This window comes from Castanea sativa, chromosome 9, assembly GCF_040712315.1.
Source record: "Castanea sativa cultivar Marrone di Chiusa Pesio chromosome 9, ASM4071231v1".
NCBI lineage: Eukaryota > Viridiplantae > Streptophyta > Magnoliopsida > Fagales > Fagaceae > Castanea > Castanea sativa.
This window is the reverse complement of record NC_134021.1, coordinates 31,189,168-31,245,947: the sequence shown is the minus strand read 5'-3', so window position 1 is coordinate 31,245,947 and position 56,780 is coordinate 31,189,168. Positions and strand designations below refer to the sequence as shown.

The 56,780-nt window shown below is 37.4% G+C and overlaps 5 protein-coding genes across 5 annotated transcripts; 2 read left to right on the top strand and 3 right to left on the bottom strand.

Annotated features, from left to right (window-relative positions):
* Positions 1 to 11,174: 11,174 nt before the first annotated feature.
* Positions 11,175 to 12,383, top strand: LOC142609908 (uncharacterized). Its single transcript, XM_075781633.1, has 2 exons — positions 11,175 to 11,638; positions 12,124 to 12,383. Exon 1 carries the CDS (start codon positions 11,261 to 11,263, stop codon positions 11,585 to 11,587), a length of 327 nt encoding a protein of 108 aa, XP_075637748.1. The 5' UTR covers positions 11,175 to 11,260; the 3' UTR covers positions 11,588 to 11,638; positions 12,124 to 12,383.
* Positions 12,384 to 16,168: 3,785 nt separating this feature from the next.
* Positions 16,169 to 17,595, top strand: LOC142609906 (uncharacterized). The gene is made up of 2 exons (XM_075781632.1): positions 16,169 to 16,678; positions 17,335 to 17,595. The coding sequence occupies exon 1, from the start codon at positions 16,287 to 16,289 to the stop codon at positions 16,629 to 16,631; it is 345 nt and encodes a 114-aa protein (XP_075637747.1). The 5' UTR covers positions 16,169 to 16,286; the 3' UTR covers positions 16,632 to 16,678; positions 17,335 to 17,595.
* Positions 17,596 to 35,769: 18,174 nt separating this feature from the next.
* Positions 35,770 to 37,026, bottom strand: LOC142609041 (uncharacterized). The gene is made up of 2 exons (XM_075780683.1): positions 36,326 to 37,026; positions 35,770 to 36,211 (listed from the first exon to the last, which is right to left on the bottom strand). Exons 1-2 carry the CDS (start codon positions 37,024 to 37,026, stop codon positions 35,770 to 35,772), a joined length of 1,143 nt encoding a protein of 380 aa, XP_075636798.1.
* A 1,813-nt stretch (positions 37,027 to 38,839) lies between these two features.
* LOC142609040 (uncharacterized) lies at positions 38,840 to 39,790 on the bottom strand. The gene has a single exon (XM_075780682.1). It carries the CDS (start codon positions 39,788 to 39,790, stop codon positions 38,840 to 38,842), a length of 951 nt encoding a protein of 316 aa, XP_075636797.1.
* A 2,836-nt stretch (positions 39,791 to 42,626) lies between these two features.
* LOC142609928 (5-methyltetrahydropteroyltriglutamate--homocysteine methyltransferase 1) lies at positions 42,627 to 47,401 on the bottom strand. The gene is made up of 12 exons (XM_075781655.1): positions 47,268 to 47,401; positions 46,370 to 46,723; positions 46,187 to 46,274; positions 45,657 to 45,784; positions 45,168 to 45,559; positions 44,900 to 45,063; positions 44,508 to 44,588; positions 44,250 to 44,416; positions 44,053 to 44,158; positions 43,640 to 43,890; positions 43,318 to 43,519; positions 42,627 to 43,207 (listed from the first exon to the last, which is right to left on the bottom strand). The coding sequence occupies exons 2-12, from the start codon at positions 46,717 to 46,719 to the stop codon at positions 42,839 to 42,841; spliced, it is 2,298 nt and encodes a 765-aa protein (XP_075637770.1). The 5' UTR covers positions 46,720 to 46,723; positions 47,268 to 47,401; the 3' UTR covers positions 42,627 to 42,838.
* Positions 47,402 to 56,780: the final 9,379 nt, after the last annotated feature.

Sequence of the window (56,780 nt, the reverse complement as noted above, 5' to 3'; positions counted from 1 at the left end):
AAGTAGAGGGATGGCCTACCACCGCTTTATTTGGTGACAAGTGTCAGAAAGAAGCATGTGATTTTCTTTTCTCATTCTCATTCTCTTTTTCTTTTTTTCTTTTTTTATTATGATTCTTTGTGGCTCTCATAAAAAATCAGTTTCAACCAGGTCGGCCTCATCCATGCCGCGGTTCACGGTTTTATCTACATCTCATTATCAAATCTTCTTTTTCAAAAGAACCAAAAAAAAATCTAGAAATATCTCTACCCAAAAACTACACTTTTACTTTTTTTTTTTTAATTCCAATATTATCCTTTTTATTGTACCCGTCCAAGTTTGATTAAATATCACCTTTTTTCTTTTTTCTTTTTTTGGCATGGAATTCCTACTTTTTAGTGTGTCTTTCGTGTTATCTCAGTCATATCCTCTATCTGTTTGTTTCTAAAAAAAAAAAAAAAACTTTTTACTAATTTCAAAATTAATATTATTGAAGTAAAAAGTAACAATTTTTTTCTTCTCATTCTCTCATTTAGAGATGTTTAGATTGGCGTAATCTAAGAATGACAGTTTGGTGTGCTCAAATTAGGGGTGTCATGTTCTTGTCCCAAAATTATGTCTCATATTAGCATGCTCTCATGGCATTTATACAAACGAAATTATGTCACTTATTTCGGTAATATATGCATATATGTATATATATATATATATATATATATCTGAAAAATATTTAAAATTCATTTGTAACATATTTCCCATAAATAAAAGAAAAGGGAAGTGACTTTGTATTAAATAAAAGAAAGTTACACGTATGTCACATGGGAGACTTTTATTTAAATTTTTCTAAAGTCATTATTTTTTTATTTTGTGGAGTTGGCACTTATTTTTATATTACACAAAAAATAGGATAAAACTAAACTACAAAATTGAAGAACTAAAATTTTATTGAATAATTGAATGGATTTACATTACATCACTTCTTGTCCTAATTACAATCTATAGAACATACATGCCAAAAATGGGAATTAACCCTATTTGCCAAATAATATAATTAGTAGGCATTGTTACAAAATTATATTTTTTTACTAACATCTCAAGTTTAAAAGACTCGATCTAGGGCTTATAAATCGAGTCTCAAAGACTCGATTTTAGTGTTCTGATCACGTCTGATTTAACATTTTTTTCATGTGGCGCCCACCTGGAAATCGAGTGAATAACACTCGATTTATAAGCCAACCTTTTACAAAACATGTTCAGCTCCTTACACACATGTTCAGCTCTCCCAACCAACGGCCTCTATTCCATCATCACGCTTCTTCTCATCACCACCGCCATCCGCAATCCACCGCCCCTCTTTCCCTTTCTTCGATAATAGTGGTTGGCCCTGATTAAACCTCGGCATCGCTTTCCTTTCTGTTCAATCGCACAGCCAACGACGATCCTTCTCATCAGACATGACCACCATAGCTGAAGCCTTTGCATCGCCGCCTACGGCCTTTCATCACCACTATCGCGATGGTGACTTCCTTCACCTTCATCTATTATGATCGATATCTCTCTCTCTCTCTCGTTTTCTCTCTTTCAGTGAAGCCTCCATGGCTGATCGGTTTCCATGACAGTGGGTTCCTCTTAAGTTCCAATCCGCCTTTTAAGGTCGTGGGTTTTTAGATTTTCTTGCAGAGAACCTCAATCAACAAGCCAAACGGGTCGTGGGTTTTGGGGTTTTTATTTTTTTAATCTGGATTCTAGGTGGTTGTTGGGGATGAAATCGGTGGTTGGGTTGGGAGTGGTAGATGGAGTGGTGGCTGGATCATTTTTGTGTTTGCTACCGTGGGCCTACATTTTACTTGCTGTAGACTTGCCACTGTGGATTTGGGCTTGCTTGCCTTGGGCTTTTTTTTTTTTTTTTTTTTGTGTGGTGGGTTTTGCTCAGTCATGATCTTCTACAAACCCCATGGTGGTGGGTGGATTTTGACATGTGATAGGCAAAATGTGGGTTTTGGTGGTTGTTGATGTTTGTGGTGACTGGTGATGGTGAGTCATTTTTGTGGGGTGGAGGGGTGGGGTGGGGGAATGCTTTGTACATGAGAGAGTTGAACATGTGTGTAAGGAGGCTGAAGATGTAGGCTTACAATATTTTACTTGATTGGCTTATAAATCGAGTCTTAGAAACTCGATTTTCAGGTGGACGCCACGTGAAAAAAATGCCAAATCAGACTTGATCAGAACATTAAAATCGAGTCTCAAAGACTCAATATATAAGCCCTAAATTGAATCTTTTAAACTCGAGATGTTAGTAAAAAATATAGTTTTGTAACAGTGCTTACTAATTATATTGTTTAACAAATAGGGTTAATTCTCAATTTTGGCCAAACATACAAGGCCTTGATCTTAAATAAATAATAAAGAAGGTAAAAAGAAATTAACAAAATACTGGCTACCAACTTGAGATCTTGGTTTGGGAACTAGGTTATAGAGTGGGAAGGTGTTAGAAACTTTGCATGGAAAAATCCGATCTTCTAGACTAGAGATGATCGTTCATATACCCACTAACAATGAATGTATTTATATTAGATTACAACATTAATTGTTAGTTTTCCTAGATTTAAGATTAAATCTAAACCTAGATCCATAGATCGATTTTTGAAAGAGAATTTTAGATTGTGAAATTAATTGAATAACAAAGTAGATCTAAGAGACAAAAAAAAAAAAAAAAGATCTATAATTTATGTATGGTAAAATATGTTTTTATCTACACAAAATATTAGAGAGATTTTTACCTATATGAGTTAAATGAAAAAAAGAAAAAGAAAAAAGAAAGAGAGATCTTCTTTGAAATGTGAGAGATCTTGAAAGATCTCTCGAATCTCTAAGAGGATAACACTAACTTTGGAGAAAATTTTGAAGAATAGAGCCTACTAAAAAAAAATCTGATCTAAGGCATGTCAAACTTTTAGTAAAGTTTCAAGGGTCTCTCCAAAATTAGGAGAAATTAAAGATGCTGAATGATGAATGTTCCTCTCTCTATATAATGACTTAAAAATTAAGCTATAATAGCTTAAAAATTCAGCAAAATATGTAGTGGGAAAGTCCTAAAAAATGAGATTTGTATAGGAATTGAGCTGAATTTTCAAATCTGCACATGTTTTAGTGTTTTGATCATATCTTTCTGATAAAAAATTTGATTGAGCTAAAATTTAAATAGCTAAAGGGAATTTCAATTCCCTACAATTTTGATAGAAAATCAGATGTTTACTACGCCAAAATCGTGTGAACTTGAAAACTTCTTCTCGATTATCACGTTTTTGTAGTTATTTCCAAGCCTAAAATTGTATTTGAACAAATTTTTAATGTGTTTTCATGATAAATTATGTTCCAAAATGATAATTATGCTTCTAAAATAATATTCCTAATGATAATTACTTTAAAAAATCACAATATCTGTCCAAATTAAATCTTTATCAGCTTATCTAAATCAATTCCCTACAACATGCTATATTTTTAGACATATACCTAACCAATCACAAAATCTATTTAATTAATTTTAATTAGTGATCACTCAAATTTAATTTTAATTAATTCTGTGTGATGAGCTACATCCAATCAAATACATGATAGTTGTTAAAATTTGATCTTTTGATATCCTTTTGATCAACCGTCTGATTGAGAAACCGAATGTATCATTGTGATCGTTGAATACTCCAAATCAATTTTATGACATGTGATGAATGAGTTTGTGAATAAAACTCTTCTAAGGTTAAATTATGAATGCAAAATAGGGTGTCTACAAATTAAGAGGATGACTCGATAGCAGTGGAGAAAAAGATCTAACAAAAGGGGATGCAATGACCTTGTTGGAGATAGAGAGAGAATTATGAGGAAAAAAATGCATAGGTTACCATGCCTCCTTGTTAGGACATATGTGATTTGATGTTAGGAACATATGTCAACATTTTATGTATTAGTTAATCCTTTGACAAAACGTACTTTACTTGTAATTGGGTAAATCTAGGATGTGTTTAATACTTCAAGAAACAAGATTTCAAGTTCAAGTGTTAAAAGCCATGCAAGTCTGTCCAAAAATCAAGTGAAGAAGTGTTGTTCATTAAAGCTCAATAGCTAGTATCAATTGAGGTTTAAAAGAGTTGTTTAGCCCGAGACTCAACAGCTAGGGTATCTGTCGAGATTTATGAAACTCAGTTTTTTAAAGTTGTTTTTCATCCAATCCGTGAGTATGTGTTTGGGCTTTTTTTTCTCACAACTCTAAACATATATAAGGATTATTTTAAGGGCCGTCATAGGTTACATAGAAAAAAGCACAGTTGCACAAGAGCATAATTCCACAAGTGTGACCGGAAACCTAGTTGCCCTAGTTCATCTTGAAGAAGTTGCTGTGTTTGTACACCGTAGGGTTTTATGACCAAGCAACTTCATGATTTTCATTGTGTGATGAACTGAAGAAATTTGCAGCCACTTTCTAAAGTTGGTGATCAAGTCGCATACTGGGATCCGCACATCTTTTGGTCAGTCACGTACTGGGATTCGTGCAATACAAGGAGAGATTGTCACTACAGAACAAGTCTAATTAGGTATTAGGGTAATGATTCAATTGTAGGTTGGTATAAGGTACTGAGATTCCTTCACTTGTAACCACTTCTTTTGATAATAGTGGATTCTTGGGAGTGGTGACCTTAAAATCACCTGGTGGGATTTTTGCCTTGGATGTTTTCCCCATTTGTAAACAAATCACCATGTCTTTTAATTTTTGCTGTATATTTAGTTATTTGGTAATTTGTTTGTGCTACCATGCTAATTGCATGTAATTGAACCTAATTAATTCATTTGGCTAATTAATTGGTTAATTCATCACAAAGAATCAATACATTTTTGGCCTATCAAATAGTATCAGAGCAGGCACACTTTGAATAGGGTTTAATTTTTGCTGTGAGATCCATTGACCCCTGTTTGTCATGGGTAGAGGACAATCACTTATTGTACTTCCTTTATTTGATGGAACTAACTATGCATACTAGAAAGTACGCATAAGAGCTTTCTTGTAGTCCTTAGATGAGGAGGTGTGGCAAGCTATAGAGATAGGCTAAACCAAGCTGAAAGAAGCGCTGGCCGACTAGGATGATACAAAGATCAAGATGGCAAACTTCAACAGCAGGGCATTGAATGCTTTATTTAGTGTTGTCACAAATGAAGAGTTCAAGAAGATCTCCTTCACTGAAACTGTAAAGGAGGCATGGACCATTCTCTAGACAACCTGTGAAGGAACCAAGGTTGTCAAGGATTTGAAACTTTAGAGGCTCACTACTAGTTTTGAAGAAATCAAGATAGAGGAGGATGAGTCATTTAATGAATTTGAGACCAGCCTCAAGGACATAGTGAACTCAGCTTTCAATCTTGGAAAAACCATTCCCGAACCCAAAATTGTGAAAAAGGTGCTCAGGTCTTTGCCCGAGAGATTTCATGCCAAGATCACCGCAATTGAGGCAGAAATTTTCCAAGTTAGAGCTCAATTGGAGAGGACCTCAAGTGCAAAGTTTGATGAAATGCTCAGTATGCAAAAATCTGCCTTCAATCGAACCGGTATAGGGTATGATTTTTCTTCTCTCAATATTGCTTCTTCTAGTATTACTGTTTTTGTTTCTCCTGCTAACAATATTGATTCTGAGAATAATGATGCTAAAACTATGATAGCTAGTGAGAACATAGACAAGGGTAAATCTATCTTAGGAGCACCCTCTAAGCTTGCTAAGAAAGAAACCAAAAACCTTAGGGCTAAGAAGAGTAATGCTCAAAAGTCCAAAGAGAAGAAGTAGTATTTCTGTTATTACTGTGGAGCAGCTGGACACACTCAACCAAATTGCTACAAGTGGCAAGCCACTCAACAAAGCAACAACATGGTCCTAGTTGGAAACCTGAGCTAGTTTAAATCCTCTCTCGCTCTTCTTGGAGATTTACTCAAAACCCTTATGTTCCTTTCAAACTTGAACGGCTGCAATTCATCCTCCTCTTTACCGGTTCAAGGGTTTGCCAAAAGGAAAGGTTCTTCCAAGGTGTGAAAGGACTATAACCATCTCACCATTGTTTCCCGTCAATCATGAAATGACATTTATATGCTTTGGCATAGCAAAAGTGCAATGTCAAAAAGCTTAACATCATTGGGTATTTCTTTTCTTTCTTTTATATTCCCTTGCACGCTATGCTTAATAAAAGAAAAATATGTAAAGAAAAATAAAAGCAAAAAGATCAAAATGCTTTATATATGATTGCAAGCGTGTGTTCTAGGAGACGTGAGAGTTATAGGATGTACATCAAATGTGATAGTCCCCATCAAATAGTTATGATCGTGTGTGAGTTAAATTGATCTTGTGTGAGTTAAATTGATCTACTCATATCTCAAATCGTCATAATATAGAAACACTTATGCAATCTTGCGATGTTCTTTCACACAAGATACGCAATATTCTTTGCTACTTTTGATACATGTGTAGGTACAATGTGATTTGGCTATCACAAGAAAGTTTACATATGTTAATGTATGCTCATTAAACTGTCTTAACTTATTTTTGAAATATAAAATTGGTTAGACTTGTTTAGCGTGTGTGTGTGTGTGTGTTTATGTGTGTTTTGAACCTCAATGCATGACATTTTTCTTGATTAAGAGATGTTTTTGAGAGATTAAAATTTTGGTTGGATCCTTGGTTGAATTGCATGGTTAATTGCATTCATGTCTGAGTTTTTCTCTTCTTGAAAAACTGTTTTTAAAGCAATCTCGATAGCTCCTCAATCCCTCTCGACAGCTAGGCTATCTATCGAGCTCTTCAGCCTTTCTTTATTGCAATCTCTATAGCTCCTCGATAACTCCTCGATCCATCAAGAAAGTTTCTGTCTCTTCGATAGATGCTTGACAGCTCCTCGATCCATCGAGCTCATTCTTACTGTGGACATCTTTGGACAGCTGCTCGATAGTTGTATCTCTCCAAACTTTTAAAGCTTGACACCTCTTGACACCTCTCGATCTGTTGAGATTTAAGAGGTTCTATAAATAGCTTCCTCGTGATACCAGACTCACTTCTCTCGATCTTTCTCGATTGTTTTCTATCTTTTCACCTTCCAATTACCTCTCTCTTACTCTAAACTTCATTGCCAAGAGGTTTTCAGCCTAGATTGATCTTTCTTCCTCTGGTAAATCTTGTTTCTCTCATCTTATCATGCATTTCATGTTTTTTGACCTAACTTTTGGGATTTTTCAAAATTAATGAAGCTCTTTTGAGATTTTTGGGATGGGTTTTGTTGAAATGATTTTGAAGCATCATATATTGCATCACATTTGCATTATAACAATGTTTCATGCATTTTAGATATGTGTTCACATTGTTGCAATGATTGTGTACTGGTAGGTTTGGATTGGGCTGAGCCCATGATGTCTTTACTATTGCATATCATATATTTTCATGCATACGTAGCTTTAAGTTTCTATATTCGTTATATTGTATCTTGTTGGTGCTTTTTTTATTGTCTCTCTCTTCTTCTTACATTAGCTACGTCACGGCTCCTAAGCGTAAATCCACTCCGTCCCGAAATCTTCTTCATTCTGGGGCATCTACCTCTTCAAATCTTACCCCTTCTCATATTAGGATCTGTGATGATAAAGCCTACAAGGACTTTTCGGAGAACTTTTCTAGACGAGGCATTCATTCGAAACGCCAAGTTATTTTGTCAGACTTTTCTGATACTGACCTACCCACTGTCATTCACAGTAGGGGTTGGGAGTCACTTTGTGACGTCTCGGTCACTTGTCCATCTGTGCTTATTTAGGAGTTCTACTCCAACATGCATGGATTTGATTATTCAGTACCTCTCTTTGTCACTCACGTTCGAGGTACACGCATCAAGGTCATTCTGGATATTGTATCTGATGTGCTCCATGTCCCTAGGGTAGCGCATCCTGACTACCTTGGTTGTGATCGTCTTAAGATCGTGTCTAAAGACGAGCTTATATCCTCTTTTTATGAGCAACTTTCTGATTGGGGTGATCGTCAGTTCACTTCTTGTTCGACCTTTGCTAAAGGTCCTAGGTTCATTAACATGGTTATGACATTCGTTTTGCATCCTCTCTGTCATTATAAATCCATTACCGAGCCTCGTGCTTAGTTTTTATTATCCTTCATTGATAAGCTCATAGATGTGTGTAGGGATATGGCGGCCCGTGATAAACTCATCTTCCCTTTCTACTATCACAAGGATTTTACGCCATTAGTCTGTTCCCTTTCCTGTTTCTGACCACTTCCATGTTATATGTGCCATAGACGCCGCTACCGTCAAACGGAGCGAGGCGCAACTACATTCGAGGTAGTCCAGATCGATGGTTTCTCTAACTTCTACATCTCCATCTCCATCCACATCCACTCCCTCTTCTTCTACGGGCGGTGTGACACTCGAGGACATCAAGGCACAGCTTGTGCGCATGGATGTTTGGCTTGACACTTTCAGTGATGACTTGTGTCAGTTGAACACCTGTGTTGGTCGTATTACACTACGACAGGCAATCATGGGTGGCTTCGTTGCTTCTCCTCCTCCTACTCTAGAGGCTTCTGAAGATGAGGACGATGATGGTGATGGTGATACTTCTGATGCTGAGGATGATGGTTCTAGCTCTTTCAGTGCTGATAAGATGTCTACTTGATACATTTACTCTTTATCACTTGTGATAAAAAGGGGAAGTAGTTTTGGATATGAAAGTAGTTATACTCATAGGGGGAGGGTTAGTATAGGAGATTCTTGGTAGGAGGAGTGTTCATTTTTTTTAGGGATGTAGTGAGCATTTTTATGTATTTTTTTCTTTTTTTAGATACATTGTTCATGTACCTTAGATCTTGTGATCATGCTGTGATAGTAAACCTTGTACTTGTTGATATATATACATTTGAGGTTGTTATTGCAGTTCTTTCACCTATCTTTACATGTGTTGTTTCTTTTATCTCTTTATACAAATGTTTCTTATTTATTGTATGCAATTTTTTATTTCTGTTTCACACAAAGATGCTTTGATGAGTTTTATTTAAGTGTTTTAGAAATACAGGTTGTCAAAATCTTCTTTGCCATGAACTCTCTTCTTGCAAAGTTTTTCTAGAGTTTGTGTTAGGATAGATTTTATTATATTTAACAAATAAGTATGAGTTGAATGATTTATGACTTCTCTCAAATGTTCATTTGTTTATTGTGGTTTTATCACGAATTGCCAAAGGGGGAGATTGTTAGGACATATGTGATTTGATGTTAGGAACATATGTCAATATATTATGTTGGCTAATCCTTTGACAAAACGCACTTCAAAAAATAATGTTTCAAGTTCTAGTGTTAAAAGCCATGCAAGTCTGTCCAAGAATCAAGTAAAGAAATGTTGTTCATTAAAACTCGACAACTAGTATCAATCGAGATTTAAAAGAGCTGTTCAACTTGAGGCTCGACAGCTACTCAACAGTTAGAGTATCTATCGAGGTTTATGAAATTCAGTTTTTCAGATATATTTTTCATCCAATTTGTGAGTATGTGTTTGAGTTTTCTTTTCTCACAACCCTAAGCACATATAAAGATTATTTTAAGAACCGTCATAAGTTACACAAAAAAGAGCACAGTTGCACAAGAGCATAATTGCATAAGTGTGACCGAAAACCTAGTTGCCCTAGTTCATCTTGAAGAAGCTACTGTGTTTGTATGCTATAGGGTTTTGTGACCAAGGAACTTCATGATCTTCATCATGTGATGAATTACAGAACTTTGCAACCAACATCCTTCTCAAGTTGGTGATCAAATCGCGTACTGGGATTCGCGCATCTTTTGGTTAGTCATGTACTGGGAGTCGTGCAATACAAGGAGAGATTGTCACTACAGAACAAGTCCAATTGAGTATTAGGGTAAGGGTTCAACTGTAAGTTAGTATAAGGTACTGGGATTCTTTTACTTGTAACTGCTTGTTTTGATAACAGTGGATTCTCGGGAGTGATAACCTTAAAATCACCTGGTGAGGTTTTTGCCTCAGAGGTTTTCCTCATTCGTAAACAAATCACCGTGCCTTTTAATTTCTGCTGCATATTTAGTTATTTGGTGATTTGTTTATGGTATCACGCTTATTGTATGTAATTGAATCTAATTAATTCACTTAGTTAATTAATTTGTTAATTTCATCACAAATTGGTCAATATATTTTTGGCCTATCACTCCTAAATATAGATTAACCACAATAGTATAATCTTATTTTGCCTAATGGATACATAAAAACGTGGGTGTTTTTTTTGGGGTTCATTTGGAAAATTTTGGGTCTTATGCTATTTTAGCATATCTAAATGCGAATGCTCCTTTGACTTGTTTTTTTCTTTCAAACAAACACTAACTTATAGTTAGCCTAACCATAGTTAGAAAATTGTTGGGTTAAAATGCAAAACTCAATCTTTAATTTTACTTTCGTTCATTTCAATCCTTTAAGCTTTAAGTTTATTTAATTAAGAATTTTCTATCAAATTTTATTAAATGTTATGATTAATTGTCTAATTATTTTTCCTCAAATTTTTTTAAAATTAAAAAAAAAATCAAATAATGGTTGAAAAATATTTTTTAGAATTTTTTTTATAAAAAATTTTAACGAAAGTTGACTGAGAAACCTTAATTGAATAAATTAAAATTTTTTTTTTTTTTGAGAAACACACACATATATATAGGGAAAGGGAGATGAGATAAGTAAATACATTTACACGCTAACACCAAAACTACATGCGACAGTTAGTGTCGTGAAGCAAGTGATAAACTCTTCTCAATATCATGCCTTATCGATATTGGACGACTAATAAATTTAAAAATTAAATGACTGAAATGAGTTTTGACAAGTTTATACATTTTTGGGTTTTTTTAATCCTGAAATTACCAGAGTTAGAATTTTGATTTATTTAGCTTTCAAATAAGGTGTCATATTTTAGACATTTGATTTATTTATTTATTTATTTATGCGGACACTTTTCGTTTTCACAGTGAACGGAGATCCAAAATTATATTGGGGGCTTGCTGTTAGAGATAAGAGTTGACGTGTACCCTTAATGTCGGTAACAATGTAATTTCAGAGCCAAACACGAATTGTACTGTATACCAGTCCACTACTTGAATGCTTATAAATAGAGTAGGGAACGGAGTGTATTCTTCAGATAAAGATCATCAAGAAAGATAGGACATAAGAGAAACAAAGTACGTACAAAACCAACAACAGCAGCAGCAAACAATGGCAGGAATAATGCACAAGATCGAAGAAACCCTCGGAGGAGGCCAAAAGAAAGAAGAGCAGCGCAAGGGAGAGCAACAGCATGCAGCAGCAGGAAGTGATCAGCGCAAGGGAGATCAGCAGCAATATGGTGGTGAGCACAAGGGAGATCAGCTGCACTATGGTGACGAGCGCAAGCCTCAACAGAAGGAAGGGATTGTAGATAAAGTCAAGGACAAGATCCATGGTGACGGCCAGGGCAAGCCAGAGGAGGGGAAGAAGAAGAAGAAGGATAAGAAGGAGAAGAAACAAGATGGCCACGACGGTAGCAGCAGCGACAGTGATTAGACTGTGCTCATGAAACATCGATATTATATCATCCATATCTAATCTATTTAGGTATTTTATTTTTATGTACCGGAAATATGTGTTTATATGCAAGTACGTACACACGTGCACGTATATGTAAGACACATGTGTGTGAGGCATTTTCCCTAGATCTTCCGATTGTTATTAAACATTGTGTGAGTTTTATTTTCTTGAAAAATCCGTGTGCTTTTATATATAAAAGTATAAATTTGTGATCTTTTTTTTTTTTTTTTTTGTTATAGTTAAAATTTTTCTCTATGACTTTATGATCTGATATCATAATTTATGGGGATATTTTCTTTGGAATTTTTGGACATCAGGATGGATTAATTAACCTTGGTTTGTCTTCTCAACCAAAAAAAAAAAAAAAAAACTTTGATTAATCTTTATTTTTTGGTTCTTCAATGCTTTGCAGGTATAAATTAGTCTACCTTTTTTTTTTCTTCCTGACCCGGGAGTTTGCCTACTTTCGATAAAATCTAATTTGGTTTGGTTTTCTATCGGTGGTGTTGCAGGTGCACGGTACGGGGTCATTGAAAGAGCATGCATCGAACTCCATCTGTTTACTAAAAACGAGAGAGGAATTAAAAAAACCCAAAAAAAAAAAAAAAAAGCTTTAAATCATTTGCCTTTGTATGTGTGTGTGTATAGTAGCTTGCTAGCTCTACTTGCGACTTACGAGTGATGTTATATGATGTAACACCCATATGTACAATATAGGGCTATGGCATGATAATAAGGATGACAATACGATGTTTCTCTTTTGGTGACTAAACACGTGTTTTATTATTTCAGCAAAATATATATATGTATGTTCTCTTTTGCCCCATGCCTTTTTTTGTCTTAACAATATGAGATATTTACTAAGTAAGAGTTATCCATTCCATACTTTATATATTTCATTCTACGATTCCAACCAACCACCACCGTTAACAACCCACACTTCTATATAAACCAGAATACTGGATTATGTCTCTTTCTCTCTCTCTCCATACACATAGTTGTTAAAATTTCAATTTAGATCTTACGATTTTACAATCTCATCTGTTTCGAATTTTTAAAAATTTTTGAGATCGTTCAAGATAGGGAAGATCATACGGTTCAAGATAGGTAAGATCATACGATTCTAATGATTTCAAACGACCTTGGTTTCTTGTAATTTTCCTTAACATGACAGAATGCTTCGTTGGGACCTAAATGAAAAATAAAATTCTAATAGGTCAAGTTTTTTCACTCTAATGTAAAGAGAGTAGTAGTTGGATCCAAATAAAAAAATATTTCAATGGAGGTCACATTTTGAGGTTTTTGGCCTCTTTAAATAATGTTTACAAATGGATGTAGTGATGTATGATAATTATATTAATGAATGTATAATTTATGTGATTATTTAACCTACTAATGTGTATTTTTTTTTTCAAATAATGTAGGATATTATAATCTGATCCTACGATCTCACCTACCTCTCACGATTTTGCATAAGATCTCGATTTTGACAATCTTGCCTCTATATATATATATATATATATATATATATGTGTGTGTGTGTGTGTGTGTGTGTGTTATATGACTCGGTTATACAACACATGTATCATAATCGAATAATGAAAACGCATATTTGAAGCGACACACTAATACATACCTGAAGCATATTAAAGCTAAACAACCTTAACAAATTTTGTGTGGCTTATAGTAACATTGTATCATTTGGATGTGCTATTAGGCATAATCTTCATCCCAATATATATTTGATTTTTATGAGTTGTAGAAATCCATCAATTGGTTTTGGTTAGGACACAAGGCGATAATAGCCCAAGCTGAAAACTTACCCATTAGATATTTTGATGGACGAGAATTAGCCATGAGGCTCGCTTAATAGGTGAGCCAAATAGGTAACCGCCTAAGGCCCCAAAGAAAAAATGCCTCTACAATTTTACCAATAGAGATATTTTTGTACCAATAAAAGTATTAATTAAGCCTTAAATACTCATCAATAAATAAAAAGTTTTTTTTATCAAAGAAAAATCAATTAAAGAAAAATGTTTTAATTGGATAGGTCAAATCATTTAATAATCTCTCACACATAAATGTTAAAAGAACTCATTAATCTTACACTAGCAAATAAATTTATACTCAAATTTTATTTAGAGATCAAATATATAACTTTATTAAAATTTTCAATCATAATTTTTTAGTATTTGGTTACTTCATTCAATAAATAGTGTTTATTTTAGTTGTATAGTTATTGAGTAATGCGATGGGCTCGTTTTAATTTGTAATTTTTTTTTCTAAAAAATAGATTTTAAATGAAAAAAAAAAACAAAAGTTAAATAAATATTCTATTAATATTCAAAGTATAAGAATAGAATTCACTTGAAGCAGTCGTTTTAGACCTCATAATACCTTGAGTCGGCCCTGAAATCAATATCCAAAGAATATACAATTTATACACAACCATGTATGTAAGCAAAATTCAAAAGAAAACCTCATTAAACCAATATCCCCTTTCCAAAATCATACATAGTTTTGTTTGAGAAAAAAAAATTGCAGAACATTCAAAGAAAAAAAAATCTCACTACATCAATGATCAAAACAAAATCAACCCAATTAATGCATTTAAGTTTTTCAAAAAAAAAAAAAAAAAAAAGAAGAAGAAAAGTTGGAGTTATGACGGTCTAGATAGACACCATACACATACTTTACAATGCTATTGTATTTTTAACATACAATAACCATACTTTATATGTATTATCAAATTAAACAATGATGATGAACCAGATCTTACATGATATTTATATTCAAAATGTTCCAACTTTAGTTTTGTTGCTACAAGTCAGCTAGGTAGAAAACTCTAAAATTCAATTAATACTTAAGATCAGGCTCATACATGAAACAGCTAAACTCATATAGAAGTTTGAAATATTGTAAGTCCAAGAACACTACAGAACCACACTCTTGAAACTTAGGTTCCATGAATTGGTGGTGGATCTTCAGTTGCAGTCCCTAGCTATTGAGTACTATCATTATCTCTCTTAAGAAGATTAGGTTACTCAATTATCTAATACAATAAAAAGATAAGAGGAAAGTGATGCCTCCCTCTTCAGAATTTAGATGTGAAAATCCTTCATGAGCCACCCAAATAAGTCATCTCACTCTGGAAGTAATTCTATTGAGAATATTTACATTAAAAGTGTAAAATCACAAGTAGAGGGATTGAAATTGGAAATTAGAAAATTACTCTAGCCATACACAAGCTATTACAACCATCTGACTGTATGCACACACCTAACACATAGACCTCTCACAATCTTTGCCACTGCTGCTACATTATGTTTATACAAATATTATGTTTTGTGTCTTCGACAAAATACATGTATCTCTACTTATACACACTAGATAATGCATAAGCTATAACAGTATCAAAAGGCTAGGTTTAGGTGTGCTAGTCTGTAACTGATTACATACATGCTCTAAATACACAGCCAAGTCTAGGATTAAGCACAATAGTATATAATCTTATTTTGCCTAATGGATACATAAAAACGTGGGTGTTTTTTTTGGGGTTTATTGAGAAAATTTTGGGCCTTACGCTATTTTAGCACGTCTAAATGCAAATGCTCCTTTGACTTTTTTTTTTTTTTCAAACAAACACTAACTTATAGTTAGCCTAACCATAGTTAGAAAAGTTTTGGGCAAAAATGCAAAATTCAATCTCTACTTTTACTTTCGTTCATTTCAATCCTTTAAGTTTTAAGTTTATTTAATTAAGAATTTTCTATCAATTTTTATGAAATGTTATGATTAATTGTCTAATTCTATTTCCTCAAAATTTTTAAATTTTAAAAAATCAAATAATGATTGAAAAATATTTTTAATAAAAGTTGACTGAAAAACCTTAATTGAATAAATTTAAAAATTAAATGACTAAAATGAATTTTGGCAAGTTTATACAATTTTAGGTTTTTTTAATCCCGAAATTACGAGAGTTAGTTTCATTACTTTAAGTTTTAAGTTTATTTAATTAAGAATGTTCTATCAATTTTTAGTAAATGTTATAATTAATTGTCTAATTATTTTTCCTCAAAATTTTTAAATTAAAAAAAAAAAATCAAATAATGGTTGATAAATATTTTTCAGAATCTTTTTTATAAAAATTTTAATGAAAGTTGACTAAAAAACCTTAATTGATAAATTTAAAAATTAGATAATTAAAATGAATTTCAGCAAGTTTATACATTTTTAGGTTATTTTAATCTTGAAATTACGAGAGTTAGTTTCAGCCAAAAAAGAAATTACCAGAGTTAGAATTTATTTATTTATTTAGCTTTCAAATAAGGTGGCATATTTAAGACCTTTGATTTATTTATTTATTTATGCGGATACTTTTCATTTTCACGGTGAACGGGAGATCCAAAATTATATTGGAGGGGCCTTGCTGTTTAAAGATAAGAAATGACGTGTACACGTAAGGTGGGTAACAATGTAATTTCAAGCCAAACACGGGTTGTACTGGGTAGTGGGCACCGCTACTTGAATGCTTTTTTTTTTTTTTTTTTTTGATAAGGGGTACCACTACTTGAATGCTTATATATAGAGGAAGCAACGCTGTGTATTCTTCACATAAAGATCATCAAGAGAGATAAGAGAGAAACAAAGTAACCAACAACAACAGCAGCAAAAAATGGCAGGAATTATGCACAAGATCGAAGAAACCCTTCACATCGGAGGAGGAGGCCAAAAGAAAGAAGAGCAGCACAAGGGAGAACAGCACCATGCAGCAGGAAGTGGTGAGCACAAGGGGGATCAGCAGCACTGTGGTGGTGAGCACAAGGGAGATCAGCAACACTATGGTGGTGAGCACAAGCCTGAACAGAAGGAAGGGATTGTAGATAAAATCAAGGACAAGATCCATGGTGACAGCCAGGGCAAGCCAGAGGAGGGGAAGAAGAAGAAGAAGGAGAAGAAGGAGAAGAAAGAGAAGAAACATGATGGCCACGACAGCAGCAGCAGCAGCGACAGTGATTAGACTGTGCTCATGAAACATCGATATTATATCATCCAGATCTAATCTATGTACGTATTTTATTTTTATGTACTGGAAATATGTGTTTATATGTATGTAAGACACATTTGTGTGAGACATTCTACCTAGATCTTCCGATTGTTATTGAACTTTGTGTGAGTTTTATTTTCTTGAAAAATCCGTGTGCTTATATATATAAAAGTATAAATTTGTGATTTTTTTTTTTTGTTATAGTTTAAATTTTTCTTTATGACTTTATACCCTTGAATAATTTTAGATCTATTGGTTCAGTTAACTCAATTGGCGCTAATGGGTAAAGTCGTTTGGTTGAATTTGAACTAATGATAAAGAGCAGACGAAATAGATTAAAAATAAAAAAATTCTGGATCTTCATGCTTATAATATAATTTTATATTTGATAATTTTTTTTTTGGTAGTATATACATGTGATCTGATATCATATAATTTATGGGGATATTTTATTTGGCAGTTTTAGACATCAGGATGGGTTAATTAACCTTGATTTGTCTTCTCAAAAAAAAAAAAAAACTTTGATTAATCTTTATCTTTTCGTTATTCAATGCTTTGCAGGTATAAATTTGTCTACTTTCTTTTATATTTATATTTTATATTTTTCCTGACCCGGGAGTTTGTCTACTTTCGATAAAATCTAATTTGGTTTGGTATTCTATCGGTGGTGTTGCAGGTGTGCGGTACGGGGTCATTGAAAGAGCATGCATCGAACTCCATCTGTTTGCTAAAAACGAGAGAGAATTTAAAAAAACCCAAAAAAAAAACAAAAAGCTTTAAATCATTTGCCTTTGTATGTGTGTGCGTATAGTAGCTTGCTAGCTCTCTACTTACGACTTACGAGTGATGTTATATGTTGTAACACCCATATTTACAATATGGGGCTATGGCATGATAATAAGGATGATAATACGATGTTTCTCTTTTGGTGACTAAACTACTTGTTTTATTATTTCAGCAAAATATATATATGTATGTTCTCTTTAGCCCAATGCCTCTTTTTCTCTTAACAATATGAGATATTACTAACTAAATTAAGGAGCTTGATGTTTGGGAAAAATCCATATTCCCCTTTATGTCTATATGTCTGTGTGAGAATTAAAATATATAGCTACCAAGCACTAGTAATATTATGGAAACAAAAAAAAATTCAGTAAGCACTACATAAATATAACCGCACAAGAACACTAAATTTTACATGGGGAAAAATCATGAGCAGCTCTGAAAAATATTTACTTTGAAATAGAAATTACAACTTTTAAGTTTATGCTAAACTTGAATTCACAATAAATTAGATATATAATAAATAAATTTTAAGGAATAAATATAATTTCAGTACAAAGTGAGTAGCAAAATCTTCTTTTGAATACTCTAATCTTTCATGGTTGTAGCACTTAAAAATTACATGAGAATTTTACCAATTTATCTTTCTTGTATGCAACTTGAGCAAAAAAAATGTCTCATTTTTCTTTTCTACTCTATCACACTCACTGTGTTTCTCTTTATCTTTTCGAACTGCTTCAGCTTCCCACAAGACCGAATGGTCTTAGTTTCTTTTTCCTTCTTTTCTTTTCTTTCAGCAGGTCCCACACGCCTTGCATCACTTCTCATTCAGAGAAGTCAGAGCTCTCCCATGCTTTGGTCATTTCTCAATAAATAAAAGAACTAGCTTTGGAGACTTTTGGAACAAACTCATAAGTAAGCTTTGACAAAAGTGTGTGCTGGAATCCAAGGGTGTCATGTGCACCCAACATTCTTCCCCACACTACGAAAGAAATCTTCAACTCAAGTCTTCAATTAGAATTCATGTTGGCCAACCTGACACAAAGCTTTAGCTTCTCTCTAGACACAACCTTGGTCAAAATTTCAACTATATTTTTATCGGTGTGAATCTTCTTTAATTCAAATGACCGTTGTTCAACTAGTCTTAACCAATTGTATCTCACTTCAATGTGCTTCGAGCATGAATGGTACATAGAATTCTTACTCAAGACTATCACGATTAACTACATACCCATCTTGTTTCAAACCCAATTCTTAAAGAAATTGTTTCAACCAAAGCATCTCTTTACCTACTTCATTAGCTGTAATATACTCAGTTTTAGTTGTAGATAAGGCAACACACTTTCGGAATCTTGACTGCCATGATATAGCTCCCCTTACAAAAATAAATAAATACCCCAATGTAGATTTCCTAAAATCAAGGTCACCTGCCCAATCTGCATCTCCATAACCCTTCAAAACTGGTTTAGAATCACCAAAAGTTAAGCACAATTTAGAGCTACCTCTTAAGTACTTAAAAATTCACTTCATTGCTTCCCATTGATCTTTACTAGGATTAACCGTAAACCTACTAAAAACATCAACTGCGTGAGCAATATCTGGTTGTGTATAGCATACATCAAACCCCCAACTACTGAGGAATAAATAGTTGATGCTATATTTCCCTTCTCTTTCTTTGATGAAGAACAAGATCTCTTTCTTAGCTTGAAATGAGCACCAAGAGGTGTACTGACTGGCTTGACATGCTTCATATTGAACCTTTCAAGAATCCACTCAATATATTTCTCTTGTGATAGCCATAGCTTCTTAGCTTTCCTGTCACGAAGAATTTGCATACCCAAAATTTGTCTAGCATGACCCAAGTCTTTCATATCAAATGACTTGAACAAGTTCTCCTTCAAATTTCCAATAACACTTGCATCTTGTCCTACTATCAACATATCTACATATAGTAGAAGAATAAGAAATTTACCATTGGGAAATTTTCTGACATATACACAATGATCTGCATTTGTCCTTGTGTACTCGTGACCCACCATGAATGAGTTAAATTTCTTGTACCACTGTCTTGGAGCTTGCTTCAAGCCATACAAACTTTTCTTTAACTTGCAAACCATGTGTTCTTTCCCTTTCACTTTGAATCCCTCAGGCTAATCCATGTAGATTTCTTTTTTCAAATCACCATGAAGAAAAACTGTCTTCACATTGAGCTGTTCAAGCTCAAGATCCAAGCTAGCTAGTAATCCTAGAACTGCCTGAATGGAACTCATCTTAACTACTAGAGAAAATATCTCATCAAAGTCAATCCCTTATTTCTGGCTGAAACCCTTAACTGCCAATTGAGTTTTATACTTCACTAACTTGTCATCATCTTTCTTTAGCTTGAACACCCATTTGTTTTTCAATGCCTTCTTGCCTTTAGGAAGTTCCACTAAGTCATAAGTCTTATTGTTGTTCAAAGAATTCATCTCTTCATGCATAGCCTTCAGCCAGCTCTGCTTATCCTTATGAGACTGTACTTCTTGAAAACTTTTGGGCTCCCCCTCTTCAGTAATCATAGTATACTTAGAAGTGGGGTATCTAGTCGCTGGACGACACTCTCTAGTAAACCTTCTCACCTAAGGTTATGCCATCTCTAGTGGAGAAGGCTGCTCCCCCTGCTTAACACCATCTGTATCTGTCACATCATCACCATCAACACCTGCTGGCTCATCAGCATCAAATTCGGTTGGTTCATCACCATAATTCTCATCTTGTACATCTTCCCTATTTATGGCATTATCTAAGGAAGATGAGATAGGTGTAAGATCAGGAACACCTTCAACTGTAGCTTTAGGCTTCTCAGTTTTCTCAAAGTCTACCAAGTTTTCATTCTCATGAAAAACTACTTCTTAACTTCTGATCATTTTCTTTTCCTTAGGATCCCATAACTTGTAGCCAAATTCTGCATCTCCATATCCAACAAATATACAAGAAGTGGATTTGCTATCGAGTGTTGATCTTTGTTCCTTAGGCACATGTACAAATGCCTTGCACCCAAATACCTTCAAGTAAGAGTAAGAAACGTCTTTTCCTATCCATACTCTTTCTAGAATATCAAAACCCAAAGAAACTGATAGAGATCTATTAATTAGGTAGCATGCAGTCACAATAGCTTCACTCCAAAATGACTTAGGCAGATTAGTTATTCTAAACATATATCTGATTTTTTCAACAATAGTGCAGTTTATCCTTTCTGCCACACCATTTTGCTGTGGGGTACCAAGAACTATCTTCTCATGTTTTCTCGAAGCAGTAACTCTTGAATTCATTAGATGTGTATTCACCCCCGTTATCACTAAGGAGACACTTCAAAGGTTTCCATTTCTCTCTTTCCACCATGGCATGGAATTTCTTGAAGTGCTCAAATACCTGGTCTTTTGTTTTCAAAACATAAACCCACACCTTTCGTGAAGCATCATCAATAAATGTAACAAAATATTTATTGCCACCTAAAGTCTCAACATCAATGAGACCACATACATCAGAATAAATAAGATCTAATACATTGGGTTTTCTAGTAGAGGGCATATTAAATGAAACTCTATGTTGTTTACCAAATAAACAAAAGTCACAAGAATTTAGTGATGTACCTTTGGCAAAGAGAATAAGAGACTTCTTTGCCAAAATTTGCAACCCTTTTTCACTCATGTGAGCCAACCGCCTATGCCACAAGTTAGGCAAAGAATCCTCCTAAGCTGCACTAACAATATCCTTGCACAACTTTACTTGTGTCTTGTAAAGTGTACAACAAATTTTTCCTCTAGCAAACACCAATGATCCTTTACTAAGCCTCCATTTTCCATCACGGAAATAATTGCCATAACCTTCTTTATCAAGAACATGAGTGGAAATCAAATTTAGGCACATATCCGGAACATGTCTCACATCTTTCAAAATCAGGGTGTATCCAGTGTTAGCCCTAACACATATATCACCAATTCCCACAATGTCTGCATAACTATCATTGCCCATCTTCACTCTCCCAAAGTTTCCCGCTTTTTATGAAGTAAATAACTCTTTTCTTGGAGTGACATGGTAGGAAGCAGCTGAATCAATCACCCATTCAACATAAAGATCTGAAACTGTACAACAATCATTTTGTCTTATGGCTAGGACCTCATCTTCCAACACTATAACAGCAGCATTGTTCTCATCATTCACCCTTTTATGATTTTTATACTCTTTCTGTTTGTTCTTCCAAGCCTTGAAGTTCCTCTTTATGTGACCTTCTTTATCACAGTAAAAACACTTGAATTTTCCTTTTGATTCTGACCGACTTTTGGATTTACCTTGCCCTTTAGAACTTCTACTCTTACTTCTCCCCCTGTTCTCTGTGATAAGAGCTTGTGCAATATCCTTGCCCATATCCTTTCTTCTGGTTTCTTCATTAAGCAAACTATTTTTAACCATGGCAAGTTGTAACACACCATTCGGAGCAGAATTACTGAATGACACTACCAAAGTCTGCCAACTGTCAGGTAAGGAACTGAGAAGCAATAAAGCTGGCAACTCATCATCTATTTCTAGCTTCATTGTAGCCATCTGATTAACCAAGTCTTGGAACTTACTAAGGTGCTCGGCAATGGACTTACCCTCCTTAAGCTTCAAATTCACAAGCTTTCTAGCAATAAAATCTTTATTTTGGGCTGTCTTCCTTCCATAAAGACTCCTTAATTTTTCCCAAAGAAACTTTGCATTTGTTTCCTAAGACATATGGTGAAAAACACTAACATTGATGCATTGTCTAATACACCTGATAGTTTTTCTATTTAATTTCCCTCAGTTTCTATCTGACATATCACTAGGCTTGGCACTATCACTCTTAATAGGGTTATGCAAATCCTTGCAATAAAGGACATCCTCCTTCATCGGCCTCCATATCAAATAATTCGATGCCGAGAGTTTAACCATAGTATTCATACCCATATTCTCCATTTAATCCAACACAAGACAGTCAAACCTTAGCAACCAAAAGCTCTGATACCACTTGTTGGGGAAAAATCCTAATCCCCTCTATGTTTGTTTATGAATTAAAAATATATAACTACCAAGCAATAGCAGTATTATGAAAACCAAAAAAAATTTAGCAAGCACTACGTAAACACAATTACACAAGAACACCAAATCTTACGTGGAAAACCTTCCGGTGTAGAGGGAAAAACCACGGAACAGCTCCGAAAAAATATCCATTATGAAATAGAGATTACAACTATCAAGTTTATGCTAAACTTGAGTCCACAATAAATTGGATATACAACAAATAAATCTCAAGGAGTAAATACAATCTCACCACAAAGCGAGTGGCAAAATTTTCCTTTGAATACTCCAACTCTCTATGGTTGTAGCACTTAAAAACTCCATGAGAATCTCACCAATTTATCTTCCTCGTGTGTAACTTGAGTAATTAAAAATGTCTCCTTTTTCTTTTCCACTCTCTCACACTTACTGTGTTTCTATCTATCTTTTCGAACTGCACCTCCTGAAGCTCTCACTTGTGTTTTTCTCATAATGGTCGAACGGGCCTCTCTTGCTTCAGCTCTCTCACAATAGCCAAAAACAGCGCTCTGCTTCAGCTTCCCATAAGGCCGAATGGCCTTAGTTTCTTTTTCCTTCGTTTCTTTTCCTTCTGTGTGTCTCGCACACCTTGCATCACTTCTCATTAGGAGAAATCAAACCTCTCTCATGCTTTGGTCATTTCTTAATAAATGAAAGAGTTAGCTTTGGAGACTTTTGGAACAAGCTCATAAATGAGCTTTGACAAAGGTGTGTGTTGGAATCCAAGGGTGTCATGTGCACCCAACACTTGAGTATGGCAAGTGTGCATGATTTATTAGCAGAGTTATCCATTCCATACTCTATATATTTCATTCTACGATTCTGACCAACCACCAACATTAACAACCCACACCACCTTCTATATAAACCGGATCACCGGATCATATCTTTCTCTCACTCTCTCTCTCACACACACACACACAGATATATATATATATATATATATATATATATTATATGACTCGGTTATACACTAACGCATATTTGAAGTGACACACTAACACATACTACTGTGACGAACACCTAAATTCACAAAAGCATATTAAAGCTAAACAACCTTAACAAATTTTGGGTGGCTTATAATAACATTGTATCATGTGGATGTGGTATTAGGCATAATCTTTATCCCAATATTTCAGTGCTACCTTAGCACATAAAGATGATATATTTGATTTTTATGAGTTGTAGAAATCCATCAATTGGTTTTGGTTAGGACACAAGTCGATAATAGCCCAAGCTGAAAACTTACCCATTAGATATTTTGATCAATGAGAATTAGCCATGAGGCTCGCTTAAGGCCTATATTTAATTTTTATGATTCATTCTCAAGGTGAAAGCAATGTACACATGTAATTACGCACGCATATATTGGAAAAGTTTGAAACGGTGTCATTCAAATTTGATTTTAAACCCATTATCTATAGTACACCCATGCAGGGGCTACCCATAGGTTCTAAACTCAAAGTATAATAATATATAGGGTAAGTTGTAAATTACACCCGAGTGATTGAATTTTACACCTTAAAGTTTCAGAAATTTGATTTTACCCCCGAAGTTTGGGGTGCTTTGATTTTCCACCCTAACATTTTTGAACTTGAATTTTACTCCCTAAAATTTAGGGGTGTTTGGATTTTACACCCCAAATTTTGAAACTTTGAGGTGTAAAATCCAAACACTCCAAAACTTTAAAGAGTAAAATCCAAACACGCCTAAACTATAGGGGTAAAATCCGAATTCTAAAACGTTAGAGTGTAAAATTCAAACATCACTAGACTTCAGGGGGTAAAATTCAAATTTAGAAACTTCAGAGTGTAAAATCCAATCACCCCAAACTTTAGGGGTGTAATTTGCAATTTACCCTAATATAAATCTTAAGGATAAATGGATGTACAAGTTTAGAGAACTCTGAATCACTTTCTTCTCAACAAAGCATGACTTACACCCTCCAAACTCTGGGATAGTAATCATAGTATACCCCATGAACTTTTATTTTAGTCAATTTAAGGCATTTGTTAGCCGTCTTTGTTAAAGTCACTTACGTAATACATATATCTGTGCACATAAATTAACAAAAACCAAAATCGAGAGAAAAACTAGAGCCTAACAACCAGTTTATATGAGACAAAGAGAATCAGAAAGGAGAGCGAGGCCGCTAGATATTGTGAGCTTGCCTATGTTTGTACTTTGTAGTTAATTTCCAACGCAGATCTCACCATTCTTGGGTTCAACCGCTGTTCATGGGTTCCATACGTTCCCCTCCCTTTCTCTACTTCACTCTTTGGGTTTGGTTCCGTAAGTTCTAACTTCCACAAAGAATTTGAAGTTGAATAATATATATGAGTTTAAGTTCAAGTTTACGCTTATGGCCTGTTTGGGAGTTTAGAGAGGGAGGAGAGTAGAGGAGAGTAGAGGAGAATGATTACCCTCCACCTTGTTTGGATGTTTTTATAATTAGTAAGGAGGAAGGGAGTAATTAGCCCTTCCCCTTGTTTTTAACATTGTAATTTTATAAATATAATAAGGGTAAATTAGGTAATTTACTTTATCAATAATTTATATGTGCCCTACTCTCCCTTCAAATCTCTCCAATTTGGGGGAATTAAAACTGAGGGGGTTGGAGGTAGTTGAAACCCCTTCAAACCTCTCCAAACCCCTCCCCCTCCTTTCTTAAAAAACTCCCAAACAAGGTAATTGAATTACTCCCCTTCCCTCTACTCTACTCCCCCTCCTTTTTTAAACATCCAAACAGGCCATTAATGTAATTCTAAGTAATGTTAGACTACCTAATAACTTGTTATACAATTTATATTTTGAAAATCTCACCGTTGGATAACAGTTATGCCAATTTTCATGTCAATTAGATGTTATTTTATCATTCGATCAAAAAACTCATCTTTTATGCATTATTTTAAACTACAAAAACTTAAATTTATAAAATTGATCAATGATATTGCTATTGATCTTTGATCACATGGAGAAAATACGAAAATAATGTGATCCAATAGTAAATTGTCAAAATTCACACTCATATATGTGTGTGTGTGTGTGTGTGACGATATACTCCTTTGATAGTTTGATTGATTTTAAAGTTTATTTTTGTTAATCTTATATGGAGTTAAAAATATGGAGGTTTTTCTTTACCTCGATAATGCTCTGTTTGGTTGCTGCGAAACCAAAAAAAAAAAAAAAAAAAAAAAAAAAAAAAAAAAAAAAAAAAAAAAAAAAAAAAAACTAAATTCTGATGCTAATAATTTCATTATTTGGCACTCCAGATAATATGAATATATTTCCCTACCTCAGCTGAGCTTAAAAAAGAAGAAGACTACTTTTCTTAAAATTTTCACCAACCAAACAAAGAGTAAAGTTAGTTTATATTCCCCTAATTTCCTTTAATTTGAGAAATTTAGCATTTTTTTTTTTCCTGCCGGGGGATAATAGATCAACAGAGCATCAATTGCTTTATGTTACAACAACAAATTAGAATGTCATGTAGCAGAGAGCGATTTGCAAGTTAGATTATTAACAAAAAAATTTGGGCTAAATAGCAGGAAACAAACCTTTATATGACTGGCATTTGTCATGGGAAAATCATTGATCCCGAAGGACACATAAAGGACTACAAAAAAAACACAGAAAACTATATCAAATGACGTCCAATATCATACCTATTAGACAAAATAAAAGTAGTTTGGCTTCTTCCTATTTTGTTTGGGTTAAAAGAACCTGCAAATTGCAATTATGTAGCCCTCATAGCTGCAAAATTTTCTCTTGCCTCTAACTACTCTTTTTTTTTTCATTAATGGTAAGATTCCCCTACCTTAATAGCAATCTGTAAGGTTGATTCTTGTTCCTTCCCTTCTCATTAATGCATTAAAGTTTTTTCCAAAAAGAAAAAAGACAAAAGAAAAGTTGGAGTCATGATGGTCTAGATAGACACTATACAGTGGGCCATTCCCAACCACTAGTAGAGCACACATCTTTAATTTCAAGGTTCTTGGTCTCACGGGGGAGTGGGCCTTGAATGAGATTCCTTAAAGGACCAAAATCTGACCAACAATCATACCAAAAGTTCAGTTTGCTGTCTTGGCCAAGCACCCATTTAACTCCCTCTTCCCCTTTCCTCAACCCTTTCCACATGGGAGAACAAGCAAGCCTAGCTGCGTTTCTGGAGTTGATTCTTTGCCTAGTGTAATACTTCAACTTTAGGACTTTAGCCCAAGGTGCATTACCTTCCGTGTGCAGCCTCCAATTAAGCTTGGCTAGGAGGGTCGTGTTTCTGCTTTTGGCTGTTTGGAGACCCAAACTTCCTAGGTTTTTTGGTTTAGTGACCCTATTCCAATTAACCTAGTGCATTTTCTTAGCTTGATCCGTGGATCCCCAAAGGAAATTTATATTCACTTGGTCTATTCCATCCAGGATCTTGCTTGGCCGTAAGTTACTTTGCATTACATACGCAAGAATAGTGGAGAAAGAAGATTGAATGAGCACCATTCTGCTCGCCATGGATAAAAGGTTTGCTTTCCAACCTGCGAGTTTTTTCTTAACTCTATCTAAGACAAAGGAAAAATCTTGCCTGTGGCTGCCTAGATGTTTAAGAGGAAACCCTAAGTACTTACCCAAATTAGAGGTTGGGGTAAAGCCGAGAAGATTGGACAAAGCTTCTCTTTGATCCGAGTCTACATTTGGGGAGAAAAAAAACTCGGGACTTCGCTGCACTTATAGTCTGACCTGACTTTGCACAAAAATCATTAAGCATTTCCCTGATAGCTAGGCAATTCTCTGGGTTAGCATGAGCAAAAAGGACTAGGTCGTCCGCAAAGAAGAGATGAGAGAAAGGCAACCCACTCCTAGAGGTTTTAACTGGATTCCAGCTCTTATCCACACATTTCAACTCTATCAACTGGCTTAAGTACTCCATGCAGATGATAAAAAGGTAAGGGGAGAGGGGATCCCCTTGCCTAATGCCTCTCAAAGGCCAGAAAGCCTCAAGGCAGCCCCCCGTTAAAGAGGAGGGAAGAAGAGACCGAAGACAGGCAGCTCATGTTTAGCTCAACCAGACTACAAGGAAAGTTTAAGCTAAGAAGCATTTCTCAGATAAAACTCCATTCAATCTTGTCATACGCTTTTTCAAGATCAATCTTAATGGCCGTGAGACCCTTTCTTCCTTTAGCTTTGCCAATAGTATGGACTAACTCTTGGACAATGATGAAATTATCCACCCCTCTCCTTCCCGGAACAAACGCAGTTTGAAGGGGGAGTTAATTTCTCCATGTTAAATATTAGCATTGATACACTATGTTGAATATGCTATTATGGATGCGGAAGCGAAAACGAAAGCATAAAGTATAGAACACAATAACACAAGAGGATTACATGGTTTAGTCTAACGGCCTACATCCATGGAAGAAACTCTAAAGGGCTACATCAATAATATATTAGAGTGTAGAACAAATTCTGTATTACAATGAACTATAGCATGTGTATATATAGTAGACTAAACCCTAAACTAATAGACTTCTAGTACAAGTAGGAAACTTAGCTTGCACATAAAGTAGAATTAAGCTTGGGCTTATGCTAATGGGCTAATATATCTCTAACACTCCAGATGAGGTCCGATCCGAGCCACAATAATTTTAGTGATGATCTTATAAACTGAGTTACACAGGCTAATGGGTCCGTAGTTGGCAATGGTTTCGGGGCCTTGCATTTTGGGAATAAGTACAATATGGGTTTTCAGTCCCACTATTCCATTCGAGTTTCCTCCGGAAATTAAGGCCACTATCCAAGCTGTTCCTACGCCCATTTTTACGAGAAGTGGGGATAAACTAGCGTGGAAATTCTCCCCTAAGGCGGATTTTGATGCTAGGAGTGCCTATCTCTTAGCTTCGGACTACCAGGACACTAACACCTTTGATGGCACCTGGATTTGGAAACTTTGCACCCTCCCTAAAATCCAGATGTTCATGTGGAAGTGCTTACATCAGGCCATAGGTGTGAAAGAGTGCTTGGTAGCAAGAGGTATGCAGTTAAATGGATCCTGCCCGATGTGCCACGAAGCAAAACAATCCATAATCCATGCTCTTCGAGATTGCAATGTGGTGAAACCAACATGGCACCAACTTGGAGTTCACAGCAGTAACTCTACCTTCTTCTCCCAGAGAATCATAGCATGGCTAAGCACCAACGCCAAGTCAAAGTGGCTGTCTTCCTCGAATCACCCTCCATGGAATATTTTGTTTCTATTTGCCATCTGGCTTATTTGGCACCAACGCAATCAAACGGTCTTCAAGGGTAAAGGAGCAAACCCACAACTGGCGAAGAGTATCATCATGCAAGCCACGGAGTGTGCCTTGTGTATCAGTCGTCCTAGAAGGAATCAAGCTAGAACGTTTAGACAGATCAGATGGGAAAAGCCAGATACAGGTTGGGTGAAGCTAAACACAGATGGGTCGGCTTCTGACCTGTTGAACGCTGCAGGATGTGGAGGATTGATAAGGGATGACCAGGGGAACTGGATTGGGGGGTTTTCGAGATACATTGGACATACCAACAGCATCATAGCTAAGGTTTGGGTGCTTCGGGACGGCCTTCAACTTTGCCACCATATGAATTTTCAATCTGTCATTGTTGAGTTGGATGCTAGTACATTAGTTGATGCTGTCAATAACCCTGGTTATGCTAACACCATACTCTCTCCTCTGTTTGATGATTGTAAGCATTTGGTGACTTGCATTCCTCAGTGCCGTATCAGACATATCTTTCGAGAAGCCAACATGTGCGCTGACAAGCTGTCTAGATTAGGTCTCTTGCAATCTGCAGATTTTGTTTCCTTTTCTAGTCCGCCTGTGGACTTGCTCCCTCTCATTGAGGCAGATAAACGTGGCTTGTATACGAACAGAGTAGGCCCTGTAGTTGCCTCTGTTTCTTAGTGCTTTTTGTTTAATTGAATTCCAGTTTACCAAAAAAAAAAAAAAAAGATAACACTATACGCATACTTTACAATGCTTTTGTATTTTTAACATACAATAACCATACTTTATATGTATTATCAAATTAAACAATGATGATGAAGCAGATCTTACATGATATTTATATTTTCAAAATGTTCCAACTGTAGTTCTGTTGCTACAAGTCAGCTAGGTAGAAAACTCTAAAATTCAATTAATACTTAAGATCAGGCTCAAACATGAAACAACTAAACTCATATAGAAGTTTGAAATATTATTAGTCCAAGAACACTACAGAACCACACTCTTGAAACTTAGGTTCCATGAATTGGTGGTGGATCTTCAGTTGCAGCCCCTAGCTATTGAGTACTATCATTATCTCTCTTAAGAAGATTAGGTTACTCAATTATCTAATACAATAAAAAGATAAGAGGAAAGTGATGCCTCTCTCTTCAGATGTGAAAATCCTTCATGAGCCACCCAAATAAGTCATCGCACTCTGGAAGTAATTCTATTGAGAAGATTTACATTTAAATTGTAAAATTACAATTAGAGAAATTGAAATTGGAAATTAGAAATTACTCTAGGTATACACAAGCTTTTACAACCATCTGCTACCATCTGACAATATGCACACACCTAACACATAGACCTGTCACAATCTTTGCGACTGCAGCTACATTATGTTTATACAAATATTATGTTTTGTGTCGTTGTCAAAATACATGTATCTGTACTGATACACACCAGTTAATGGCATAAGCTATAACAGTAGCAAAAGGCCAGGTGTAGGTATACACACACATGGTATACACACATGGTATAAATACACAGCTGAGACTTGGACGAAAAAGCAGTAGACGCATGCTCAGAAATGGCCATGTTCCATATCAAAAAAGAAGAAGAAAGAAATGCCCATGTTCAAGCATGAAATGCTAGCAAATTATATAGGGAAAACATGAAATCAATTTTACTTTATCTTATTTTGCTTTTTTCTAACTTTTTATTTTCTTTTTGATATTTTTTATGGACTATTATGCATTACTCTGCTCATATGACAGGTAGTATTGTCAGTTCACTACTTCCATATTGCATAGTCTTGATTTATATATATGTGTGTGTTTTTGTGTGTACTTATTTTATTATTTTATTTATTTTTATTTTTTTGGTGTGATCATTTGCTCAATTGAACAAACTTTGTTGCAGATTTTGACTCTATTTGAGAGAGTGTTGAAGCGAGACTTTCTATCATCAAATTTTGCAACGACAGAGGAACTGTAGGGCTCCTGTACTCAGTCAGGAAGTTCATTGATACCACAAACCATGACAGCTGTTGCTTTGAGACTTTTTGATCAAAACCATTTGGATTGGATGGAATTATTTTTTTCTTGTTGAATAGTAGATGGGTTTGAAGAAAACACTGATTATAGGAAAAATGACAAAATAATCTTAACAAAATGATTAAGTCATTTTTTGGAATTTATACCCAAAACAATTATTTTTAAAACAATTTATCCAAATGCTTAATGTGGCTTTAGAAATAAAAAATATATATTTTTATATTTTTACCAAACGCTTATCTGTGATTTTTAAAATGGTATTTTCAAAAAGCATGTTCCTAAAACGTTTGTTTTTAAAACATACTTTTTGAAACAGCTTATCTAAACTGGCTCATAGACTCTCTGCCTCTATTATCTATGAAGCACGGGTGCGTTTCGGGATTCGGGTGCGGGTGCGGGAGCGGGTGCGGGACTCGGCAATTTTTGAAAAAGTAGGGTGCGGGTGCGGCGGGGTGCGGCGATTAAAAAATTATTAAAAATATTTTTATTTATATTTTTAATATATTGCTAAACATACATTTTTTACATTATATAAATATATACCAAATTTAAGAACAATGGTAAATAATAACTAGAATAGAGAGAATAGGAGAGAGCCTAGTTCAAAAGTGAAGGTAGAGAGTGGGAGAGAGGCTCAAGAAAAATGAAGAAGGAGAGGGTTGGGTCTTGGTTTTTTTTCCAAACGGTGCGTTTGCACCTCTTATTTTTTTTTTTTTTTTTTTTTTTTTTTTTTTTTTTTTTTTTCAGCCATAAGCACCTGTTATTGTTTTTTTTTTTTTTTGAATTTCGGCCGATATCGGCATATTTCGGCCGATATCGGCAGATTTCGGCCAATATCGGCCGATTTCGCCTGTATCGGCCGGTATCGGCAGATTTCGGCAGGACCGATTTCAACCGATACGGACCGATTCGGGCCGAATCGGCTCGATTTCGCGCGCGTCGGCCCGAATCGGCGCCGTATCGGCGCGAATCGCGCCGAAAAAATTGATTTTTTATTGCCGGACGCGGCACGGACGCGCAGGCAGCGGCGTCGCCTGCACGTCGCCGCGTCCGGCCGCGTCCGACGCGGGTGCGGCGGCCCAAACGCCGCACCCGTGCTTCATAGAACACAGATCAAAGTGAAATGAAAATCCACAATAATGAATAAACAATCTGGAGATTGCAGGGGATACGCCTTTGTGGCTTCTACAAAGAATTTGAAGCTAAGCCACGGCCTTTCTCTCTTCTTCGTTTCTTTCAATCACTTTAGCTCTGTTAATTCAAGTGAACTTGTATGTCACTTGATGTTAGTTACTTAACTCGTACCTAACTAATACCTCAAATTGGCTAGTGTGTGTGTGAAGCTTAGGGAGTGAATTGACTAAAAAAAAAAAGGTTTAAGAGACCTAAGGATCACTACTTCAAAGTTCAGGAGTTTTTGGCATTTTTTTTCCTAAATTACTCTACGGTGACTCTGATGTTGCTCACCTAAGAATTTGAGTGCCTGATACTCTACAAAACTTACCATATAAGTTGAATGGTTGTTGTAATGAATTTATAATCTAGATACTAAGGCCCTGTTTGGTTTACTACTCACTTATTTCTCAATTTTCATATCACAATTCTCATCACTCAATCCTCTATCTCATCTCTCATATTCTAACTCCCAATTTTCTATTAACTCAGTTCCCATTGTGTGTGGCATCAAACCTTGGCTTAAGTTTGTAGATAAAAAAGCAACTTTGTCTTAAAACTGTGGAGTCCACTAGTCTTAGGAACTCGTGTGAAAGTATGAAGAAAAAAACCTAGGCATTGAAGAAAGAGAAAGAAAGATAAAAGAAATGGATTTTGTTAATGTGTGTCCTAAGGGCACACAATAATTTTCATTTTTGGAAAAGATTTTCTAGGAAATTGAAAAAGTATTGACAGTTTTTTCAATTCCCAAAAAAAAATGTTTTCAAAAATAGATAGCTTAATGTGTGAGGGCACACATTAACCGGATCCAAAAGAAATAAATAAAATAAAAAAAGAGTGTGATTGGGTGGAATGTGATTGAGACTAGACATTGAAGTAGGTCGCACATAGATACAAAAATTTACAATAATACCATCGTAACTCATTTCTCATAACTTGAAAACCGTCAAAACTTGTTTTCAATTTTGAATTTTCATTACTCTAACTCAATTTTTTTTGAGTTTTGAGTTATAAAAACTGAAAACAAAAATTTAACCAAACAAGTAAACCAAGTGTGAGACTCATGAAAAGTGAATAATGAGTGATGAAAACTCTTTAAACCAAACATGGCCTAAAGTTGGGGGTACATTTTCACCCAACCTTAGTTCTATATCTTTTTTTTTTTCTTTTTTCTTTTTTTTTTCTTCGGCTGTCATGTTGTGATTGTGTTGCTACAAACACAAGAGTTGTCCCAGCGTGTCTGTGTCCAACACGTAAGGGTTTTTGTTGTGTCCATGCTTCTTATAAGTTAGAAGTTGGAACCCAAGCCCATTATCTAAACCAAATTAATGCGTTCGCACAACCCCAACTAGCAAAGTAATGGGGTAAAAAATCCTAAATTACTATTATTAGGAACCTATAGGTCAACTATTTATTTTCAAACCTGTTAAATTATATATTAATATGGGTTATATTAATGAGTGCCCTTGGGGTATTAGTTAACAATTCATTTTAAGAAAGTTTTAACATCACTTTTATAGAAATGAAAAAATTTGTCAAAACATTAATTATTTTTTTTCTTTTTTCATAATTTTTTTTAAATGGATTATTAGTATTTATTAGTATTTCCCTATTAATATGAGTCATGCTAACATCATGGTCCAAATGAAGTACATCTTCACACAAACTAAACAAAGGTATGAAGTTATTTTCCCAAGAGATCTATTATGCCAACATCTTGGTCCAACTGAAGTGCATCTTCACACAAACTAAACAAAGGTATAAAGTTATTTTCCTCCGAAGAGAAGTTGCAAAGTAAAGTTGTTTGAGTGCAAACCAAATTTTAGTTGCTAAAAAAAAAGTAAAGTTGTTTGAGTACAAAGTACAAACCAGTTTTTAGTTCGCTTGAAATGATTAAATACTACTCGAGATACTACTCACTTCCTTTAAAAAGGAATAGATTTTGTACAATCCAACTTAATAGGACTTCTTGAGAAATGTATAAGTTAACAATAAGAAGGAAATTAAAAGAATACTTTATTAATAATAACAGTACAAGATTATAATGCTTAAAGTTACAAAGAGCCTAGTTTATGCGAGATAAAACTAATGCACTTACAAGTATGAAGTCACAAAAATTAGTGGATAACTCTGGATTTCGGGTACAAGAGATTCAAATGTCTTTGGTTTGGATGTCTGAGAACGTACTTCTCTGTTTATACTTTGAAGTTTTTCACAATTAGTATTGTTTCCCTTGCCATGTGTCATATCAAAGTTTGCTTTCCTTTATGTTATCTTCGGCTGAGAATCCTCTAATAATCGCCTCTAGGTAACTGTTGTCATTCCCATGCTTATGATGTGTTTCCATTATTGTATTGTCATTGTGTGAGGCATAATTTTTTTTATTCCTATGTTTCTCATGTGTTCATATTTAAACACAATCATGCAAGCTCCCACATATAATTCAAGGCAACTATCTGAGTGGATTTTAAATAATGTGACACCACCTGTCTCTCATTGAAGGCTTCACTTTATTATTAATATGCTTGTGATATAGCATTTTAAATAATTATTCATAATATATTTTGAAATTTTAAATCCAGCAATCACCCCACAAAATCCTAGCCGCCATCAGACCCAACGAAAACCCAAATTAAACCTAACCACTGTCGCTAACCATCACTTGACCCTACTATTGTCATTCATCAGACAAGTTTAGACTACTAATCTGTTGCGAATTCTCTTATGGACCTTTCAATGTCATCAATGAATAAATTTTGATGGGTTTGTTGGGCTATGATGACCTAATTTTGTTGGTCCATGAATTTGGGCCTTTGTGGAATGGGTCTTGAAACCTGGTAAAAAAAAAAAAGGGTCATGGCTCATTAACAATTTATAATATTTCAATCTTTTTCCTAAGAAACCTCTCATTTGAGACCCAAATAATAGGTCCTACTCTGTTTGTTGAATGCAATCAAGAATAAGACTACAATTTCTATGAAAAAACTATGAATATTTCTATGGCGAATTCTTTTTTTTTCAAAAGACTATGAGTGACAACCAAAAAGTCAGGAACTTATTGCGAATAAGCTCAGATTCATTTAATTATATAAACACAGTCCCAATTAAATTGGGCCAGATTCACAAATCCTTGTCCCTAACATTTTATATTTTTGTTTAATATAAAATTTGATAACTCTGATTGTGTTTGAATATGAAACTATATATTTTACAATTAAAAAAATAAAGATCTATCAAGATTCTAATGAAGGGTTTGAATATACAATAAAATTTAAATTCAATAATATATATACATAGAGAGAGAGAGAGAGAGAGAGAGAGAGAGAGGGAGGGGCGGAGCTAGGACTTGGAGTTAGAGGGGCGAATAATTTCTTGCTAGTTGTGTGAGGTGGTTGTAACCTCCGACTCTACTGTTCAATCATTGAAGGGTTTTTTTGTGTGTATTTTTTTCGTGTGTCTATTGCTGGATAAAAACAAAATTATTTTGTTTAAAAATTTATGAAGTGTCTGGTTGTTTGTTTTGGGTAAAATAGGTTAATTGGGCTTTAGTTTTTTTTATCTTTACTATTGGTAATTTTTGTTGTGGGCTAATTTTTATGGGCTTGTATATTTTGTTTTAGATTTTAGATCTATAAAAATTTTTATGGCCTTTAAAATGAGGAAAATGCTAAAGTTACAAATCTTTTTACAAATTGCTGATGTGGTAAGTGGTTATTGGTAAGTAAAAAAAAAATTATCTTTTTTTTTTTGGGTAATCTGCAATAACATTAATTAAGAAAAGGAAATACAAGCTGGGTAATCCGCCTTACAAACAAACTCGATGACTGGCGGGATATTACCATTATGGAAAATGAAGGACTGAATAGAAGAAAGAGCAAATCTGGCAACTTCATGAGCTGCCGAATTGCCTACTCTTCGAACCCAACTAAACTTGACTGAAGAAAAACACAAAGCTAGGCCAAGAATGTTGTTGATGAATGTACTGATCAACCAGTCAGGTGTGGAGTCAGATTGGGATAAATGCTCAAAACAAGCCTTAGCATCTCCCTCAAAAACCACATGATGCCAATGTTCTCGCTTCGCAATCTCAATTGCCCATAACAGAGTGGCGGCTTCAGCTTGGAGAGGGGGGCATAAAGAGCGGCATCTCCCCCAAATACCAGTGACCTCTCCTTTGTGGTTACGGGCAATGACTCCAAGGGCAGTAGCGGTGCTAGACAAAGTAGCATCGACATTAATTTTGATCCATCCCGGTGGAGGGGGGAGTCAAGGTATGACTTGCTCAAGAGAAGGCTTGGGAGGACCACTATCAACCAGCTTGGAGTACTTTGAGAATCTGGACATCACAGATTTGGAGGACTTAGAAATATCAATGTGAGCATCTTGGAATAAGATGTTGTTCCGAAGGTGCCAAATTTCCTCCACAGTGAAGGCCATGTTTAAGGTGATAAGCCATTTATCATAAGAGGGGAGAGTGGAAACTGGAGGCTCAAGAACCAGCTTTATGATGTCCTCAAAAGTTTGGACCATGTTCTGGTCAAGTCTAAAACCCCAGCAAGCAGTGTACCATAGAGCTCTGGAGATATGCCATCCAAAGAAGAGGTGCACACACGACTCACTTACACTTTTACATAATGTGCAAACAGGGTCAATGTGCTCCAGTCTACATGACAAATTCTCTTTAGTTGGGATGGAATTTGTGCCGATCCTCCAAAGCAGCATTTTGATTCTCTCCGGGATTCTAGCCTTCCAAAGCTTCATCCATGGAACATCTGAATGATCAGATTGTGGCTCTTGGGCAATAGAAACTCTGTATGTTGACTTGACAGAGAACCTACCCTTGGAATCAAGGATCCAAATAAGCTTGTCCTGTTTGGGGTGGTAAGGCAGAGGGATTGACAATATGGCTTGAGCAAAGACTTCATCAAATAGCTGGTGGATGAGCCTAGCATTCCAGCAATGATTAGAAGCATCAAATAGATGAGAGACAGAAAGAGGGGTGTGGGTTAGAGACTCATCCTTGGGCATTGGCTTGAAGCCTTGGATCCATGGAACCCACGGTTCTGTCCAAACATTAATCGAAGCACCATCTCCGATAAGATAACATGCGCCTTTAACAATTAGCTCTTTGGATTTTTCGATAGCTCTTCAAGAAGGGGAGGCTGATCTTTGGGGGTCGCTGAATAGCCAATCATGCTTCACCTTATATTTCGCTCTTAAAACCCTCATACATAAGCTATCTCTCTTGGAAGCAACCATCCAAGCGAGTTTAGCAAGAAGTGCAGAGTTGAATTCTTTTGCTTTCTTGAAGCCCAACCCCCCTAGGCGCTTAAGATGACACACCTTCTCCCAAGCTCTCCAAGCAATAAATCTACCCTCTGTGGCTTTGGGTTTCCACCAGAATCTTCTGACAGTGGCGTCAAATTTATCGCAAATCTTGGATGGGATGTTGAAAGTCGACATGGTGTAGTTTGGGATTGCTTGAGCTACTGAGGAAATAAGGGTACTCCTACCTGCCCATGATAAACACTTACTTCTCCACCCGAGTAAATTGGCCTCAAGTTTATCTAGGAGGAACTTTGAGTCCTTGGAGGGGGCTCTAGAAAGGAATAAAGGGGCTCCGAGGTAGATGGCATCCTTTTTTAGGCTCTTCATGTTGAGAAGGTGCTTGATCCCTCTTCTATTATTGATCCCTCTTCTATTATTGGGCCGAGAGTGCTTGGAGAAGAAGACTCTAGATTTGGCCCAATTGATATTCTGCCCTGACCAATTACAATACTTCTCGACATAGCTAACAATGTTTGAAGCATCATTTCTGGTGGCCTTTGAAAAGAGCATAATATCATCGGCATACATCACGTGGGTAATGGCTGGCCCACCTATGCTAGCTTTAACCCCACTAATTTTTTTTTAGCAGAACTCGTGATCAAGGATCCTAGACAGGATTTCTTATCCCAAGATGAAGAGATAGGAGGACAGAGGGTCTCCCTGCCTAATTCCTCGAGTAGGCTTGAATTGTTTAGATTTTCCCCTATTCACCAGTACCTCAAAAGACACACTAGAGATACAAGCTAAAATCTAGCTTATAAAACTCTCATCAAAACCAAACTTAATCAGAACAGCTTGAATGAAACCCCAGTTGACTCTATCATAAGCCTTTTGAAGGTCTAACTTGATGGCCATAAAACCAATTTTAACTTTCCTCACTTTGAAACTATGAAGCATTTCTTGGACGATCAATTGATTTTCAGCAATCCACCTACCTGGGATGAAAGCGGTTTGGCAGGAAGAAATGAGCTTGTGCAGTAGTGGCCGAATCTTTGCGACAAGCAACTTTGAGATAATCTTGTAAACCATGTTGCAAAAGCTTATCGGGCGATAGTTGTTTGTAGAGGATGGATTAGGAGTTTTGGGAATTAGAACAATAAGGGAACTATTTACTTCCTTAGGCATCCTTCTTTCAACAAAGAAGGAAGAAACAGCTTGAATCACCGTATCTCCTACAATAGGCCAGAACTCCTTATAGAAAAGAGCTGAAAATCCGTCAGGACCCGGGGCCTTTGTATCATGCATTTCAAAGAGTGTTCTTTTTATCTCTTCGGGGGTAGGAATTGTGCGCAAGATAATGTTATCAGCCTCGAAAATACACGGTGTTATCAGATTGTCTAGATCAGTGGGTAAAGAAACCTCTTCTTCTTTGAAAAGCTTAATGAAAGAGTCTAGGAAATGCTGTCTGATCTGGTTGGAGTTAGATGCCCAAGACCCATCTTCGCATTTGATTGCATCAATTCTGTTTTACCATCTACGAATGATGGTGGAGAGATGAAAAAACCTTGTACTCCTATCCCCTTCTTTGAGCCACAGTTCTCTTGATTTGTCTCCACATAACTTCACTCCTAGCAAGCCATTCCGACAAGTCAGTGAGCAACACAGATTCTATCTTCCCATTGTCAGTAGAGGGAGGATTTTTTTGGACTTCAGCTATCTTATTCATAAGACAATTGATCTTGTCTTGGTAGTGTCCAAAGATCTCTTTATTCCACTTCCGAAGTGCTTCCCTTGTGGCTGCTTGTTTCTTGCATAACTTAACCATAGCTGACCCAGTTACCCTTTCATTACAAGCCTTCTCCACAATAGAATTGCAATTGTTATCCCTAATCCTAGCTGCCTCAAATCGGAAAGGCCTGTGGGCGAAACTATCTTTGGGGTTAGTATCTAGGAGCAAAGGAGCATGATCAGAACTGATTGCCCCTAAGTGAGCTATACTGGCCCTAGGAAAGGCTAACCTCCAGGATATGTTTGCAATACCCCTATCTAGCCTCCTCTTAATCGCGGAATTACCCCAACCTCTTTTAGCCCATGTAAACTTGTTGCCAGAGCAGCCCAAATCAATGGCTCCAAACTCAAAAATTAATTCCTTCAAGTAATTGGTGGCTGAGGAGCCACCTCTATTACCTCCCAGGATCTCATTATCACTGATTATGAAATTGAAGTCCCCCATACAGACCCATAGGCTTTGAAAAGATTCTAACAGTGCCATAAGATTTTCCCAAGCATTTTTCTTTTTAGTTGCATAGGGTGGACCATAAAAGCCCACAAGAAACCAATCGCAAACAGCCTTAGTGACCTTAACAACAATAAGGTTTTTATTGAACTCAATCGGATGTAGAGAAACACTAGACTTCCACATAGCACAAGTACCACTAGCTGAACCTTTAGCATCAACTACAATCAACTCTGAGAAACCAATAGATTTTTTGACTTTCTCCAACCGACTTTTACCAGCTTTCATTTCACACAGAAAAATAAAATCGGGCTTAGACCCTCTTATGTGAGCCTTTAAGGCTCAAACTATCGTGGCGTTGCAGATGCCACGACTGTTCCAACTGAGGGTTTTCATGGGGAGGCTGGGGGCATGGTAAGGCCCACCTCCTCAGCCAATTGAACTTGGGAAGAAAAAGAAAAAAACTTGCAGGTAGTTTCAGTGGAAGGTGACTGATGGAGAGAGTTTTTAAGAGACTCACCATGTTTTTTGTGTGCTTTTGCCTGCTTAGACCTTTGCTCTGCTTTTTGAGTAGAGAGCTTTGTCTCGGACTGAGGGAAGACCGTGGTAGATTCTGTGGCTTCATCTGATTTTTTCAATCTTTTAGCGAAAATGGCAATTTCTTGTTTGGTAACTTTTCTCTTGTGGGTGGTGTGAGGGCTGGAAGGAGTGGTGGTACTCTTTTAGATGTCGTAGGTATCAGGAAAGGGTGGAATTTGGGGAGAAACTTTATGGTAGGTTGATTTTGTTGAAAGTGGGGTTAGGCAAGGGTTATCTTCCAATATGTTTGATGGGGTGGACAGGGTTGGCCCGTGTGAATGAGGGATACATGGCCTTGTGGTGGATTTTTCAACTAGGCTTGTAGTATTAATTTTTGGGCTGCTGGGTGGGTTATTATTTGGGTTGTTGGGTGGGCTTTCTGTATTGGTTTTTGGGCTGCTAGGTGGGCTATATTTGCTTTCATGTGTTGCGGTGCTCTTCTTAGTGGGACAAGTGTCCTTGGGCAGCTGTTCAACGGCTCTTTGGATCAGCTTGGAGGACAGGTGTCCCTGGGCAGTAGTACAGAGCCCATGTGGTTGGTGTGGCTCGAGTATGTCCTTTTGACAGTGCCACTGAGCTGATCCAGTTGTCGTATCTGGGACGTGGTTGATGTGGCTTAGAGGCGCGTCCAAATTTGTTTGATTCAGTTTGGAGTGGGTCGTCAGAGTGGAAAGAACGCCGTTGGCCGTGTTCTCAGGATCAGCTTCAGTGATGTTTGTGTCTCGAGGGGGAGAGCATGGGGATGAGAAGGCTCCATAGGGAATCTCATCATTATTAGCTCGTAGCCACGGGCCTGAGGCAGCAAAAAGGTGTCCAAGAGGATTGCAAAGCCTGAAAACATTTTCCCGGCAGAGCTTAAGTTCATGACCGATAACTCCGCATCGAAAAGAAACATCTGCAAGTTTTTCATATTTCAGGCCAATCCATAGGTCTGGGAGGTTCTCGCATGGAAGGAAAAAGCCAAGAGCTAGCGGGTTGGCTACATTTACCTCCACCTTAATACGGGTAATTTTTTTTCCATACTCCTCCTCCGTCGCTTGCGAAGTCCACTTCAATAATGTTACCTGCCAGAGCTCCAATCCTTTGGAGATTGCTTTTAGATTTCCATATCTCAGGTAGTCCGTGGACTTGGACCCAAAAGTCCGAGAAGGAAAAGGACACTTTTCGCCACGCTAATAATGGGTTCCAGAGCTTTAGAATCAGGTGCCCTCCTCGAATAGACCAAGGTTTCCTATTGTAGACATTATAGAGATCTGCCTCATGGTGGAAGTGGAACATGAAAATGTATTTGTTGACCCGCTTGACCTGAAGCAGGAAGGCGGGTCTCCATGCTTTTTGAACAACATCGTTCACAATAGCTAGACTAATGGATTTGGATGTTACTAGCTTGCCTAGCATGATGTGCTTTGATTTTATGGGGTTCTCTTGGTTTAGAGGGAGCTCTAGACGGATATCTTGGCAGGTGAAGTTCTCAGTCCTAGAGACAAGGTCAGAGACTTCCATGCTGTGCTAACCCACGAGACAAACAGAGCAAGCTCAGAGGGAGAAGAAGTGATGTAGACAGGAGGTTGGTGGCTAGAAAAGTCCGGTGAAGAGGGTAAACCAAATAAATGTGGAGGGAGGAGAGGGACAAAAACTCATATGCCAACCAATAAGAATTTGTTACCTCAACAATTTGTAAACATATTGTAGAAAATTATGTGGCTATAACATTACTTTTAAAAAAAATCAATAATATTGTCAAAGGGTGCAAATGTAATTTTATATAACAAAATTACTAAAATTAATGTACTGATTCTATTATAGAATTATAGATTATGATTGAAGCGCAGTTGTTACTAGTAATAGTAACAATAAGCCCTAGACAAGAGAAGGTCTATGAAAAATACAGTCAAATTCATAAATAAGTACTCACGGTTACAAACATTTTTCTTTTAGCAAATGATATAAAATTAGACAATGAGATGGTTCTACCTTCTACTTCTTGGGAACAAACTTCCCTTTTGGACTTGGTAGTCCATATCGAAAACAGTAGAAAAATAAAAAGGGAGGAAAGTACAAAATGTAGATCAAATATCTAACTTGGAGATTTTCTTACGCATCAATTCAAGGCTGCCACCTCTCAGTGTGCATCAAGCAAGTAATTGCAACGTTACTTTGGACCGCACAACTTCCATTGGCAACCACAAAGCAACTTTTGCACTCCCAACCGTACACCCCAATCTCCCAAATGCCAAATCACACATTTCAGGTACTCTCCAAACACCTACTCTCCTACATTCCCAAAACACCTTAACAATGCAACTACTTATTAGCTCAATTCAGTTCAAGTTCATTTCTCAAAATAAGCAAAGTATAAAGGAGACTTATTAGCAAAAATAAAAAGTATAAAGGAGACTTCGATATGAACGTATCAGTGTCTTATGTCAAGGCCAGCAATATGGTCCAACAACCCACATGTAGGCACAGACAAACATCCAAAAGAGTTAAGCGGCCACGGCAGTAATATAAATGAATAAATAGAAGAGTAGCTTAGTCAAATGCAAAAACTAATAATGACATTTCATTTTTTTTTTTTTCTTCAATTGCTTGGATGGATATTGGGGGTGGGGGGGCAGAGCCCAAAAATACAAATATTTGAAAAAAAAAAAATCTCTCAAGAGCATATTAGGCCCTCTAAATATTTCATCACACAGTTATTCAAACAATGAAGCATGAATTTTCTTCAGAGGTTCAAACTCCCAACTCTTAAATGATTCACTTAGCACTCGCAAGCTGGGTGCGAAGGAGCTTGGCTGCGGCAACCATGTTTTTAAGAGCTGGCTTCACCTCAGTGTACTTGCGAGTCTTGAGTCCACAGTCAGGGTTAACCCACAAGATGTTTGTCTCAAGCACAGCAAGCATCTTGTTGATCCGGTCAGCAATCTCCTCAGTTGATGGTATTCTAGGGGAGTGGATGTCATAGACACCAGGGCCAATTCCAGCACCATACTTGACTCCCTCACGGAAGACCGAAAGAAGCTTCTCATCAGAACGAGAATTCTCAATGGTGATCACATCAGCATCCATGTCGATAATTGAGTGAATGATGTCATTGAAGTTGGAATAGCACATATGGGTGTGGATCTGTTGATTGTTGAAAGATGAGAATAAAGAAGAAATTGAAGCAACTGAAAAAGAATGAAACGTAAAGCTAAACTTCAAGGTGTTTTGTAGGAAGTGAAAAGGAAATAAACCTGGGTAGTGTCGACGACACCGCAGTTAGTGATCCTGAAGGAGTGGACAGCCCAGTCCAAATAGAAAGCTTGCTCGGATTTCCTAAGCGGCAACCCCTCTCTCAAAGCAGCCTCATCAATTTGGATAACATTAATACCAGCTTTCTCAAGATCCTCCACTTCGTCCTTGATGGACAATGCAATTTGATAGCAAGTCTCATGTCTGACAACAAGAATTATATGTAGTGTTAGTAAAAAAAAAAAAAAAAAAAAAACAGATCAATCAACAGAAGTAGCTTGTTCTGTCCTTTTATCTCTTTTGGGTCTTCTATTATTTTTATACCTTGGCTGGTCATTTCGAACAAAGGACCAGTTGAGAATGGTGACAGGACCAGTAAGCATTCCCTTCATAGGGCGAGCAGTCATGCTCTGAGCGGCAGAGGACCAGAAGACAGTCATTGGGTTGGGACGGCTCACATCACCATAGATAATGGGTGGCTTCACACAGCGAGATCCATAAGATTGCACCCACCCATTGACAGTAAAGGCAAAACCCGACAGCTGCTCCCCGAAATACTCAACCATATCATTCCTCTGTAATGAAAATTTTCCACAATTAGTGGGAGCTACTCATACAAAGATAAAAGGTAACCTAGACAGATACAGTGCTCTTTAAAATTTTAAATTTTAGGAAAGCATTAGATATATCCTACTGCCGATCTTCAAATAAACAGATATTAATATAGGGAGTCACACCTCAGGCTCTCCATGAACCAGAACATCAATATCAAGTTCTTCTTGGAGCTTGACAACTTTGTTAATTTCCTCCTTAATGGCCTTAACATATTCATCCTCAGAGATTCTATAGAGAACAGCATGATCAGGGAATATATTAGATAAACGTTCAAAACTCACATGCTGAGCAAAACAAATAGAATTGTCACTTCACTCACTTCTTTGCCTTGTACTCACGACGGACCCTTCTGAGTTCAATGGTCTGAGGGAAGGACCCAATGGTGGTGGTAGGGAGAATTGGAAGGTTGAGCTTCTTCTGCTGAGCATCCAGTCTGGCACTCACATTTGTAGCACGGCGGTGGTCAGAACCCTTCAAAGCAGCAGCCTGAGGAATCAAGAAATTAAGTCATCAGTAAGCATATATACATACAGTATAGCCACTTGAAAGGCAGAAAAATGAAGAATGAGGCACTCACAGCTTTCTGAACAGATTCGTTTGTCACTCTTGGAGAGCACTTCCTTGATGCCTGAGCTGCAGCATTATCAGAGAAGAATGCCTGAAAATAAAACCACAAAGAGTGAGTATGTGGCATTCATATCAACTTAAGCAAAAAGAACAATTAAACACAAAAACAATTTCTTTCAAGGTGGTTTACAAGATTTCTCCCAGAAGTTCAAGCAAAAATCTCAACTAATTTTCAAGCAAACAATGGTGCTTCACATAGCCAACCATCTCTTCTAACTTAAAAGTCCAAGATTTGTAAACCCACTTATCAAACGTCACTATTATCCTCGTTACTGACTAGGAACCAACGACCACAATGGAACTAGTAATTTCAGTACACACACACACACACAGGTAACTTACATCATCCTTGTGACCAGCCAGGGCCTTAGCCAATGCATTCACTTCAACAACTTTCTGTGCTGCAAAAGCAAGCCATGACTTGATTTCGTTGTCCAACTTAGTCTCATTAACTAGATCAACAGCGGTATGGAGAAGCGAGCAGGAGGTAGAGACCACTAGTTTATCTGCACAGAAAAAAGGAAAGAAAAAAATAAATAAATAAAGAACTACATATAATGAAAGCATCTATCACCATGGACAACAAGACATAAAAGTAAAACATTTGTACCTTTGCCCACAATTCCCTCAAGAGCATGCAATGTGCTAAGAGAAGCAGCAAGATCATTGGCCCAAATATTCCTTCCATCAACGACTCCAGCAAAGAGGTATTTTCCCTTGGGGAATTCAGCCTTGATCAATTCAAGGGTCTTAGTACCACGAACCAAATCGAATCCAAAAGCAGTGACACCCTTCAAAGCAGTTAGTGTCTTGTATGCCTCAGCAGGAACATCAGCAAAGTAGGTCTCAATGAGAACATTCAATCCAGATAGAGATGATTCTAGCTCAGAGTAGGCATCAGTGAACGCTTTCAATTTGTGAGAATCAAGATCCAATACAATGGAGGGCTCATCAAACTGAATCCAGGAAGCACCGGCTGCTTTAAGCTCACAGATCACTTCCCTGAAGAAATATTCATCGATGCAACAATGAATTAGAAAATTCAGATCATTTAGATCTGGAATAAATGACATAGATGGTAAGTTAAAAAAAATCTCACTTGTAGATAGGAAGGATTTTTTCAAGAAGGGATAGGAGAGAGAAGTTCTTCTCAACTCCCTTTGCAGGTTTAGACAGCAACAAGTAGGACACAGGGCCAACAAGGACTGGAACAGTATCTACTCCAAGCTGCATGACACACAAAGGGAGTGGAACTCAATATACCGCATACATTAATAAGTCGATTCACATCACAGGTACAGAAAAATGAAAGGAATAACTTGTAATTATGATCAGGGCCTGGTACTATTGAAGGAGGATATGTGACAAGAAGCCATCATGATGCTTGCATTGCTAGGCTAGTTTCTATACATGTATGTCATATCAATTTCAAACCATTATCAACATTATTTTTTATTGGTAAGCTACACACACACAAACCAAATGGGTTTCGAACCCATAACCTCAGCATAAAAACTCACTGCTATTAATACACATCCAGACCCAATATATATAAATTAATTGACAAAATATTATCAATTTTAGAAGTCTTAATGATCAACTGATAGAAGAAATAGAAAAGAAACATACCGCCTTAGCCTCCTTGTATTCAGAAACTGCCTTGTGAGAAGCATAAGAGAAGTTAACATCAGGTCCCAATTCAGGGACAATGAAATGGCTGGATGGATCAACAAAATAACAATACTTCAATATAAAAACAAATAAACTTAACATACACACATAAGGAAAGTGATGATGATGAAAGTGACTTACTAGTTGGTGTCGAACCACTTGGTCATTTCCATAGCAGGTACAGAGGCATTTCCTCTGGCCATGGAGAAGTAGGTGTCGAATCCAATTTCACCACCATTCCAACCATATCTTGGTGGAACAGCCCCAAGCATTGCGGTGGTGTCAAGCACCTGATCGTAGTAAGCGAAAGTGTTGCTGGGGATGTACTTGGTCCCGGCAACAGCCATCTGCTTCCAGATGGATGACCTCAAATCTGCAGCCACCTTCTGCAAATCCTCGGCACTGCTCTTTCCATCCCAGAACGATTCCAATGCGAACTTCAGCTCTCTCTTGGGGCCCATGCGAGGGTATCCAACAATATGTGATGCCATTGTTCTAAAATCAAATAAACAAAATTAATTAATTTTAAAAAAAAAAATGCTTAGTACTGCTGGATCTGTTTAAGAAGAAACTAATCAATTCTTTCAGATCTATATCTAACACATCGGCTGGTTTCAATTTCAATTATGTGTGTTTTGCCCAGATCTAAATCTAATATCTGAAATCCAGGTCAGATCTAATGTGAATAGCAAAGACGAATTCTAGATCCGGAGTATAAATATGGTTCAAAACACCGGTTTCTTATAACCAAAACTAGATCCGTCGTGACCCTAGCTAATTGAGAGATGTGTGTGTTTGTGGTAAGGTCTTTTATTTATATATAAAATAAATGGGACTCACAAACTCACTCACCAATAGATCTCTCAAACAAAACAAAGAAAGTAAGGTTATTAGATTTGAGTTTATAGAGACAACATCGTCGTCGTTGTTGTCTTTTTAATGTTTTAGAAAAGCAACTAAACTAAAAAAATGAAACAAAAACAAGGTGTTGCATTGGGGAAAATGAAGGACTGGACAGGGATCAACGAAAGAAGCATACCTTTCGGATCTCAACTATTAAGATTATTATTATTATTATTTATTTATTTTAATTTTAAAGAACGAATGTACGAGGGAGGAAGGAGTCTTTGCAGAGCTTGGAGCAGAGCAAAGAAGCGCGAGTTGAATGGAGAGTATTTGGGTCCTATTTATAGCCAAAGTTGGAATTGTCATACTTTTAATTACCGTGCTGGCAGGTGGACAGTAGATCTCATTTGGCCCTCTTTTCAATGAATTTGTACTTTTTTAGCTTTTGTTTTTTCTCTCTTATTTTTAGCATGTTTACTCGCTTTTGTGGCGCGTGTGACGGTTTTGCACTGGTGTTAACTTTGCAACTTCAACGAATTAATCAAAACATAGCTTAGTTCGTTTAACATTTTCTAGGAAATTTTTCTAAAAAGCTCTCTTTTTTCTTTTCTTTTCTTTTTTTTATGTTTGGTAACTACTTTTAAAATAGAATAATTCTTAGGTACTCCTGAAAGACGAAAAATGATGCTCTCTCTCCTCATATTTATAGTGAAATCTACTCATTAAATTCATAGTGAGATCCACCATGAATGTGAGAGAATGAAGTACCATTTCTCCGTACTCCGAAAGTACCTAAGAATTACTCTTTAAAATGAGTAATAAAAAAATTATTTCTTAACTTCACTTATTTAACTTCGCGTGAGATAGAGTTATGTTCCTTAAAATTTTAGTGGAAAATAACTTTATCTCTTACTAAGTTAAATATGAGAAGTTAAGAGATAATTTTTCTTTGACTATTGTTTTAGAGAAATGCTATTGATGATGCCGAAAATCCTCAATTAGCCATACAGCCTTTATGTACCGAAGCAACACATGCACTACATTGAAGAGAAGAACTAACGAAGAGTACCGACCAAATACCATTCGACGGTCAAGCTAGAGAGATTTCCTGTTCACCACTCTAAAGTGCCAGAGTTGGGATTAATTATGTGTACCTTATTTTCTGAAGGTTTTGGCCTTTTTTATAGTAGTGGGGAACTGAACTTAGTGCCTTGGGCAAGATGAATATTTTCTTGTGGAGAAGATCCTCATAAATGTGCGTAATTTAAGGGATTCTTTCCAAATAGGGGCTCGATCGACTAGGGTTAATTGTGGAGCACAAGTAATTGCTATTTGAAGTTTCTTGGGGGCCAAATAAGCCATGTTATTGCCACGTGGCTTTTGCCACTATCAAGCTCATCATCCATCCGCACCTTTATCTGTCCACTATAGATGATCCGTTCCCCCAGATCATCCGTCAAACCTTACCATGTCATTGTCGCCTCATCTTTTTGTTTGTCTTTTTGGCGAAGTTAACCATGGTAGGTTTTCGTAAATCCTGGCCGTCTACTTCAATCTTACCCTATTTAGTTGCCCCTCACTCTACGGACCCATCACCTACGCTTGTATGAATCTAGGGAGTGATGTTGGGACCCTATCCTTGAGAAGCGTAGACCTAGAGTCTTAGGATTTTTACCCGTCACTTGTAGATGTTAGATGTCTAGTGAGGCGTTAAGTGGTCAATCGTTTGTCTGCAAATGAGCGGGCTATGATGAGGTGTTTTCGTCAGGTCAAGCAGACCCTGACACCTCCAGCAAGGAAAGGAATCGTCAGCCAACTCTCCTTCCAAGATGGAGGATGAGGTGCAACGTGAGGACGGGTCAGAGTAAGATTCAAATGATGACCTAAACGGTGTAGATCCTCCCATCCAATCCATCATAGGTCCTGATAAGTTCAGGGAATTTGTCATACTTCCTTTGTGGACGGTTAATGACTTCGTTTCTACCATCAAACCAACAAACTTAGGGAGAAGTACTAGATACCCGATAACATATCCATCTGTCTACCCTTCAAGTCTGAAAAGTGCTACTATAGGAGTCTTGAAGACGTCGGGGTGTATGAGCAAATGCTGAAAGCATGGCTTCACTTCTCATTGAGTGCTCTTCACCATCGTCTTCTCCAATACCTAGGATTGGCCATCTCCTAGATCTCTTCGAATGCCTAGAGAGTTTTCCTAGGTGTAGAAGTTTTGTATGGGGTGATGTCTAACGAGGCACGCCGGTTGACGGTAAAGGAGTTCTTCCATTGTTACCATCCTTCTGAAATCGCCCAATCCAAGAAGATGTATAGTTTCCTGCCGAGGAGTCCGTTGCTTAGATAGTGTGTGAGACCCCAGACTCCAACAGGAACTAGAAAGGTCGATACTTTTTCCTCCGAGGGGACGACTGGATGTGTCACCTTAATGACTATGAGTACATGCCTGTGGACAAGACATGGGGTATAATGCCCTCGTCTGGTAGGTGTCCGTCCTTTTTAGGTTTAAAAAAAAAATTGTTTAATCGTTCTAGTAGTCTCCTTTTGCAGCTTGTGACCGTCTACAAGTTACCTTCGAGCAGTTCGGTTTCTTGGAAAAAATCTTCAGGACCACCAAGTTGTCGGAGAGGATGTGGGTCAAGTTAGTTACCTTGGATACTTTCTACTGGTATTGCGACGGTCTTGAACCTATTACAGCTGCTCGTCGATACGACGCATGAATTCGCAAATGTAAGTTTGTTGCCCATTGTATGTTCTTGTGTCTTATTAGGTACCAATATTCTTACCCGTCCACTTTCATGCAGAAATGGAAGATAGTCGCAGAAGGGCTTATATTAAGCAGCAAGTCGCTACTAAGAAAAAGCAGGAAGGGAGTCTTGCCCCTAAGACAGGCTTGGCTTACCCATCCACCAAAAGGCAACTGTTTGACAAGTTTGACCGTCACGTAAAGAAGCAAAAGGTGGTGACGAGACTAGCTGCCGGGCAAGCTTGCGGCAAGTTTAAGTTGCCCCCCAAGCTTGGCCTGGGGAAGGGTAAGGGTTTGATGGTTAACTCGAACCCCGTCAAGGAAAAACCTCTCGTCCTTCTTCTCAAGGATTCTCAGTATGCCCTCAAACAAATCACCTCCATCATCAAGGACAAGAACTACGAGGACCTGGGCAACCACCCCACTATAGCTATGAGGGAGACGGGTCTGTTCAACCTTACACAGGTTTGTGTCCATCCCAATATGTTTCCGTCGTATTTGTCTATCATTATCCTTACTCTTTGTGGTTGGTGCAGAGGGTCCTGATGATGAAGGGGTTGATGGAGCGCTGCCTTACTCATAAGAAGACACTGGGGCATGTTCATGCAAAGGCAAATGCAACGGAGGAATAGCTGATGGAGCTGAAAGCCTGGAAGGTTCGCCAGGAAGAGAAGCTCAAGGCATCAGAGCAACTCTAGGGTGAGTTGGAAAGGTAAGTGGAGGAGCTGGGAAAAGTCTTGGAAGACAAGGAGAATAGTCTCCGTCAAGCAAAGATGGACGCTATTCAAGAGTATCGAGATTCTAATGCCCTCCTAAGTGAACTGGGCACATCTTTCGCTGACAATTTCGATGATTGCCTCCATCAAGTCAAGGCTTCCTTCCCGAACTTGAACCTTTCGCATATTACCATCGACCCTGAGGACCAAACTCCTGCTCACCCCATTGACTCTGAAGGGACGGACGAGCTCTTTGGTGACGACCCCATTGACGGCGATGCTCAAAAAGCTAATACAAAAAGGTTTGTTGAGGATGGCACCCGTCAACCTTCAGTTCAGATGCTCAATGATAAGGAGGAAACCCCTGTTGCCCCAGAGTAGTTTATATATATATATTATTTAAGTTTGAAAATGTATGGGAAAACAGCATCCTTGTAAATTTTTAACTATTGCCTTTTGTAGGCTTTATGTAGACGTACCTTTATAGTGTTTTGATAACATGTTTTATAATATATACCATTGTGCTTATGAGTTGTTTTTCATTGTGTGGTTGAATTGATCTGTCCAGTCCACGGACTAGATGAATGGGTTCCACGCTTCTGATAATGTTCCGTCCAGTTTATAGACTTTGTTAAATGAGTTTCATCCTTTTAGGATGATCCGTCTAGCTTATGGATGTGGGAAGAAAGTTTCATCCTTTATAGGATGATCTATCCAGTTTATGGACTAAACAAGTTTTATCCTTTATAGGAAGATCCATCTAGTTTATGGACAAAACAAATTTTTATCCTTTATAGGATGATCCGCCTAGTTTATGGACTTCGTAAAATAATTTTCATCCATCATAGGATGATTCGTCTAGCTTATGGACTTGTGAAGAAAGTTCATCCTTCATGGGACGATCTGTCCAGTTTATGGAATAAGTTTCATCATTCTTAGGGTGATCCGTCCAATTTATGGACTTCGTAAAATAAGTTTCATCCATCATAGAATGATCTGTCTAGCTTATGGACTTGTGAAGAGAGTTCATCCTTTATAGGACGATCTGTCTAGTTTATGGACTTGTAGAATAAGTTTCATCTTTCATAGGACGATCCATCCAGTTTGTGGAATTTGTAAAATAGATTTCATCCTTCAAAAGATGATTCGTTCAGCTTATGGACTTGTCAAGAAAGTTCAACCTTCATAGGATGATCCGTCCAGTTTATGGACTTGTAGAATAAGTTTCATCCTTCATAGGATGATCCGTCCAGTTTGTGGACTTGTGAAATAAGGATGGAAAAACACAATATGTTATGAATAAACTCCTCTTATTGTGTTAAGCAAAATTTTGTCCATGAAAAATAAAACATCACCCTTTAGGCCCAAAAAAATACTATAGACGATAAGAATAAAAACTAAAGTTATAAATTGAAAAATAAACTGGAGATGAGGAGTGTCGTCACCCGCGCCTTTATCTACTGGTAGTATTTCTTCAGGTATTCCGCGTTCTAGGGGTGCTACAGCCTTTTTCTGTCCAGTGTCTCGAGGTAGTAGATGCCTTTTTTATGCCATGTTGCAATTCTGTACAGTCCCTCCCAATTAGGTCCTAACTTCCCATGAGAGGGGTCTTTGGTTGCCTTCGTTACTTTCCTCAAGATGAGGTCTCCTTTTTGGAAGTCCCTGCATTTCACCCTGGAGTTGTAGTGTCTGGCCATGAGGTTTTGGTATTGCGCTAACCTTAGTTCAGTCGTCGCTCTGACCTCATCTACCACGTCGAGCTAAAAGCGCATTGCCTCATCATTTTTCTCCTCGTTGTGTCGCTACTCGGTAGCTTATGAGGCCTACCTCAACTGGGATGACCGCCTCGCTGCCATACGCAAGTTGAAATAGTGTTTCTCTTGTAGGTGTCCTTGTCGTCTTCCTGTACGTCCATAGTAAGCTTGGCAACTCTTCTGGCCCTACCTTTTGCCCCCTTAAGCCGAGTCTTGATGATTTTCAACAAGGATCGGTTCGTGACCTCAACCTATCCGTTGGCCTGAGGGTGTGTGGGTGAGGAATAATGGTTCTTGATCCCAAGTTGCGAGCAGAAATCCCTGAATGAGTCACTATTGAACTACTTCCCATTGTCTAATACCAGGACCCTGGGTATCGAACTACTGCATACATTCTTTTCCATGATGGTAGCTAGGGCTTCGGCCTTCACCCATTTGGTGAAATATTCTATGTTGACCAGAAGGAATTTTAGCTGCCCGACTGCGGTAGGAAATGGTCCCATGATATCGAGCTCCCATTGACTAAAGGGCCATAGGGCCGTCATTAGGGTAAGGTCCTCCGTCGGCTGCCTTATGATATTTCCAAATCTCTGACATTTGTCACATTTCCTGATGTACGCTTAGGCATCCTTCTGCATGGTGGGCCAATAGTATCCGACCTTGATCAGCTTATGAACTAAGGATCACGATCCCGAGTGATTCTCACACACACCTTTGTGGACTTCTCTCATGATAGTTCGCTTCCTCGGGAACAAGGCACCTCAGATAGGGGCGGGAGAAGCCCCTTTTGTATAGGACATCTTTGATAAGCACGAACCGTGTGGCATAGACTCTCAACGTCCTCACAGCTTCCTTGTTATTAGCCAATACACCGTCCTTTAGGTAGGAGATAATTGGTGTCGTCTAGTTGTCCTCGATACTTATCTCCTGCACACTGACTGTATTTATTATTGGCGAGTTCTGGACAAACAAGAGCACCTGACTAGGTAAAGGCATGTCATTGGCTGATGCCGTCTTGGCGATACCGTATGTCAAACTCACTCATCTTGATCGCCCATAGCATCATCTACCCAGTCGCCTCTAGACTGCTTATCGCTCTCCTCAAGGGTTTTTTTTGTCAAAACGACTACAGTATGGGCTTGAAAGTATGGTTTGAGCTTGCGCGTTACGGTTACCAACACGAAGACGAGTTTCTCCATAGGGGGTATCTTCCTTCTACCCCTCAAAACACTTGGCTTATGAAGTATACGGGTCTCTAGGCTCCGTCATCTTACCTGACTAGAGTTGCGCTGAAGGCGGTTGAGGAGATGACTAAGTAGAGGAAGAGCTCTTCTCCTAGTCTAGGTGGGCTTAGTAAAGGTAGGGAAGACAGGTATGCCTTAAGATCTTCAAACACTCATTGGCATTCAGTCATCCATTCAAAGGCCCTTTTTAATGTGCGAAAGAAGGGAAGACATTTATCTGTCACCTTCGAAACAAATCTGTTTAACGCAGCAATCTTTCCGTTCAAATTTTGCATTTCCTTGGTGGTTTTTAGTGGAGCTAACTCCATGATAGCTCGTACCTTGTTCGAGTTGGCTTCAATACCCGTTTGGGATACCATGAACCCTAGGAACTTCCCTACCGTTACTCTTAACGTGCATTTGCTTGAGTTCAGCTTCATGTTATAGTGCTTGAGGGTCTCGAAAGTCTCCTTTAGGTCATCAAGGTGGTCGTCCTCCCTTATGCTTTGAACCAGCATGTCGTCTACGTACACCTCGATGTTCCTTCCAATCTGGTGCATAAACATCTTGTTCATAAGCCTTTGATACGTTGCACCGATGTTTTTTAGGCCGAACGGCATCACCTTATAGCAGAAGAAACCCTGGCTTATGAAGAAAGAAGTTTTCTCCTGGTCGATTTCGTCGAGCTTGATTTGGTTGTACCCAGAGAATACGTCCATGAAGCTCAACAATTGGTGTCTTGTCATTGAATCCTCCAAGATATCAACCCTTGGGAGTGGGTAGCTATCCTTGGTGCACGCCTTGTTTAGATCTGTGAAATCCATGCACATCCTCCACCTTCCGTTGGCTTTCTTGACCATCACCACATTGGCCAACCAATCGGGGTAGTACATTTCTCATATAAATTTCGCCTTCTGTAGTTTGCAAACTTCTTCTATGATGACCCGGTCCTATTCTTGAGCAAACACCCGTTTCTTCTAGCGAACAAGAGAGAAATAGGGCAATACGTTCAGCTTGCGGACAATAACCGAGGAGTTGATTTTGGGCATGTCTTCATGGCTCCAAGCGAAGATGTCCTGGTTCTCTCTTAGGAATAATATTAGGGCTTGACGAAACGATAGGTTTGCAAAAGCACCTATTTTTGTTGTCCGCTCGAGCTTGGAGTCGTCAAGGAGCACCTCTTCTATACCTTCTATTGGCTCCGCCACCATCCACTGTTCCTCTATGCACATTGCTGGTAAATGATCCTCCATCTCTAACATGGTGATATAACATTCACGCACAGCAACCTGATCTCCCTTTACTTCTCCTACCCCATACTTGGTGGGGAACTTGATCATTAGGTGGTATGTGGATGTCACAGCCTTCCATGAATTAAGGGTAGGGTGTCCCAGAATGGCATTGTAAGCAAATGAACAATCTACTACCAGGAACGTGACATCCTTGGTAATCTGCTAGGGGTAATCGCCAACTGTAATAGGCAAGGTGACAGCGCCCAACTAGTACACTCTTGTTCCTCCAAACCCAACGAGTGGTGCATCGGTTAGGATCAACAATTCCCTCCCAATCCTCATCTGCTGGATCGTTGCGTTGAAGGTTGTTGCCTTCCTGCTCCCCCTCTTGGTCTCGAGGCTCGACGTCCTTTTGGCGCAGTTGCTCTTCCAAGTCATGGTTTTGCTTGGTAAGGCGTTCAATTGCCGCTACGAGAGTCTGAATATGTCTCTTAAGGACCGTGGTATGTGGTTCATCTCCTTGGTTGTTGGTGTTGGTTGCCATCGAGCGAGTAAGCACTATGCAGCCTTTTTGTCCAGGAAGTAGCAACACGGCTTACCTACTCTTCCCATAGACGGCGCCAACTGATGATGCTGAAGATCTTCAGTTAGTTGCACAACCCTTATGTACTAAAGCAACGCCTGCACTACACCGAAAAGAACAACCTATGAAAAGTACCGGTGTGGTACTGGCCAAACACATTTCGACGATCAAGTTAGAGAGATTTCCTGTTCACCACTCTAGAGTGCTAAAGCTGGGATTAGTTATGTGTACCTTGTTTTCTGAAGGTTTTGGTCTCTTTATAGTAGTGGAGAACTGACCTTGGTGCCTTGGGCAAGAGGAATATTTCCTTGTAGAGAAGATCCTCATAAATGTATGTAATTTAAGGGATTCTTTCCAAATAGGGGCTCGATCGACTAGGGTTAATTGTGGAGTACAAGTAATTGCTATTTGAAGTTTCTTGGGGGCCAAATAAGCCATGTTATTACCATGTGGCTTTTGCCACCGTCAAGCTCATCATCCGTCCGCACCTTTATCCGTCCACTACAAATGGTCCGTTCCCCCAGATCATCGATCAACCTTTGCCGTGTCATCGTGGCCTCATCTTTTTGTCTGTCTTCTTGGCAAATTTAACCATGGTAGGTTTTTGTAAATCCTGGCCGTCTACTTCAGTCTTACCCTCTTCAGCTATGTTCACAATATTTTCGCAACAAATTCTATATGGCAAGTTGTTATGGATTGTTAATGGTGGAGTAGAGAATTAATTTCAATGGCAGGTTGTTATGTTAATGCCTCTTAAAATGACAGTCAATTGTTAATACCATTCCTCCAAAATTAAGGGTTTCGCACCTGGAGTTGCCATTTATTTTAATTAACGAAAAAAAATAAGAAAACCATAATGAATTCGACATTTTATTGATTGAATTGAAAATTTACATTTGATAGAAACAGTGGCGGCTCCAAGAAGTTTCTGAGGGTGGTCATTAAGAAATTTAAATTATACAAAATTTAGTAAAAAGAGAACTTCATATATTAAACACACACACACACAAACACATAAAGCCTTACAATTTTCTTCTACGAATTTCCTGAGTATTCATAGAAGAAACCTTACAAAACCTTATATTACTATTGTTGTGGTACATAACAACTTACCAAACCTTCAATTACTATCATTTTGATCATTAGAATCTCAAGATTTATTTTTAATAGTGCATCAAAAATATCAAATAGTCAAAATTATAATTTTTCCCTTAAAATGTAAAATAATTTTTTTACACTTAAGATTTGTAAAGTTAAATTTATTCAACTATGTGTTGGCTTTATTCCGTGCCAAATTTGCTTGTAATTCAGTATTTAGAAACCTTTGTATTTAGGTGGGAATAATGTAAGGGTTGTGTGTGAGAGAGTGTGAAGATTTGATCAAGAGTGTGCAATAAGAAGCTGACTCGCAAGTGGCAACTCGCTAAAATGAAGCACACG

Coding starts and splice junctions, on each gene's coding strand:
- LOC142609928 (XM_075781655.1), bottom strand. CDS start 46,719: ATGGCATCACATATTGTTGGATACCCTCGCATGGGCCCCAAGAGAGAG. Junction 44,589..44,899: donor TGGCTGGTCACAAGGATGAT/GTAAGTTACCTG, acceptor TTTTATTTTCAG/GCATTCTTCTCTGATAATGC. Junction 43,891..44,052: donor TGGTTCATGGAGAGCCTGAG/GTGTGACTCCCT, acceptor TTTTCATTACAG/AGGAATGATATGGTTGAGTA.
- LOC142609906 (XM_075781632.1), top strand. CDS start 16,287: ATGGCAGGAATTATGCACAAGATCGAAGAAACCCTTCACATCGGAGGA.
- LOC142609040 (XM_075780682.1), bottom strand. CDS start 39,790: ATGAAAGCTGGTAAAAGTCGGTTGGAGAAAGTCAAAAAATCTATTGGT.
- LOC142609041 (XM_075780683.1), bottom strand. CDS start 37,026: ATGCCCAAGGATGAGTCTCTAACCCACACCCCTCTTTCTGTCTCTCAT. Junction 36,212..36,325: donor GTGATGTCCAGATTCTCAAA/GTACTCCAAGCT, acceptor TACTTTGTCTAG/CACCGCTACTGCCCTTGGAG.
- LOC142609908 (XM_075781633.1), top strand. CDS start 11,261: ATGGCAGGAATAATGCACAAGATCGAAGAAACCCTCGGAGGAGGCCAA.